General features: G+C 53.6%; 5 protein-coding genes and 4 non-coding genes across 17 annotated transcripts; 8 read left to right on the top strand and 1 right to left on the bottom strand.

Moving 5' to 3' along the window:
- Nucleotides 1-14,185: 14,185 nt before the first annotated feature.
- Nucleotides 14,186-16,634, top strand: KLK4 (kallikrein related peptidase 4; the record flags this gene model as incomplete). Its single annotated transcript, XM_027977948.2, has 4 exons — nt 14,186-14,424; nt 14,852-15,105; nt 15,192-15,328; nt 16,194-16,634. Coding segments are annotated over 4 exons (783 nt in total), but the record flags the coding sequence as incomplete, so codon positions are not given.
- Nucleotides 16,635-25,318: 8,684 nt separating this feature from the next.
- On the top strand, nt 25,319-30,869 carry KLK15 (kallikrein related peptidase 15). Its single transcript, XM_027977533.3, is given in 9 exon segments — nt 25,319-25,440; nt 25,524-25,597; nt 26,416-26,526; nt 26,646-26,705; nt 28,874-28,999; nt 29,002-29,029; nt 29,337-29,620; nt 29,747-29,883; nt 30,509-30,869. Coding segments are annotated over 9 exon segments (1,095 nt in total). The 3' UTR covers nt 30,662-30,869.
- A 1,407-nt stretch (nt 30,870-32,276) lies between these two features.
- Nucleotides 32,277-37,344, top strand: KLK1 (kallikrein 1). 2 transcript variants are annotated; one of them, NM_001093787.1, is made up of 5 exons: nt 32,277-32,322; nt 34,086-34,245; nt 35,991-36,277; nt 36,425-36,561; nt 37,140-37,295. In NM_001093787.1, exons 1-5 carry the CDS (start codon nt 32,277-32,279, stop codon nt 37,293-37,295), a joined length of 786 nt encoding a protein of 261 aa, NP_001087256.1. The 2 variants fall into 2 exon arrangements, with proteins under 2 accessions (NP_001087256.1, XP_042086620.1); XM_042230686.2 differs by lacking the exons at nt 32,277-32,322; nt 34,086-34,245 and adding an exon at nt 35,357-35,792 and having other exon boundaries at nt 37,140-37,344.
- Nucleotides 37,345-51,831: 14,487 nt separating this feature from the next.
- LOC105616911 (Friend virus susceptibility protein 1) lies at nt 51,832-58,294 on the top strand. Of its 8 annotated transcripts, none has more exons than XM_042231069.2 (5): nt 51,832-51,892; nt 53,750-53,787; nt 55,201-55,239; nt 56,219-56,258; nt 56,680-58,294. In XM_042231069.2, exon 5 carries the CDS (start codon nt 56,741-56,743, stop codon nt 57,569-57,571), a length of 831 nt encoding a protein of 276 aa, XP_042087003.1. In that variant the 5' UTR covers nt 51,832-51,892; nt 53,750-53,787; nt 55,201-55,239; nt 56,219-56,258; nt 56,680-56,740; the 3' UTR covers nt 57,572-58,294. The 8 variants fall into 8 exon arrangements, with proteins under 8 accessions (XP_042087003.1, XP_042087001.1, XP_027833318.1 ...); XM_042231067.2 differs by having other exon boundaries at nt 56,084-56,258; XM_027977517.3 differs by having other exon boundaries at nt 51,832-51,898.
- Nucleotides 53,580-53,671, top strand: LOC114118127 (small nucleolar RNA SNORD88). The gene has a single exon (XR_003591674.1). It is a non-coding gene; the product is annotated as a small nucleolar RNA SNORD88 (small nucleolar RNA).
- On the top strand, nt 55,024-55,114 carry LOC114118125 (small nucleolar RNA SNORD88). Its single transcript, XR_003591672.1, has one exon. It is a non-coding gene; the product is annotated as a small nucleolar RNA SNORD88 (small nucleolar RNA).
- On the top strand, nt 56,039-56,131 carry LOC114118126 (small nucleolar RNA SNORD88). Its single transcript, XR_003591673.1, has one exon. It is a non-coding gene; the product is annotated as a small nucleolar RNA SNORD88 (small nucleolar RNA).
- On the top strand, nt 56,518-56,609 carry LOC114118124 (small nucleolar RNA SNORD88). The gene has a single exon (XR_003591671.1). It is a non-coding gene; the product is annotated as a small nucleolar RNA SNORD88 (small nucleolar RNA).
- Nucleotides 58,295-60,128: 1,834 nt separating the features above from the next.
- ACP4 (acid phosphatase 4) lies at nt 60,129-65,114 on the bottom strand. The gene is made up of 11 exons (XM_027977511.2): nt 65,013-65,114; nt 64,837-64,941; nt 64,678-64,764; nt 63,758-63,904; nt 63,349-63,447; nt 63,008-63,103; nt 61,487-61,619; nt 61,324-61,406; nt 60,796-60,938; nt 60,387-60,565; nt 60,129-60,311 (listed from the first exon to the last, which is right to left on the bottom strand). Exons 1-11 carry the CDS (start codon nt 65,112-65,114, stop codon nt 60,196-60,198), a joined length of 1,290 nt encoding a protein of 429 aa, XP_027833312.1. The 3' UTR covers nt 60,129-60,195.
- Between the last annotated feature and the right edge of the window lie 3,182 nt (nt 65,115-68,296).

Genomic DNA, 68,296 nt, shown 5'->3' with positions numbered 1-68,296 from the left:
CCAATCAAGTTAAAGGTCAGCTTACCATGCGCTTACATCATGACAGGGGTCTATGGTGATCACGCGTTGTCCACGAGCACGGAAATCAAGAGGGCCAATCAAAAATTTTGACAAACAATATAGACCACGCCTTCACGCCTTTCTGCAGGCGCCATCTTAGCTTCTAACCGCAATGCGTGTGTTTTCTTTAAGCCCAAGCTTAGCATGTTACTCTTATGCCCATAGAGGTTTCTCCACTTGGGGCCCCACATTTAGTTTCATGGCTGCATTCTCCATCCTCAGTGATTCTGGAGCTCAAGAAAATAAAATCTGTCACTGTTTCCACTTTTCTCTTAGTTTTTGGAATGTTGAGTTTTAAGCCAGCTTTTTCACTGTTCTCTTTCATCTCCATCAAGAGGCTCTTTCATTCTTCCCTTTCTGCCATTAGAATAGTATCACCTGCATGTCTGAAGTTGTTGATATTTCTCCCGGCAATCTTGATTCCAGCGTGTGATTCATCCAGTCAGGCATTTCACATGAGGTACTCTGCATAGAAGTTAAATAAACAGGGTGACAATATACAGCCTTGACATACTCCTTTCCCAATCTTGAACAATGTGTTTATTGTTGAGGAAAACAGGTTGTTCATCCTGGAAGTTTGCACATCACAGATTCTCCTGATTGGCTTCCTGTGGGCCTGTTTAACATGTTTCTCCATCTTCTGGTAGTTGGAGCAAAAAGCACGATCTCCTTCAGGTCCAAGCTGGGAGCAAAATATTTCAAAGCTGCGGCCGTGTCTTTAATGTCACAACAAATCAAGAGATACTTGCTGTCGAGTTGTCTCTCTTTGTGATGTTAGGATTCCAGTGTCGTCAGCCTGACCCATATAAGTTCCCATCTGCTTTCCACCTACTGGCTTTAGCAGTCAACCGTGACCATAGCCCAGAGGCACTGTTTCATTATGGGTTTCAAAATGGTGATTTTATAACTTTATCACCCTCCTATATTTATGATCTGGAACTCTTCTATTTAAAAATTCTCTCATCAACTAGTTACACAGAGGAACATGTGTAAGGAACACGTGGAACACGGAGGAACTCAGTACACGGAGGCATGTGAATGAAGAAAATAAAACCACATAGTGATTCAACCATCCAGAGAAAGCCGACGTGGGCATTTTCCTATGTTGCTGTCGAGGCATTGAGTGGCACTAGGGGTAATGCTGATAGTGATTGGCACTCCTGCCAATGTAGGAGGCTTAAGAGATGCAGGTTCCATCCCTGGGTCAGGAAGATTCCCTGGAGAAGGGAATGGCCACCCACTCCAGTATTCTTGCCTGGAGACTCCCATGGACAGAGGAGCCTGGAGGGCTACAGTCCATGGGGTCGTGGAAAGTCAGACACGATTGAATGACTAACACACTCAAGAAAAGCTGTCAAGAACTGACTCTACCAAAACACCCCTGCAGGGCATCAGACAAAGAAGAGTGAAACTGTTCATCTTCACAGTGAGGCGTTTGCCCAGAGCTTTTATAGCTTTTAAAAACAATGTACCTTAAGAAATATGCCAGGGAAGCTTTGGGGCTGTATCATTTACCTGCACTGATAACGAGAGAGTCATCTCTAATTTTCACTCTTAGTCATTGTTGCATAACTCGTGTTACCTCACTAAATGCTGTGTCACAAACTTTGTAACCAACTCCAGCATCAGGAGGTCTTTTTTGATATTTTGTGGTAAAAATACATAATGTGAAATTATGTACCATCTTGCGCACTTTTAAGCGTGCATTTCGGTAGTGCTAAAAGTACATTCACATTGTCGTATGACCAATCTCCAGAACTTTTTCATCTTGCAAAACTGAAACGTGGGGACTTCCCAGGTGGTCCAGTGGCCAAGACTCCATGCTCCCAATGCAGGGGGTGCAAGTTCGATCCCTGATCAGGGAACTAGATCCCACTTGCTGCAACTCATGAGTCCACATGACTTCAGAGCTGTAGACCTAACTAACGCTCCCACATACTGCAGCCAACAATGTAGATGCTTCTGCGCTGAACGTGTGTTGTGATCACTGTTCTGGATCTCTCTGTGTGCACTTTTCACACTTATTTGTTCTGTCTCCAGTGTTCTCTTTCCACCCACAGGACGGTGACTGCAGCCATGAAATGAAAAGATGCTTGCTCCTTGGAAGGAAAGCTATGATTAACTAGACAGCGTATTGAAAAGCAGAGACATCATTTTGCCAGCAAAAGTCTATATAGTCAAAGCTATGGTTTCTTCCACTAGTCATGTACAGATGGGAGAGTTGGACCAGAAAGAAGGCTGAACACTGAAGAATTGATGCTTTTGAACTATGGTGCCAGAGAAGACTCTTGAGGGTCCCTCGGACTGCCAGGAGATCGAACCGGTCCATCCTAAAGGAAATCAGTCCTGAATATTCATCGGAAGGACTGATGCTGATGCTGAAGCTTCAGTACTTTGGCCACCTGATCCAAAGAGCCAACTGATTGGAAAAGACCCTGATGCTGGGAAAGATTGAAGGCAGGAGGAGAAGGGGAGGACAGAGGATGAGATGGTTGGATAGCCTCACCAACTCGATAGACATGAAATTGAGCAAGCTCTGGGAGACAGTGGAGGACAGAGGAGCCTGGAGTGCTGCAGTTCATGGGGTCACAAAGAGTCGGACAGGACTGAGCGACTGAACAACAACAGTCACCACAGAATGAGTGGCAAGCTCCCTTGGGCGTGGGTGGAGGAATGCCTCCCACTGAGTTCTCCCAGACTGGAAGCCTTCCCAGTAGAGAGCTTTATGTTCATAGATATAATTATGAATCATCTGTAATTTTCACACCAGCCATTGTTTTATAACTTACGTAACTATCTAAACAGTGTTGCACAAACCTTGAAACTAACTCAGCATTATAAGTTTTTTTGATGCTTATTCACCAAATGTTATTTTTTTTTCTCATGTACCCTTATTGTTAGCTGCCTGTGACTCTTAGACCAGCCTTAAAGATACAGTAGAAACAAGGGCAGATCTGTTATAATTCACAGTTTATTCTCATAAATGGTGTACTGCCATTTCCAAAAACTTTTGTTTATAATGCACTTTGATAGCAGTCACATGAGATAAGGAGCTATTCTTTATTTATACTCATCATCTCCCCTGGAGATGTAGCAAAGACCCAGTTCATTTCTGTAGGCCCAAGAGTTAGACTTTCTCAAATTCAGTTTGTTTTCTCAGCGTCTAAATGGTTCATTTCACTAGATGTTTTGAACACCAGGAGACAACTCACTTTTCAAGAAGCCCAGCCTGGTGGCTAAAACCAAGGCAAAGATGAGAAGACATCTCTGCGTTTAATGGTTCATGTGCAGTGAAACCCAAGAAAGACACTCTAGTCGTTATGCTTGGAAGAGGGGTGAGGACAGGATCAAAGGCCGGCAAGGTCAAGATGGAGGTTTATCACTCTGTACGTTTTTAATAAACATACTTTGTTTCTGTGCCACGTGGAAGCAATGCCTATTCAAAAATCAAGTCGGAAAGACCTCCCTGATGGTCCACTGGTTAAGAACCCGCCTGGAAGATTTCCCTGGTGACAAGTGGATAGGAATCCACCTACCAGCGCGGGGGACACGGGCTCGATCCCTGGTCCGCGAAGATCCCACGTGCCACGGAGCAGCTAAGCCCATGCGCCAAGACTACTGAAGCCTGCAGACCGAAACCCCGGTGCTCTGCTACAAGACAAGACGCCGCAAAGAGAAACCCGCGCCTCTCAACTGCAGAGTCGCCTCCGCTGGCCGCAACTAGAGAAAGCCCGCAGAAAGCAATGAAGACCCAGCGAAGCCAAAAATTAATATAAATAAATAAACGATTTTAAAAATGAAAACAAAAAAACCAATATTAAAAAAAAAAAAAAGAATCCACCTTGCAATGCAGGGGACTCCGGTTTGATTCGTGGTCAGGGAACTAAGATCCCACGTGCTGTGGGGCAGCTAAACCCGGGTGCTGTAAAGCCCTGGAGCTGCCACTAGAGAGTCCCTGCTCCCCAAAGAAAGATCCCGCAGGACATAGTGAAGATCCCAAGTGTGCAGCAGCTAAGACTTGACCCAGCCACACAGATAAATAAATCTATTTTTAGTTAAATAAATCTACTTGTTTCTACTTTTGAAAAGTGAAGTGGGAATGACGTTATACACACACACACAGGTACACACACACACACACACACACACACACACACAGATTCTCATGCAACTCTCCCTGGGTTCAAATCCAGCTATTTGTTTCTGTGATGGCTCGGGTTTCTCCCCGCTTAGAGTGGAGACAGACAATAGTAGCGACTTCTTAAGGTTAATGGGCACATTAGCAAATTAATCTGAGTGAAGCTGCTGAAATAATTTCACAGAGCATGCACTCAGCATATGGTAACCATTAGTGTTAACATGTTCCCCCAAGTATGTAAAAACAAAGAAGGACTTTGTTTTCACCTCCCCCGCCACCATAACAAATATAGCCAGCGAGGAGTTTCCTGAGAAAAACTAATTTCCTTTTATAATGGGGGAAGTCACATTTCTGAACCTCTCTCTCCTTTTGTGAAAAGACAGGCTCATAATTTTATCCCCTGAGATTAAGAACAATAACGCAAGCGAAACAATGACTGGAACCACTCCCTGTATGCTGGTTTAATCGCTAAGTCACCTCCGACTCTTGTGACCCCATGGACTGTAGCCCGCCAGGCTCCTCTGTCCATGGGATTTTCCATGCAAGAATACTGGAGTGGTTTTCCATTTCCTTCTCCCGGGGATCTTCCCAACCCAGGAATCAAACCCAGGTCTCCTGCATTGCAGCCAGATTCTTTACTGACTGAGCTATGAGGGAAGCTCACTCAATGCATGGGAGGGATTTATTATCCTCATTAATTTTATTATCCTCATTATTTTAGCATGATCATTTCTGGGTATCTGGGTGCACAGAGAACATGGTTCTGGAAGACACCCAGGGTCACCATGATTCAAGAATAAACAGAGATGGGAATTCCCTGGAGGTCCAGTGGTTAGGACTCAGCATTTTGACTGCTGAGGGCTTGGGTTCGATCCCTGTTCCGGGAACTAAGCTCCCACAAGCTACACGGTGTGACCAAAAAAATAAATAAACAGAGATAAAGTAAATAAATAAACTGAGTCCTCTTGGACTCATTATATTAGTAGCAATAATTGGAGAAAACAGTGGCTGACCTCTAAGACCAAAAACACTCAGCTGCTCACCCAAGCTCTTGCTGGAGCAAATCTGACTCCAGAGGTCAGATTTCTGAGCCCTTCTTTTTCGTTCCTGACACACCCAAGGTCAGGATCAAGACCCAAGCTCACAGAGCGCAAGGCTCGGAGCTCACCAGGGGCAAAGCTCAGGTGGCGGTCCTTGCTGCCGTCACCAGTCGGGGTTGCACCTGCCTCCTCTGCTCCGATGTCTGCGTCCAGAGCTGGGTGCCGGGGCCCATGGCGACCGACGCAGGAGATCCTGGGGTCCCGCCTTTGTCCCGACCCCCTCCCGACCTCTGAACTCTCTCCGTGTGTGTGTCTCCGGATCCACAAGGGGGCAGTGTTGCACAGTCGTTGGGCACAGAGATGGGCTACTGCTGCTAAGTCACTTCAGTCGTGACCGACTCTGTGCGACACCATAGACGGCAGCCCCCCAGGTTCCCCTGTCCCTGGGATTCTCCAGGCAAGAACACTGGAGTGGGTTGCCATTTCCTTCTCCAATGCATGAAAGTGAAAAGTCAAAGTGAAGTCACTCAGTCGTGTCTGACTCTTTGCGACCCCATGGACTGCAGCCTACCAGGCTCCCCTGTCCCTGGGATTCTCCAGGCAAAAATACTGGAGTGGGGTGCCATTGCCTTCTCCACAGAGAGGCGCGAGGTCTAAATTCCAGCTCTGCAGGTGACCAGCTTGCCTGCCGACCTGTGCTCAGTCGCACAGTTGTGTCCAATTCTTTGCGACCCCACGGCCTGTAGCATCGCCCCCACCCCAGGCTCCTCTGTCCGTGGGATTCTCTGGGGAAGAACACCGGAGTGGGTTGCCATGCCTTCCTCCAGAGGATCTTCCCAACCCAGGAATCGAACCTGCGTCTTTTATGTCTCCTGCATTGACAGGCGGGTTCTTTACCTGCAACCGATTTCCTACACCAGGTGATCTTCCCAGCTTGATCAACTGCATATGACTCTGCTTCTCTGTGCATAATTTTTTTTTCATCTGTAAAGTGGGGGTGATAACTCTTACTATTTCATAGGATAATGAGGACATGGAATTAACGTTTGTGGAAAACCCAGAACAAAGGCGCATAGAATGTGGTTGGGCCTTTGGGTCCTGGTAAGTTTTCTAATTTCTATTCTGAGTGTGATCAGAAGTCTTTGGATCAGGTTATATGCCTTAGAGAAGACTCTCCTACAGTTGAAGGTTATTTGTAGATCAGCCCAGACAAAAGATCTGCCATTTCCAGAGCTTTTTTTTTTAGATCAGTGAAACTCATAGATGCCAAGAACAGCCCGGAAAAAAAAGAAACTCACTGGTCCCCCGTCACGTTGTCATTTAGTCACTCAGGCATGTCCGCCTCCGCAAACCCAGGGACTGTAGCATGCCAGGATTCCCTGTCCTTCACTATCTCCCAGAGTTTGCTCAAACTCATGTCCATTGAGTCGGTGATGCCATCCAACCATCTCACCCTCTGTCGCCCCCTTCTCCTCCCGACTTCAATCTTTCCCAGCATCAGGGTCTTTTCCGGTGAGTCGGCTCTTTGAATCAGGGGGCCAAAGTATTGAAGCTTCAGCTTCAGCATCAGTCCTTCCAGTGAATATTCAAGGGTTGATTTCCTTTCGAATTGACTGGTTTGATCTCCTGGCAGTCCAAGGGACCCTCAAGAGTCTTCTCCAGCACCACAAATTGAAAGCATCAATTCTTCGGCACTCAACCTTCTTTATGATCCAACTCTCACATCCATCTCACGTCCCCAGTCACATCAGTTTACATAGCATAAGCTTTTTTGTGTTGCTAATCTTTGATTCCTATTCCCTCCACACCAGCACTGTCCAATCAAAATACAGCAGCAACTGCCTAAGTACTTTAAAATTTTCTAGTAGCTACTGTTGCTACGCAACAAGAGAAGCCACCCCCAACGAGAGGCCCCGGGCACAGCTACTAGAGGGTAGTCCCCACTCGCTGGAGCTAGAACAATCTCTCAAGCAGCAACGAAGACCCAGCACAGACAAAAATAAAGAAAGTAAATTTTAGAAAACTAAAAATCCGGTGACTATTTCACACCTACAGCAGCATCTCCACTAGAATGCTAAATTTTCATTTGGAATTCTAGGTCTTTATTTTAGAGCCTGTAAAACTTAAAAGAGTTGAAAAGGTGGATTCAGGTACCCGGCTGGTTCCAAAGGAACTTAAAACTTTCCCAGTAATTGAACCAAGTGTTGGCATTTATGCTGAAACTCACTGAAATTAACTAAACAGTGAAAGCCAGTTCTTTAACCACACACTGGCCACGTTTTAAGTGCCCAATAGACACCGATGGTTGCTGCTGTTTGGGCAGTGAAGATCGAAATGGATTTTAATCCGCTTCAAGCCCACTGGTCCTCCCCCAACCCCATATCCCACCAGTCTGGCAGGAAATGCCTGTCACTTGCAGGCCCCATTTCCTTCTACAGGGGGATGACATAACTTAGCTTGAAAATACCAGGAAAAAGAGAAATGTCCAGGCTGCTGGTCCATGGGGGCTACTTACTGCTTTTTTTTTTTTTTTTTTCGGCTGTGCCAGGTCCTAGTCGCCACACTCAGGATCTATGGTTGTGGCATTTGAGATCTTAGTTCCAGCATGGGGTATCTAGTTCCCTGCCCAGAGGCTGAACCCAGGTCCCCTGCACTGGGAGCATGGAGTCAGTCTTAGCTGCTGGACTGCTAGGGAAGTCCCATGAGGGCTACAGTCTTAACTTCTGCTCCTTTGACATTCACTCAGAGCCCCCCAGCCCCAGCCCCTGTCACTGTGAAGTGTCCAGGAGACGCCCCAGTAGTGGTCCCCACAGTCCACAGCCATCTCCCCAGCTCACAAGTGGGCAGGCTGTGGCCTCCGTACTTCTCCAGGCTCCAACGCTCTCACCCCTCCCCAAATCCCTGTCTCCGTTGTCCCTGCTTCGGGGTGGACCCCCACCCCTGGTGTTGGCCTCTCTTGCCCCCAGGAGAGAAGCAGGAAGGGGAGATACTTTCAGCAGGCAGTTTTCCTACAGAATCCCCCATAGCCCTTGATAAGCGGAGAAAAACCACTTCTCTTCAGGGAATACAATCTATGCCAATGTGGTTTTAGTTATTGAATGAAACAGGGGTAACCCCTCCGCCCGCCACCCTCAAGTTGGTTCAGAGCCAGTCTGAAGGCGTTTCCTGAGTTTACCGGGTAAAACTTGGGGGTGAATTTCCTAAGGCAGGGTCCCCAACCTCCAGGATCTAATGCTTGATGATCTCAGGTGGAGCTGATGCGATAATAATAGAAATAAAACGCACAATAAATGTAACGCGCTTGAGTCATCCTGAAACCACCCTCCCTGCACCCCACACCCGGTCTGTGGAAAAATTGTCTTCTGTGAAACTGGTCCCTGGTCCCCAAAAGAATGGGGAGGGCTACCCTAAGGGCTGGGACAGACGCCCCTGAAAACGTGGTCAGGGCCGCTTTGGGCCTTAGAGCAGATGACATCTGTAAGCAGGTGGCCAGCCTCCACTGTGTCCAGGAGATTTAAGATTCTCTTCTTAGCTCCGTCCATGGGAGGGGGAGAGGCTTGCTCTTCCAGTTATGCAGTGAGAGGGGTACTTGGGGCTGGCGTGGCCGCATCTCATCCCCTCCCCAGTGATGCTCTACGCCTTCTCTGGCTGAGGCTGCCCCTCAGCTGCAGGTGGGGATGATGGCAGATGGCTCAGGTGAGGGGCTGTGGACCCAGGTGTATCCTGAGCCCCCATGACCTGTGTCCCGAGAGAGCACACCCCTCCCTCAACTTCTGTTCCTGTTTCTTAATGTGCATGAAGGAGGCTGCATGGCAGAGAGCTCAAGATGCGGGCTCTGGATTCAGATGCCTGGATTCGCTGCCACTTTGCTATGTGACTTTGGGTTAGCCAGTTGACCTCTCTGTGCCTCCCTTTCCGCCTTCATAAAATTAAGCATAATAACGGGGACCTCGTGGGATTATTGTGACGATTACAACTAGTTGGTATGCATAAAACTGTTATGAAGGCACCTAGTAAAAACTGATATATAACTGTTAGATCTTTTTGTTTTGAATCATTATTATCCTGAGATGTGTGTCTTTCAGCATCTACCTTTCGCTTTGTTTCCAGCTCTCTCGTGCTCTGTATCTGTCCATCTCTGCCCATTTGTCCATCTCCATCTTTCCCAGACTCTGTGACCTTGCTGCTGCAGCTAAGTCGCTTCAGTCATATCCGATTGTTTGTGACCTTATGGACTGTAGCCCACCAGGCTCCTCTGTCCATGGGATTCTCCAGGCAAGAATACCAGAGTGGGTAGCTGTTCCCTTCCCCAGGGGATCTTCCCAACCCAGGGACTGAACCCAGGTCTCCTGCATTACAGGAGGATTCTTTACCTGCTGAGCCGCCAGGGAAGCCCATCTCGCTCTCTGTCTCTCTCTATACCCTTCTGGGGTTTTATTTCTCTGCCTCTGGTCCCAGTCTCTTTGCCTATCTCTGCATCTCATGGTCTCTGCCTCTCTCCACCGCCCCCCTCCCCCCCCGAGCCTGGGTTCTCACCCATGGAGCCCCTGTTCCAAACCCTTCCCACTTGCCAGGCTGGAGGCATCTCCATGATATGACCTAACCCCCCCCCCAAACCCCGCCAAACACAGACACACTCACTCTTGGATTCATCCCCAAATAACTGGGTCACCTCTGCCTAACCTCAAGCAGGACAGGACAAGAGGTGAGGCCGCAGAGCAGGGTAGAAGGGTGCCGCATCCACCCCCTTCTCCCTCATTCCAGCCGCCCCAGCCCCGTCCCTCCCTCTGGCTCCAACCCCCCTTCTCCCACTGCCCAGACCTAAGTCACGTCTGGGCAGCTGTGAGGTCTGAGCCCACCCTGCACCACCCACCCACCCCCCCACACACACCCCTCCTGCTGACCTCCTCCATGTTCATGGTCAAAGCTGCAGGTCCCCGGAGCAGAGGGGTCCGGGGTTTCTGTGCCCCCAGGTGACCGAACACCACAGGCAGGTAGATGGAGACAGGGTTGGAGAACCAGACACTAGGGAAGGGCCAGACACAGAAAAAGCAGAGGGAATCGGGGCCTGAGAGAGACAGAGGGAGGCCCAGTCATCCCTCAGCATCACCTCAACTGTCCCTACAACCCCTCATCAGGGCGGTCCACACCTGCTTCTTGGGTGATCTCATCCAACCCCATGGCTCTAAACACACGTCTCCTCGGGTGACTGATCACCGTGCCTCACCCACCCCGACCTCTGTCTGTCCCCTGGGGCTCATACGTCCAACCGCTTGGCTCCCGATGGGCGCCCTCAGTTCAGCCCTTCTCCCCCACACCCCCTAGCACCTCTACACAGATGGCGCCACAAATGTGACCGCCAGCAGACCCAGGCAGAGACACCCTCCACGCCTCCCTTCTCCTGCCTCCCCACCGTCCACCCATCGATCGGGTACTTGACTCCTCGTCCCTCCCCTTTCTCTTCTCCCAGGGGCCACAGCCTCTCCCATCTGGGGGTCTGTTGCCACCTCCCACCTCCTCGCTGGTTTCTCCGCTTCCATCTCACCCCTACTCCCATCATTCTCCACGCGGAATGCTTTTTAAAAAGAAATCAGATCACGCCACTCCTATCTCATGCTTAAAAATCCAGTGCACTGAGGGACTTCCCTGGTGGTCCAGGGGTTAAGATGTCACCTTTTTAATACCGAGGGTGCAAGTTCAATCCCTGGTCGGGAAGCTAAGACCCCACATGCTTTGCAGCCAAAAAAATAAATAAAAACCGAAATATAAAAGTGAAGCAGTATTGTAATACATTCAGTTAAGACTTTTAATATGGCCCACAGCAAAAGATAAAAATAAAAAATTAAAAATCCATTGCATTGAAAATACACCCAAACTCTTTCCCCTTGCATGCAAATCTCCCAGGGATTGAACCCAGGCCATCGCAGCGTAAATGCCAAGTCCTAACCACTGGACAACGAGGGAATTCCTCCAACTTCTCTCTCTTTTTCCTGCCAAGTTCACTGCCTCTCAGCTTTAAAGTCCCCTCCTCCGAGACGCCCCGACACCCCCTCATTTGCAGTCACCCCACCTGGTCCCAGTCCCTCTCTAATATCAGCCAAGTTCTCTGCACACACATGACTACCAGATATTCACTTGTCCCTGCATCTTTTTCTGTTGGTCGGCTCTCCCGCTGGGACATGTGCCCCTGAAGCATCAAAATGTGCTTGTCCCTTCCCGCAGCTTGGAGCCTCAGAAGGGCGCAGGTGCTCTTTGACTAGCAAAGGCTTCATCCTACCCCCCACTCTCTGGGTGCCCACAGCACGCCTGGCTCGGTGTCCATTGCATTCCCCACCTCCCCACCACAGAGTCTTTTGGAAGAATTTTGAGACAGAGGAACAATGATCACCCTGACTTTACAGATGAGAAAACGGAGGTTCACAGGGGTGCAGTCACGTGTGCAAGGTTCCAAAGGCAGAATGCGCTGCTGGGGATTTGAATCGGGGAGGTTCTGCTGGGGAAACTCAGCTGGGAGAGGGAGGAAGGGAGGATGAGAGAGATTTAATGAGAGGGAGAATAAGAGAAAAAGAAACAGAGAGTGTGCGTACATGTGTGTGAGAGAGAGGGAGGGAGAACCGGAGAGAGAGAGAGAAGAAAGCTGACAGGCCACCAAGCAAGAAGGGGGCAGTGAGACCGGGGTCTCCTGGCCCCTCTGGCTCACTGAACTCAGCCTGGCACCAGGCAGCCTGAGAGCTCTGAGCTGCAAGCTGGCAGCACCTCACCCCAGGAGTGTGTCCCTAGGGGGCAGGCCAGCCCAGCTGGGGATGTTTATAAGCTCCCCAGGGGGCCCCTGCTGGAGGCAGCAGGCAGGAGCCCAGCCCAGTGTAGGATCCCAGAGTCCAGAGGCAACCATAGGATCCCAGAGCCCAGAGGCAACCAGGTGAGCGTGCCACCCACTACTCCCCTAAGAGCAGTCTTCATGACCTACTCTCCCTACAGCTCCGTGTCCCTGTGGTTCTCGGCCTCCAGACCTTAGGTCTTCAGGTCTGTTTCCTCCAAATAGGTCTCTAGTTAGGAGGGTCTCTCCAGTCCTCCCTGTGTCTCCCCTGGTCTATTTCCCTGAATCTCTCTCTCCCGGACTCTGACTCTCAGCCAGTCTCTGATGTTCCCTCTTCTCTGCATCCTTGAGGGCCCTGTCTCCATCCTCCTACATCTCCCAGTCTATAGATGGAGAGACAATTTCTCCATCTCTTCCTCTCCACCCACTACTCTCTCTCTCTTTCCACTTCTCTCTCAGCCTCTCAGTCTCTCCAGGCTGTGGGTCTCTAGGCCATGAGCTCAGACACTGCGATGTGTATGTGTGTGTCAGAGAGGGGGTGGTATAGATCCTTGTCTGTCCAATAATATCCTGGGGGAGGGGGGCAGGAGTGGAGAGAGAGACTGATGGAAAGACTTGGTTCCCTAGAGACTGACCCTCATACAGGTGCTGAAGGATGACCACAGCAGGAAACCCCTGGGGCTGGTTCCTGGGGCATCTCCTCCTCGGTGTCACAGGTATCTGAGTGAGGTGTGTGTGTGTGAGATTGTGTCTGAGGCTTGTTACTGGGTGGGCACGACTCAGGGTCCTCCAGGACCTGACTGAAGCTGCGTGGGTGACAGTGCGGTGTGATGGTTGCTGTCTGGATGCACACGTGATTTCTTGTATCACAGGGTGTTTGCATGGGTGCCACCTCGGTACTGGCACGTGTGTGGCTTTGCATGCCTCCGTGTACAGTCGTACCCATAAGAGTCGGTGCATGATTGGGGGAACGGGTTTGACAGTCTATGCCTCTGGATACCCTGCTCAGTGACAATGCTGAGAGGACCTGAGTGATGAGGCTGCAAGGACCTGTGGAGCCGGAAAGTGTGAAAGTGTCAGTCGCTTCAGTCATGTCCCGTTCTTTGCGACCCCATGGACTGTAGCCCGCCCTCCCCCCACACCAGGCTCCTCTGTCCATGGGATTCTCCAGGCAAGAATAACTGGAGTGGGTAGCCATGCGCTTCTCCAGGGGATCTTCCCGAACCAGGGCTGGAACCCGGATCTCCTGCACTGCAGGCAGATTCTGCACTGCAGGCCTTGCCTGGGGTACCGCTGAAAGGGAGATTACGATTCTAGGGCAGTCACCCATTGCTGGCAATCTGAGCCTGCTTCTTGGGTCTCCAATCCTGAGAGGCCCCAGGGACCCACATGAGGACGGGGTTGCTGTGTGAGCCGGCTGTCTGCTGCCCTGGGGGGACGGGACTGAGCCAAGTTGGGCGAGACACCGGGGCTACAGATACTGGCACTGCCTCCCTGAGCGTCTTCCTCTGTCTCCCTTGCCTCTGCCACCTTGTGTGGAGGGGTCTGCTCGTGCTGGGAGATTGAGGCCCCAGCAGTGCACAGGCCTGCCGTGGTGCTTGTGTGTGTGTGTGAGAGAGAGAGAGAGAGATGGAGTGTGGGTCTGGGAGATGGCTGTAACGAACTCGAAGCTGAAACTCTTCCCCGACAAGAGACCCTACCTCTGTGAACCCGAACCCACCCCAAGGAGCCTGATGCGTGGAATTAAGGTCCCACACTGTGACTCCGCCCCTAGGACTCTCACTGCCCGCAGGATCCCTGACTCCATCCCTGCGGTTCTAACCACACCCCCCCACCGAGAGGTCTAGTCCCATCCGACCGCCACACACCGCAGTGCACTGTGACCCCGCCCCCAAGAGGCCTAGTCCCGCCTCCTGTCTGTCTCCCAGCTCTGACCACGCCCCCGTGCACCGAGAGCCCCGCCCCCAACCCCGCTCCCACAAGTCCGGCTTCCACCCTGAGCCACGCCCCCTCCCCGCTGCCGAAGCCCCTACCACCCAGTCAACAGTGGCTACGCCCCCTAGAGCCATGGCCACGGCCCCAGGAGTTAGTGTCCTGCATTCTGGGCCTTTGGCTCCGTCCTGACCACGCCCCCACGCCGAGCCCCGCCCCCAGGAGCCCCGTTTCGGCTCAGAGCCGGGTCCCCCAGCCCTGCCTCCGCCCTCAGGATCCCTCGCCTGGGGCGGCAGCAGCCGTATCATCAACGGCGAGGACTGCCGCCCGCACTCGCAGCCCTGGCAGGCGGCCCTGTTCTTGGAAAATGAATTTTTCTGCGGGGGCGTCCTGGTGCATCCGCAGTGGGTGCTGTCAGCTGCGCATTGCTTCCAGAAGTGAGTGCAGGGCGCCGGGGCGGGAGGTGCGGAGAGGAGGGACAGGGACGGGGCTTGGGTTCTAGGGAGGGTCTGGATGCACTGTTAGGGGCTTCATAGGTTCAGTCTCCGGGTACTGAAAGGAAGGTTCTGCGAGGGAAGCGGGAGTTCTTGCTTTGGAAAGACTCAGAGAGTCCTGGGTGGAAATCTCAGTTCCATTGCTGAGTATCTAGTAAATTAAGGCAAGTTCTTGCCTCTGGATTATTGCTTGTGCACTAGGATTTGAAATCATGACTGGGTAGTGCAGAGCTTAGCCAGGAAGATGAGGGTGGGGCAGGGGACCGGAGATGGCTTGTGATTGAAGACAAGAATGGAGATAATGGCGCGGCTGCCACAGAACTAACCTGTCCCCACGCTACCCCTGCACCCTCGACCCCCTGGCCCTCAGGTCCTATACCATTGGGCTGGGCCTGCACAGTCTTGAGGCCGACCAAGAACCAGGCAGTCAGATGATAGAAGCCCACCTCTCCATCCAACACCCAGAGTACAACAAACCATCTTTCGCCAACGACCTCATGCTCATCAAGTTGGAAGAATCGGTGCCCTCGTCTGATACCATCCAGGACATCAGCATCGCCTCCCAGTGCCCGGGCGCCGGGGGGGATTCCTGCCTGGTTTCCGGCTGGGGTCGGCTGGTGAATGGTGAGCTCCGGAGATGGGTGTGCCTGGTCTCTCTAAGGGGTTCTCCGCCCAGCCAGTAGAGGCTGATCTGATGCTCTGCGTCCCAGGCAGACTGCCCAAAGTGCTCCAATGTGTGAATATCTCAGTGGTGTCGGAGAAGATCTGCAGTGAACTCTATGCTCACGTGTACCACCCCAGCATGTTCTGCGCTGGCGGAGGCCAGGACCAGAAGGACTCCTGCCATGTGAGAGATGGGGGAAGGGAAGAGGGTAGAAGATCCAGGGAGAGGTGGAAAAGGGAGGGGACAGGGACCCGGTGGTGTGAAGAAACAGAGATATGGGAGAGAGACTGGAAGAGAAATAGACACGGGAATAAAGAGAAGCAAGGAAAGTGAGAAATAGAAATAAAGACAGATGTAGTAAGGCAGAAACAGACATACACACGTGCACACCCGGAGAGAAACAGATACATTGACACACAGAGATGAAATGTAAAGTGAAACAGGATAAAAACTCAACATACAAGGAGGTGCCGAGATGCACAGAGACTCCGCGAGTCACTGAGACAGAGAAGTAAGCTATAGTGGGAGAAAAAGAAGGAGAGACCCAGAGATGGAACAGCAGCAAACACAAGAGAATCGGCCAGCTGTTAGGACGTAGGGAGCCGAATTAGGTGTGATCAGGGCTCTGGAGTGGAACCTTTAAGGAATATGTTGCCATCTTTTGCCCTCTCTCTCTCCTGTCTTTGCCTCTCTTCATTTGGCTCCTCTCTGATCTCACATCTATCTCCACTTCTCTGTGTTTTGTTTGTTTTTAATATTCATTTATTAGTCTGTCTAGTGGCCTGACCCGTAGTTACAGCACACAGGATCTTCGTGCAACACGCTGGCTTCTCTACTTGTGGTGCTCAGGAGTCTCTCTAGCTGTGGCACATTAGTCGGTTGCCCCACTCTAGTTAGTCGCCCCACCTCATGCGGGAGCTTAGTTCTCCCACTAGGGGTCGAATTTGTGTTGCCTGCCTTGGAAAGGGGATTCTGAACCACTGGGCCGCCAGGCGCGTCCCCACCTCTCCGTGTTTTGGATTCTTTATTCTCTGTCTCTCCACAACAGGGTGACTCTGGGGGCCCCCTGGTCTGCAACGGGTCCCTGCAGGGCCTGGTATCCTTTGGACAAGCCCAATGTGGCCAACCCTACGTGCCAAGCGTCTACACCAACCTCTGCAAGTTCACGGACTGGATACAGAAAACCATCCAGGCCAGTTAACTCCTGCGACTGGGATTCATGAAATTGAACCCCAAAATATAAGCTGCTGAAGGAATTCAGGAATCTGGGTTCCCAGTGCCTTCCACCCTAAGACTCAAGAGTCTAGACCCCCACCCCCAGCCCCCTCCCTCAACCCCAGGAGTCCTATCCCATCAAGAATCTTTTCCTGTACACGGTGCCCCCTAGCGGCATGATGTTGACACCGCCTTACCATTGGTAGAGAAAGCTGATTTTTCACCGTTTTTGTCCCTTCCCCTAAGCCCTGAAATAAAGTCTAAGAGAGTACCAGCTCTGTTCAAACTGTCCTCCTTGCTTCCTTTCCCATCCAAGGGATTCCAGCAAATAGTTTGCCTTCTTTGTGCCAGTTTTTTCATTTGGGAAATGAGACCCTTGACCAGGAGAGTCACAGGATCCCCATGGAAGAAGACATATCTGAGAGGAGGTTAAGAGAAACTGAGTCTGTGGATGTTGTCCAGTTTCTGAAAAGTCGAATCAGCAAACAGCAAATTAATGGGGTTTCCTTATTTTGTTTAATCAACTTTAGTTGACTTATTTTGGTTCTTCAGTGCATTTTAAGAATTTTTCACTTGTGGTTGCCTCAGGACCCACCTGCTGTAGCTGGAGACTGGTGGCAAGAATCTGGGAGGCAGGGGTAGGGGAGTCTGAGGACGGAGAGAGGGGCGAGTTAGGACAGAAAGAGAGAAGACTGAAGGCCCAAGAATATAAGGAATTGTTATTATACTAAATACAATGGGGCTTCCCTGGTGGCTCAATGGTAAAGCATCTGCCTGACAATGTAGGAGATGCAGGTTCAGTCCCTGGGTCAGGAAGATCTCCTGGAGAAGGAAATGGCAACTCACTTAGTATTCTTGCCTGGAGAATCCCATGGACAGAGGAGCCCAGTGGCAGTCCAGTGAAAGTCCATGGGGTGGCAAAAAGTCGGACACAACTTAGAGACTAATCAACAACAACTAAATAGAATAAAAAAGATAAGAATTTATATCCAGGAATATCTTCATAAATATACTGTGAACCTATACTTAAGGAGATATTCAAATTTCTCTGTATCTCTTCAGTATCCTCAAATATATAAAGTAAATGATGAGATAACTAAGAGAGACAAATCCCCACTCACGATAGAGGACTTGGGGAAATCCCTGGTGGTCTAGTGGCTCTGTTTTCACTGCTGATGGCTCAGGTGCAAATTCAATCCTTGGTCAAGGAACTAAGATCCCACAAGCCACTCGGGGCGACCAAAAGTAAAAAAAAAAAAAAAAAAAAAGATTTTGAAAAACGTAAAGAGGATTTTAAGGAGCCTCTTAAAAAATAATAGAACAAACGATAAAAGTGGATAAGGACATATATGATTTGAACAAAGTGATTAACAAACTTTATTTAGTCATCATATATAGAACATTGCACCCAGTATCTGAATATACAACCTTTTCAAATCACACATATCTACTAGAATGGCTAAGGCTAAAAAGAAAGACAGCATGGTGTATTGGCTGTATGTAGAGCAGCGGTAATTCTCACATATTTCTGGGGGCGGGGGAGTATAAAATGGTACAACTGCCTTGGAAGACAGTTTGGCAGTTTCTTAGAACATAAACATACGCTGTCTACCCCATAACCAGCAAGTCCACTCTTGGGTATTCATGTAAAAGCAATGGGGAAAAAAAAAAAAAACACAACCTCCCACGAATGTTCATAGGAGCTTTATTCATAGCAGCCAAATTGGAAGCAACCAAAATGTCCATGAAGAAGTGAATGGGCAAACTGAACTATTCACACAATGCAAAACGCTACTCAGTAATAAAAAGCTGACGTATTGATATATACAACAGTATAAGTGCATCTCAAAATCAGTATGCTGAGTAGAGACTTCAGTAGCAGTCCAGTGGTTAAAAAATTCCAGAACCAGACTCGCAGTTATTCCAGAATCCTAGGGTCTCAGTCATTCTAGAACCACAGACCTCCAAAATCTCTAGATTATCAGACCTTCAGATTCTAGAATAGAAAGGCTTGTTGTTGTTGAGTTGCTATGTCTGACTCTTTGTGACCCCATGGACCGCAGCACACCGGGCTTCCCTGTCCTTCACTATCTCCTGCAGTTTGCCCAAGTTCATGTCCACTGAATCGCTGATGCCATCCTGCCATCTCATCCTCTGTCACCCTCTGTATGGATACACATATCCACTATCTTTTAGATTCTTTTCCCATATACATCATTACAGAGTGCTTGTAAGAGTTTCCTCTGCTATACAGTACACTGCAAAGTTTTATAATTTGACGGGATTGAGTTACCTGGGTGTATGCATTTATCAAAACTCACTGAACACAAAATCTATATCTTGCACTGTGTACACCACGATTTTAAAAATATACCTCAAGGCCTCATTCAGTAAAGCAACCCCCTTGCCCCCTCCAAGATCATCTTGCACCCCACATCCCACCCAGGTCAAGTGTCAACAGAACGTAAGCCTTGTTTTCCCCTTCAGCACTTCAGTTGGTTGTCACTGCTGTCTTTCAGTCACCTTTTTGTAAAATGGGGTTTCAGTTTTGTCTTTTATTTTTTTTTTAACACCGGTAAATACTTGCATTCAAGCCAGGAAGGGGAGGCTGAGGTCTGGCCCCCTGCTCTGCTCCTTTGATGCTGTGGGGCCTGCCCCTAGAGTAGACCCTCCTCTTTGGGTTCCCTGAGCTTCTTTGTTTGCAGTTTTCTCAGATTTGACCTGTCCATGACGTGCCGTTCAACCCCCTTCAAGATGCCTCTGGAGGGCAGGGGAAACCTGCCTTCCACTGTGACTGGACTGTGGGGTTCTGACTACCTTGCTTACAGGCTCATGACTTGATTAATTTGTTGTATTCGAAAACTTGAAATGTAGGACGCCATTAAGTATCTGTTTCTATTTTTGGAATATTTCTATTACTTACAATTGATTAATAAAAGTGGGTTTAAAAACCTATCCATGAATGGGGGGTGGGAAATATATATATATATATACACATTTGCACAGCATTTACAAAAATTGTACTGATACTGAGCTATGAAGCAAGTCTCAACACATTTCAAAACGTTAATATACCGAGGTTATTGTCTGGCCACAATGTCATTAAGCTAGGAATTGACAAAATACCATAACCCGAGCTCCAGAATTCGGAGTTGGTCCCCTACACCCCGCTCGTCTGACCCAGGAGTCCCCGCCCCCAGCCCGCCCCCAGCACGCCCCGTCCCTCAGAGCCGCGTGTTGGCGCCACCTGGCTGTGGAACCCTCCCAGGACAGGAGGAAAAGAGGTTCCTTCCGGTTCCGCCTCGCGCAGCATAAGAAATATAAACAGTTTCAGGGAAAAACCTAGCTGTACGTGGGGCGTCCCCCCTCCTCAGAGTCACACTTGCAAGCTGGGGCCGCACACATATTTTAACTCCCTGGGCCTCAGTTTCCCCATTTTTAAACTGGGGAAAAGGGGGTTCAGAAAAAGAGGCCCAAATTGAGAGATGGGAGAGCCCTTGCTTCTTCAGGTCCTAATCTGCTCTGAGAAAGACCCCCAAAACCACCCCTCCCCAAGATTCTGGGAAAACAGGACTGATGATGGCCTGGATTACTCATTAAGTGCCAGGCACAGATTTCACACACTAACGCCTCAAAACACTCCAAACAGGCAGAAGCAATTATTAGTCTCATCTTACAGATGGACGACTGAGGCCCAGAGAGGCCAAGTGACTTGCCTGAGGACACACAGCATTATGTGCTGGAGGTAGGATTTGACTCTAGGCTGCCTGGAGTCAGAGTCAACGTCTGAATCACGTCCTCTGTTAACTTGTCTTTCACACACCAGCCTAATTCTGACTTGTACACCTGCTCTATGCATATCAACTGGTCCAATCCCATCCATTCTCCACTCCCTCCCCCACCCTAAGGCCCCATCACAGATGAGCAATGATAACTAGAGAGAGGTGATGCTTCACACCCAAAGAGCCAAGGACTTCTGGACCATTCTCTTGTCCCACTTTCCAACTTCCGCAGCCTGGGTGACCTTGAACTTCTGGGGTGCTACCCTCCCCGCCATCTATCTGCTCCTGTGTGCGATTAATTGTTTACTCTGTACTCTTAGCTCCTTACAGGTATCTGTCTTAGATACTCCTTGTAAAACTCTGTGATTTTATCTGATTATTATTAAATAAAATTACCTGGGTTTTAAGGATGAGAAACTGAAAGCACTTAGCAGAATTTCCAAAACAGTAAGCCGTGGGGCGGGGGCCTGAGCCCAGGCTGTCTGACTCCAGGGCCAGGACACTGAAATACTACTTTTGACTGGTTCCATAATGAAGGGGAGGGGGTTGTGGAGAGATGAAATTAGAGGAGACCCAACACCACATGAGGAGTTCCCTGGGGCATCAAGAGTCCAGTGCCCCTTGGGGAAGGGGACAGGATGCAGTGCCTGTCTCCCTGGTAGAGAGGGTTCAAGATGAAGCTTGTTGCCTCAGCATATGTGCTCAGTCGTGTCTGACTCTTTGCGACCCCCTTGACTGTACCCCCCTTTGACTGTACCCCGCCAGTCTAAATTCCTCTGTCTATGGAATTTTCCAGGCAAGAATATTGGAGTGAGTTGCCATTTCTTACTCCAGGGGATCTTCCTGATCCAGGAATCGAACCCATGTCTCTTGCATCTCCTGCATTCGCAGCAGATTCTTTACCACTAGTGCCACCTGGGAAGCCCCCTGTTCCCTCGGGGTGGAGGGGAGGCAATCCCAAAGGGGCTCAAACACCAGGCTGAGACGTTTGTTCAGGGGTGATGGGGAGTCGCCCCTGGAAGTGCCGTGAGCAAGGAGGGGGCGGGGTCGGCTCTGCGTGTCTAGAGAGCCCCTCTGAGGCCAACTGCTGAGGGACAGGAGGGGACAGAGTAGAGGATGGGAGGCCAGGGTGGAGGCGGGGGCGAGGTCCAGGTATTAGGGTCAGATGGAGGAGAACTCCTTGGTTGGTAGTTGAACCACGGAACTGATGAAAGAGAGACTCCAGGGAGCGTTCCCAGTTAAAAGACTAGGGCGGGACGAGGGCCTCAGTGGAGGTGAAGAACGTCTGGGGAGGTGCCCAGGGCGACATTGATTCCCCACGTGTGACTCGGGCGAGTGGGCGGGGCGAGGGGCGGGCCGTTGATATCGCCGCGTCGGGGGCGGGGTGAGGCGGGGCGCCCTCCCCGGGAGCTCGAGCTCAGGTCAGTAGGAACCTGGGCGGCGCGCTGGTGCAAGCTCAGAGTCCCATCCGTGTCAGGGAGACGCTCAGAATACGTGCCTGTGAGAGCTAGTGGGAGGGACAGGAACACATGTGGTGGTGATGGAAAGCGCTTAGCCTGGCACCTGGGATGCCCTTGCTATGATTACCCCTCGCCACCACCCGGCTAAAGCCGAGGGAGGTGGTTCCAGGGGTGGAGTTGAATAGACAAACTAGGTGGCAGAAGGCAGGATTCATCTTACCCTCCGTGGTGACCTTTGCTGTGATGCCCCTCTCTGGGTCTCAGTCTCACTGTGTGTGTGAGTCACTCGGTCGTGTCCGACTCTTGGTGACCCCATGGACTGTAGCCCGCCAGGCTACTCTGTCCATGGAGTTCTCCCGGCAAAAATACTGGAGGGGCCATTTCTTCCTCCAGGGGAGCTTTCCAACCCAGGGATCGAACCCTGGTCTCCTGCATTGCAGGCAAATTCTTTACTGTCTGAGCCAGCAGAGAAGCCCCAGTATTGAGGAAGCAGTAATAATACCCACCTCAGGGGGCTGTCAGAACGATAAATGAGATCATGCGAGGCCAACACTCCATAAACAGCGGCGGCTAAACTGCCAAAGCAGTGGCCCACTGTGAGTTCAAAGGCTTTGAGCACAAATTTGCGGCAAGAAAAGGAGACAAAGTAGTTCTAGAGTAGATTCCAGACTGGGAATCAAACTATAGACGGGGTCCCAGAACCTCTGAATATGACAGGGTTCTCGAATGCCTACAGATGTACAGTTCTAGACTATTTTTCTATCTTGGGTTTGAGGGCAGGAAGAGAAGGGGGCAACAGAGGATGAGATGGTTGGATGGCAGCACTGACTCAATGGACATGAGTTTAAGCAAACTCCAAGAGATGGTGAAGGACAGGGAAGCCTGGCATGCTGCAGTCCATGGGGTCACAAAGAGTCGGACACAACTTAGCAACTGAACAATGACAATAAGCCTTTCTAGTCTAGAATCAGAAGGTCTGACATTCTAAAGATTTTGAAGGTCTATGGTTCTAGAATGACTGAGACCTTAGGATTCTGGAATAACTAAGAGCTTGGGGTTCTGGAATGTCTGAAAGACATCTGGGGGGCTTAGATACCATCATTCACCCACATTATCTGTGGGGAACTCAAGGGCTAGGCATTGGCACTAACATACTTAACAGTCAGCCCCAATCAGGCAGCCCCTTCCTGTACACATGATGGATTTCCAGAAACATGGAAGAAATATGCCTATAACAGCTCCCATCTTTCGCTGGGTGATCTGAGGTCAGTACCTCCTTCTCCCTGTGCCTCCTCATTAGTTAAACTAGCCATGATAGTCTCGAGACAAGTTCCCAGGGTCCTCTATGGTCCTGAGACACTAGAAAACAAATCTAAATTCCCAAAGCTTTGGGTTATCTTAGTGATGATCTCCAGTCTCCAGAAAACCAGAATCCAGATTTCAAGCACAATAAAGACCATAGGATCCAGAATAGACTCCAGCTTGCCAGTCTCTGAAGTCATGCTCTAGAGTCGGGATTCTAGGAATCTCAGATTCATGGGAAGCCAGGCCCCTGTCTCCCAGTCCAGTCTTTTAAATACACAATACAGATTTGAAAGTCGAGACTTCACATTTCAGAGTCTATCCACGTAACCTCAGAATCTAGACCCACACTCTAGAAATCCAGGCCCCCAAAACTGAAAATCCAAAATTTATCATTCATATTCCAGGCCCCAGGGCCTCGAGTCCTATATTCCAAACACCAGACTTCAGACTCTTAATCTGGACTCTAGTATTCTGAGGCATCAGATCTAGAATCTAAGTCTGAGACCTGGCACTCAAAGGCCAGGGTGCAGGATGCAAATTCCAGACCCGAACTCTAGAAGTCAGACTCCCAAATCCACCCCTGACTCCAGGTCATGAGTGCTTGATTCTAGGCCCCAAACTCAGAATTCAGAATTGGAGATCCAGAATCCAGAATTGGGAGGTTCGGACTCCAAGATCCAGAACTGGGTGTCTAGGTCCAGAATCCAAGATCCAGAACTGAATATCCAGATCCAGAATCCACTATTCAGAGTCCAGAATCAGAGATCCATGATCCAGAGTAGAGAGTTCAGAATCCAGAATCAGAGGTCCAGAACTTGGGGGATCCCTGTCCAGCTCCAGAGTCCAAGATCCAGAACCCTCATCTAGGCACAGGAAGCTGGGCTCTAGAATCCAGTTTCTACACTCCAGACCCCAAATTCCTGGTTACATGCTCCGGACTCCTGGCTCTGTATTTTGGTCTCCTCCAATTCTCTGCTCTTGCCCTACTGCCTTCTCTACCCCCACCCCCCAGACAAACTGCCCCTGGGAGGGAAGTTCCTCCTCATAGACTCAGACAAAAACTTCAGCCTCATAAATGCTCATTAGGCCTTGTCCCGCACCCCACCAGCCACCTAGGCGTCCCCGCCTGTAAACTGACTCCCAGCCATTTCCCACCCCACCCTCCCCACTCCCCCAGGACCCGGATGGAGCTGGGAGCTTATAAATTCAGGCGTTGGGGTGCCAGCTCCCTTTCCTCTGGCATCCAAGCTGCCCCAGATGCTGCTGGAGGATCTGGAGGGGGTGAGATCCTTGAGATGGAGGAGAGAGGTTGGAGTGAGGAGGGACACAGGTCTGCGCTGGTCTAGGGTAAACAGGAGGTGCCCAGGTTCCCGGGAGCAGATATGGACTGCCTGGAGGGATTTTCGTGTCAAGGGCACCTGGGGAGGTCCATGTGTTCTTTACCCAGACACCAAGCTGGACCTGAACCAAGAAAATGTCCTGGAGATGTAAGAGGGAGCTGCAGCGGGGAGGTGGGGGAGGGGAGGGGCCGAATCAGAAGGACATCTTCGAAAGCATTTGTACCAGGGCCAGGAACCAAGGTCAGGAGTTATCACCGGAGCAGGTCAGCTCAGCACAATCTCCCCGAGGCCTCCCGTGTGCTAGGCCCCTGGCTGGGCAGTGTGGGGGACGCAGAGAGGTGCTGACCTGAGCATTCCTGGGGATGAAATCAGAGCAGGCACTCTAGGACCCAGAAGAGATACCTGTCTGATATCAGGGTCTCCCAGCTCAGCTGAGGGCTGAGCCTCAGCGGGCAAATATGTATTCCAAAGCTGAAGGGAAGACGGACTTTAAGCCCCAAGCTTGCCCAGCACCATGCAGTGCTGGGCTTCCAGAGTCCAGTCAGGCTGGAACTGCCCTTAGGGAGTTCTGGGTCTGGAAGGGGAGGCAGACACCACTGACTTGGGGGAGGTCAGAAGTGGACCTTGAAGGGAATGGCATACCTGGGAGGAGGAAAAGCCTGAACCGAAGTGTAGAGGCATGACATTGCAAAAAGGGAAAAAATGGAAGAATTGGCTGCCTCTAGGGCCAGGTCATGGGAGGCCCAGCCAGTGAGGGTGGAAGGGGAGAAGACACTCAGGTCCTCGCAAGTGAGGCTGGGGGGACTGGGACTTTCTCCCGGGGGAACTGGGGGTCTGCAAGTGCTGTGAGTGGAAAAGGGAACTGGTCACCTCCAAGCATAGGAGCATTCTGTGGGGGCCATGTGGGAGGACAGGCTGGTGGGGGGTGTGGGCCTCGAGTAGAGGGACAGGCTGAGTGAGGGGAAGCCCAGAGGCCGGATAGAAGGCTGGTATAGGGTTTGGGGAAAGAATGAATCTTGAGCCAGAGCCCTCGGGCAAGTGGATGGTGTTGGGGTCTGCCAGGCCATGGGGATGCCGGGGAGTCTGACTAGGTGCCTGGAGGAACAGCAGACTCCTGCAAGATGGGGAACCCGGGACGAAGAGCAAGTTGGGGTGGAGTACAAGGATGCTGAGAAGAGGTGTCTTAAGAAAAAGTGGGATGAGTTTGTGCCAGGAGGGGTCCAGGTGGGGGTGGGAGGGTCCAGCCTCACACCAGCTCACCCTCTCCCCTCCCCAGACTTCAGCAGAGCCCTGGTCCCTCCATCACGATGTGGCTTCTCCTCACCTTCTCCTTCCTGCTGGCATCTGCAGGTGAGGTGGGCCCAGGTGGGATCCAAGGGGACCATCTGAGAATCCCTGCCCCCACCCCCACCTCAGCCACCTGCCGACCCCCACCTCAGCCACCCACCAATCCCCACCTCCCCGGGGTTTCCACCCTACCCCAAGCGCTGTCGGGCGCCCAGGGCTGCTCCAGAGTCCCCGTGATGATGAACATGGCCCTTGGAGGACCCAGACCTGAGTTCGGTTCTGGGGCTGCCCCTTTCTCACTGTGTGACCTTGAGGAAATTGCTTCCCTTTCTAGTCCTCGAGCGCCTTCTCTAGAAGATGACCTCCCTGTAACAATAACAGCGAGGTTTCCATAGTACAATGTAGGTTAAGTGTATGCATGCGTGCGTGCTGAGTTGGGTCCAACTCTGCAACCCCATGGACTGCAGCCCACCAGGCTCCTCTGTCCATGGGATTCTCCAGGCAAGACTGCTGGAGGGGGTTGCCATGCCCTCCTCCGGGGGATCTTCCCGACCCAGGGATCGAACCCGAGTCTTCCTGCATCTCCTGCATTGCAGATGGATTCTTTACTGCTGAGCCCCTGGGGAAGCCCCATGGGTGGGCTCTACTGCCCTCATTTGACAGCGGAGGGGGCTGTGACTCAGAGAGGGGTAGCCTCTAGGTCAAGGTGACCCCAAGTGACAGGAGAACTCCAGACCAGGTTCAGCCACCTCCCATGGAGAAATTAAGTGTAACCTGATGCCTCTACTCTGGACAAGCAGAAGGTGGACTGTAATTAACCTCTCCCCACATGACCCTCATTCCTGGGGGCCCCTCAGACCTCCCCCTAACCCCGCTGCCAGCCTCCCCTCTGGCGCTCTCCATGCTCCCTGCTTTCTGCCCCCACCCCATCCCCCCACCTGCACGCTGCAGCCGACTGGGGCCTCCACCCTCCTCCAGCTTTGACTGGCCAGGTGCAGCCTCGGTGCCCAGCTGTTCAGCCCGCACCCTCCAACCTTCTCCGTAGGACAACCCCACCCTTCCCGTGTTAAGCCCCTTGTCCACCACATCCGCGTTCTCCCCCCGCCCCCAGCCTGGCCAGGGCCCTTGGCCCAGTTCCTGACCCCGGAGCTGGGTAGCGTGTGGTCATTTGGTATGGCTGTGTGAAGCCCGCCCCGGTGTGCGTCTCTGTGTGCCTAGGGAGCTGTCACCTTGAGGGGACATATCCCATTGCCCGGTGCAGGGGGTCATGATCTTGACCCTTCCCTGTTCATGTACTTGCGCACAGTGCAATGTGGGTGGGGGGAGTGTGTGTGTGTGCACGGGTTACCCTCTGTGTCTACATCCCGACCACACGTGTGAACCAGGTCCCCAACTGTGAAACGCAGTTAGTGACCTTGAACACCAAGGCAGTGACTTGAAGGCTGATCTAGAGATGGATAAATGTGTCCTGCCCTGGCTGCCTGTGTCTCCAGCAATGTGTCTTTGACCTTGAATGCCACCTCTGTGTTCCGTGTCTCCCGGGGTCTGATCTAGTGGATTCACATCTGAATTCTGGCCCTCTGGGTCAGTTCTATAACTCTGAATCTCCACAAAGTGGCTTGGGAAGGAATCACAGCTTTGACCTTGACCATCTTTATGTGAATTTGCACATATGTCTGGCTTCCTTGGCTAAATTTGTGTTGATGACTTAAACATCCATGTGTGCCTATATAAGTAAATCTATATGTCCTTTAGCTTCCCTGGTGGCTCAGTGATTAAAGCGTCTGCCTGCAATGTGGGAGACCCCGGTTCGATCCCTGCGTTGGGAAGATCCCCTGGAGAAGGAAATGGCAATCCACTCAAGTATTCTTGCCTGGAGAATCCCATGGAGGAAGGAGCCTGGTAGGCTACAGTCCACAGGGTCGCAAAGAGTCGGACACGACTGAGCTACTTCACTTCACTTCAATATTTATTAAGCAGTTACAATGTGCCCCAGGCATCATACACACCCTTTCTCTTTCTCTCTCTTGCTCTCTCTCCCACTTAATTCTTAGAACAATCCCATTTTACAGATGAGGAAATAGAGGTACAGAGAGGTCAATTTGCTCAAAGGTTTATAGATAATGTTTGAATACAGGAGTTTTTACTCTGTCATTTCAGATTTAACCACTACACTATAGACTCATGTTGGTGACCAGTCTTTGGGAACCTGAGTGTGTACTGGTGCCTCTTCCTATGGACCCTTACTAAAGACTTCATTTTGTTGTTGAGACCCCATGAGCAAGTATGCAAGCCTGTGACCTTGTATATGCAGATCCACACAGGAGACTTGATCTGAGCTTCTATGTCCAAATCTGTGTCTGTAAATGTGTGTGTAAGCACACACGTACACACACATGCTGGCGTCCTAACTATCCCTATTCACATACACACATGGAGTTCTGTGCTGTGATTCTTAGAGCTGCAGCCCACGTATGTGCAAATGAATTTCAGCTTAAAGTGTTGGCAATATCAGTTCCTACGTTTAGAAAACTGACTGTGTCCCTATGTTTGCCCATGACCTTGTGTGGCCACATCTGTGTCCTTGTAAGACACTGCGTTTGGCTGAGATGTCCAGACTCTGGAGCCAAGACTTGTCATACATATTGAGAGGCCACATCTTTTTGATGGCTGTGACAGCTCAATCGGTGACCTTGAATGGCTGGTTCCAAGTGACCATCTGTCTGGACCTGAATCTATCATTCTTGTCTCCACTTCCTCTCACAGACGGCTTCCTGCCCTCTTGTCCTCCCCCTGTCCTCGCTCCCAGAGTCCTGTATCAAATGGGTGGGGGCTAAGGGCAGGGACACGGTTCTGGAGGGAACAAGCAGCAGCTGGAGCCTTCCCTGGCTGTCCAGTGGTTAAGACTGTGCTTCCACTGCAGGGGACCCTGGTTCAAGCCCTGGTGGGGAAACTAAGATCCCACATGCCATGTGGCATGGCCAAAAAAAAAAAAAAACCCCTTTTTTTTTTTTGTTTAAAGCAGCTGTTGTAAAAGCTAGAGAGAAAGTTGTGCTAAAAAATCAATAGCAGGGGCTAAAACAAAGGCAGTGAACTTCCTTAGCGGTCCAGTGGTTAAGATCTGGGGCTTCTGCTGCAGGGGCCACGGATTGGTCCCTGGTTGGGGAAATTCTGCATGCCACTGGCCAAAACAACAACCAAGACAACAACAGGGACATCTTAAGAATTTGGGGGAAGGCAATATCTGGAAAATGTGTGGTGAGGGCAGGGTGCAAGGAAGGTGCAGGGTGCAAGGGAAAGGACTCTTTCCTCAGGGATCGCCTCTCTCTCCTTTCTCAGTGGCCCAGGACGACAGTGACAAGGTGCAGACGGGTGAGGAGTGTGTGCCCCACTCCCAGCCATGGCAGGTGGCCCTCTTTGAGCATGGACGCGTCAACTGCGGTGCTTCCCTCATCTCGCCACAATGGTGCTGTCTGCAGCCCACTGCCAAACCCGGTACGAAAGCTTAGGGTCCTGAGGTGGTGTGGCGGGAGTGTCTAGGAATCTGAGAATCGTAGATTTTGAGGGAGGAAAAAAAAAAAAAACAGCTGAAACCGGGGGATTGAGTTCCAGGTGTGTGCGTGACTTTGGCACCTTGGTCTCTGAGGGGCAGGGGTTGGAACTATTGGCTCCAGGGCCCTGGAGAAAGGGTAACAGGATCTCCAGATTCCCAAAGGGTCTGGGGACCCCGAGTTACCCGCCCTTTGATATTTCTGTCCTCTCCTCACTCCGCTTGCTGGTAACCACTCGCCCGCCCGCACAGCTTCCTGAGAGTGCGCTTGGGCGAACACAATCTGCGCAAGCGCGATAGCCCGGAGCAACTGCGGACTGTTTCTCGAATCATCCCACATCCGCGATACGAAGCGCGGAACCACCGCCACGACTTGATGTTACTGCGTCTAACCCGACCCGTGCGTGTCACCGCCGAAGTGCGCCCGGTCCCGCTGCCCGCGCGCTGCCCCCAGGCCGGCGAGGCCTGCGTGGTGTCCGGCTGGGGCCTGGTGGCTGACAAGGAGCCTGGGGCCACAGGGAGCCCCGAGTCACAAGGTGCGTGCGTAAAAGGATGGAACTTGTCGGGCCTCCCTCGAGGACCTTATTCTCCAGGGCTCTCGGGCGGAGGGGACAAGGGCCTGAAATTTTACAGATTCGCTCCAACTCTACTGTCCTCTGCAGTGAGACTCCCGGATACGTTGCACTGTGCCAACATCAGCATTATCTCCACCGCGTCTTGTAACAAGGACTATGCAGGGCACCTGATGGACACCATGGTGTGTGCGGGCGTGGAGGGCGGAGGCATCGACTCCTGTGAGGTCAGAGGTGACAGGAGGCCACGGAAGGAAGGGAAAAGGCGGGGAAACAGGTTTGGGAGTTGGAACAGGGGGCCGGGTTTTGCTTGCTGTGGGCCAGGGAAGATGCTGAGGATAGTTTTGAGGAAGGGAGAATGAAGGGCCCTTAGGATGGAGGTGAGGTGGGGGATGGGCTTAGAGAGGTGATGGGTTTGGGTTGTGTTTGGGGTGGATGATGTGGTTTGGGCTGGCCGTTGAGGATGGGTATGAGTTTGGCTTGTTTTCAGATGGGAGATATATCGAGGTTGAATGGAGGACGGAGATGAATTTTGTTTGGGATGCAAAAGACGGGAAGATTGGGGCTGAGTTGTGTTGCAAGTGAGGATGGACGTGGGTTAGGTTAGATTTTGAATGGCAAAAGTGCAGGGTCGGGTTGGGTTGCTGGGTGGGGGGTGCAGTTGGACATGGGTTGTATTGAGCTCTGTTGGGTTGAGGTTAGGTTCGATTGGTTTGGATTAAATTGAGTCCTCCTGAGTTGAGCTGGGGTGGGTTTGCATGGGGGTGGAGGTGGATTGGGTTTTGTTTGAGATTCTGAATGGTGGTGAAGATGGGAATGGGTTCCCATGCAAGCTTCCCCTTCTTCCCACAGGGCGACTCTGGGGGACCTTTGGTCTGTGGGGGTGTCCTGCAGGGCATTGTGTCCTGGGGTGATGTCCCCTGTGACACGACCACCAAGCCCGGTGTCTATACCAAAGTCTGCAGCTACTTGGAGTGGATCAAGGAAACCATGAAGAGGAACTGACCATTTGGGCCTACTACCTGTGTCCCAGGAGCCCCATCCTGACCTGGAATGGGACTGGGCCATCCCCCCAAGACCCGGTCCAAGGCCCAGAGGTTAGCCGTGGACTTGCCTGTCTGAGACCAGAGCCAGTGCTCATGGTCACCTGTTTGATACCAAGATAACAGAAAACACTGAAACAAGCTTCTCTGTGGAAGTTTCTGCAACTTACTTCTGGGGATTAAGGGAAAGAGGGGCAAGAGACTGGGAGGGGAAACCTGAGCCACCCGATCCTGGTCCTTTTCACCCGCTGCCCTGATCTTTAGGCGAGAAGAAACGACATGAAGCAGGGCCCTCTCTGTTCATTCAGCACCTTTTGATCTTGAGCCAAAGATCCCACCTCAGTCAGCCTGGCTTTCCCCATCTCATGTTGCTGTCCTTAGAATTAAATGACGTGATTCATAGGGACTGATCTGAATAGTCCCTGGCACTGAGAAGAGATTCTGTATTTCCGGACCCCAGTGAAAGGACGCAATACACACTAGATAGTCGAGAATGACTTCCTTTTCTTCAAGATTGAGTTCTGGGCTTCCTGGTAGCCACGGCAAAAAGGCAAAGACTCTCCTTTCTGTAGGCAGGTTCCTGACATGCAGCAGAGGTTGGGCCCCCATGAGCTGCTTTGAATCTACTTCCTGACCCCCCAAATGTGATTCTTTTCCCAAGGTCACCAAATGTTGGAACACATGAACCTGCTTCCTGATACCTAAATATTTTATGGAGAGGAGGGTGGGTTGGAATTCGTGGAGATCTCTTGACCCTGGAAGGCAGGTATTCCAGGATCTCTGGGATTTTGGAGGACGTGTCTGAGCATCCAGACTTGGGAAACCAGGAGGAGGTAGATAATGGAACCCTCCCATTGTCTGGGGCGGGGGACATTAGATTTTGAGATGCTGGGAAATTCACTCTGGAAACCATTGAAATGTCATATTTCTGCATCTGGAGATGCCAGGATTTGGTGATGGGTACCTAAGACTTTCTTATGAAAGGAACAGTAGATGTAGGGACCTGGATTCCAAACCTGGGAATGCAAGAGTCAGGGCCTTCTGAAAGCCCAGACTTACATTTCAGAAGGTTGCTGGGAGCTGAGAAATTGGCATCTTTGGCTCCAAGAGGTTCGGGGAGAAAGGAATCAGAACCCCACTGCTGGTATTTGAGGGTGCATTGGGTCTTGGGGGTACATAGCCTTATGTGGGGTTAAGGTATCTGGGGCTTGGTAGTGGAAGTCAGTGGTTCCTCCACCATCCTGTTCCTGCCCCCACTCACCCCTCTCCCCCTCTGCTCACCAACTCTGGCCCCGTGGGCAAGCTCCAGGCCCTGCTCCGGCTGGCTTCTGGCCGCAGGAATGCTTCCAGCGCGATTGAGGGCCTGCAGAACAGGTGCTCAGTGTCCCGTCTGTTCCACAGCTCTCGGGGTGGGAGAAGGTTGTCCAGGCCCCAGGAAGCAGGGGCAGGGCTTGAGCCAGCATCTGGGTGCCAGCAGGGCAGGGGTGGAGCCCTGGGGAGGGGGAGGAGGGCTTTAAAAGCCTCCTTTGGCGAGGCTCCCCAGCTACAAGCTCAGCGCCTGCCTGCCCCTGGACACCATGTGGTTCCCGGTTCTGTGCCTTGCCCTGTCCCTGGCAGGGACCGGTGAGACAGTGGGGAAGATGGGGGAGGGTGGGGTTGGGCCCTGATTGTCCGGCTGTCCCCGCCATCCCTGCTCTGTAACTCCTTCCCCTCCCACCTGGCACCTCAGCCTTAACCCTCCAACCCCGTCCAGCCCAGACCAGGATACCAGGCTCTTTCTTATCTCTCCCAGCCGCACCCTAAAATCCAACCTGTCACTCCTCACTGTCACCTTGCTCCCACCAGGTCCTTCCTCCCTCCTGGGAAACAAGCAGGGTTTCGTCCTCTTCCCCACTCAGATCCCTGCCCCCGTTCACTTTATGAGGCGGATCCCCATCCATGTCTGTCTGTCTCTTCCAAGGAGCACCCCCAACCCCATCGGACGCTGGGACCCCAAGTCCCCACTGCTCTCCCTAGTTCTCTATGGTCTGGCTCTTGAATCCCCAAGTCCTACCACACCCTGGCGATTCTCCCCATCCAGCTGTCAGCTCTCAACTGGCTCCTCCAGTCTTGCCATCTGATGCCCCCTAAGCCCCTCAAGATCCCCGAATTCCAACTAGACACTGATGCTTCTTCGAAAACAGACTTTCTGGTCTGCCATGGGTGACCAGGTGGGCCTCCCATCTGGTGTGGGGGGTTTTGGAAGTGTCTCTTCCTCTCCTCTTTGTTCCAGAACCTCCATCCCATACCCCCAGCCTTTTCCCTACCAGGAAAAATATCCGGAACGCACAACCACGTGCCCCTTTCCATGTGGGATTCTCATCCTCCCCACGCACCAGCTGTTCTCCAGCTGAACTCCTCCCACCCAGCTCTGGTTTCCTGGGACCCCCTGCCACCTCTTCAAGATCCCAACACACACCTTCTCAGCCCAGCTGTCCTGTCCCAAGATACCTCAACATCTGATTCTAAAACCTCCCACATCAAGTGAGTTCTGTGTCCCCACAGCTGCTTGGCCCCTGGCATGCCTTCCCCTTCACTTCTGTTCTGGCCCTGCCCCCAGGAGAACCCCAGGTCCCCAGACCATGAGCCCCATCCCCACGAGAATCACCTGAATCCAGGATGACCACCATTCCACCTTCCCTCCTCCCGAGCTCCCTCCCAATCTGACCCCAACCTGGTTCCAGAGCTCTAACTCCTCTTAGATTGTCATTCCTGGATTGCAGGACTCTGACCCTCACGGGACTCCTTTCCCAGCCTAATCCTTTCATTCGCTCTTTGATCCAGAACCCCAGATTCTCCCGTATCTCCCGGCCCCAATCCAGGAGTCCCCAGATCCCCCGGATGCTCTTCTTGGCCCCTCTAATCTGAATCTGCAAATCTGCATTCTTTCCAGAGTGCCTGACAGTCAGCCCTTGCCCTGACCATTTCATCAGCCCAGGAGCCCTTTCATCCTCCAAAGCCTTCCTCCCGCAGCCTCGGCCTCAGCCTCCTGGGGCCTTTAACCCTCGGTTTCCCCTCCCAGAGCCCAGAGCCTCTCGTCCTCCGCTCCAAGAAGCCAGGCCATCCAACCCCCACACCAGATGCCTGCTGCGCACCTTGTCTTGTCATTCCCTCCCCAATCCCCAGGGTCAGCTCTGTGCTCTGCAGTCTCCACACCCAGGATCAGCCTCCAACACCACCCCACCACCCCAGCGATGGTCCCCAGCATTCCAGGCCCTTCGCACAGCCCCTGGCCCATGCCCTCAGGCCGCCCCCCAGCTCTGGTCAGGCACTCACATGGCCCTGCAATCCCACAGCCCACTGCCTTGCCCCCCCTCCCCACCTGACCCGGAGCACCTCCTCTGCAGGCGCTGTGCCCCCTGTTCAGTCCCGGATCGTCGGAGGCCAGGAGTGTGAGAAGCATTCCCAGCCCTGGCAGGTGGCTATATACCACTTCAGCACCTTCCAGTGTGGGGGCGTCCTGGTGGCCCCCCAGTGGGTGCTCACAGCCGCTCACTGCAAGAGCGAGTGAGTAGGGGCAGGGGGTCTGGAGGGGGCCCCGTGCACACAGGATTAAGCGGCCAGCACTGACCCTCGGGTGGGCTTCCCTGGTGGCTCAGACAGGAAAGAGTCTGCCTGCAATGCCAGAGGTCTGGGTTCCATCCCTGGGTCAGGAAGATCCCCTGGAGAAGGGAATGGCAACCCGCTCCAGTATTCCTTCCTGGAGAACTCCATGGACAGAGGAGCCTGGCAGGCTACAGTCCTCGAGGTCGCAAAGGGTTGGACACAACTGAGCAACACACACACACACACACACACGTGCGCACACGTGCAGGCACTGTCCCCTCGGATAACCTCAGGGGAGGCTGGGGACCTCAAGCAGAGACGGGGGTTGGAGGGGGTTGTGGTCCAGGGTCACAAGACGAGAGAGGCAGGGCTGGGACTGGATGACCCCAGGGAAGCCTGCTCCACGGCTGCCTGGCTCTCTTGAGTCAGTCCTCCTAACTGTCCCTCTGTCTTTCTGCGTCTCCCTCTGTCCTGTCAGTCTCTCACTAACTGGTTCTGTGTGTCTGTGACGAAGGTTTATGTCTATCTCCCTCTCTCTTTTGTCTCCGCCTCTGTCTCTCTCCCTGTCTCTGTCCATCTCAAGGTCTCTGCTACCATCTTTATCACCTATGTGTCACCCTCCATCTCTCTGCCCTGCCCCCATCTCTGTCTCTCTCTGTCTCTGACTCTGTCTCTGTCTCCGTCTCTTTCTGTCTGTCTCTGTCTGTCTGTCTGTCTGTCTCTCTCTCTCTCAATCCCTCTTCCATCACCACTGAGCACGCCTTCTCCCCAGAGAAACGGAAGAGACTGTCCCCATCCGTGCATAGAGGGGTGGCTCTAAGGGGACACAGAGAAGGGCTGGTGTCAGCTTGAGCTGGGGAGGCGAGGGCAGGGGAGGGAAGGAGGAAGAAGAAGAGGGAGGGAGGGAGCTGGGGCAGGAAGGGGACGCAGACCTTGGGCCGGGGGCCAGGCCACCTGCTCTCTGGGGAACCAGCCCCGGAGCCTCCGCGGCAGCTGAGCTGGTCCCAGGCCCCGCCCCCTCTCCCTTTTCTCTGTTAAACTCTCACCCGCTCGCCTCCTCTGCCTGTTCCTCATTCTCTCTTCTTCCCACCTCCTGTGGACCCGTTTTCACTCTCCTTGCTCCTTCCATCTTTGCCCTCCCTTCCTCTTTTTTTTTTGGCCTATCTCTCACCGTCTCCGTCTCTTCCTTATCTCCGGCGTGCTCTGTCTCTCCCCCTTCTTTCCCATCCCCTCTACTGTTCCAAGCTCTTTTTCACTCCTTTTCTTTGTCTCTGTGACATTGTCACATTCTCTTATTCTTGCGCTCACTGTTCTCTGTTTTCTGTGACTCTATCTTTCCTGTCTCTCTCTCTCTTTCACCCCCTTTCCTGTTTCTCTTTGGACCCCTCCTCATGTTCTCCTGCTCCGTCTCCCTTTCCTCCCCCATTGCTTGTTTGTCAGTCCTGTCTGACCCTTTGGGACCCCATGGACTGCAGCCACCAGGCTCCTCTGTCCGTGGAATTCTCCAGGCAAGAATACTAGAATGGGTGGCCATTCCCTTCTCTCAGAAGATTCCTAACCAGGGGATCTTCCCGATCTAGGGATTGAACCCGGGTCTCCCGCATTGCAGGCAGGTTCTTTTACCGTCTGAGCCACCAGGGAAGCCCTTCCTCCCCCCCCCCCCCCCCCACCCCCACCCTCAAGGTCTCCATCCTCTCCTTCCCCAGAAATTACCAGGTCTGGCTAGGTCGCCACAACCTGTTTGAGGACGAAGACACGGCCCAGTTCGCCGGTGTCAGTGAGGACTTCCCAAATCCGGGATTCAACCTGAGCCTCCTGGAAAACCACACCCGCCAGCCAGGAGAGGACTACAGCCACGACCTCATGCTGCTTCGTCTGCAGGAGCCCGTCCAGCTCACACAGGACGTGCAGGTCCTGGGTCTGCCCACCAAGGAACCCCAACTGGGGACCACCTGCTATGCCTCCGGCTGGGGCAGCGTCAAGCCAGATGAGTGTATGCTGGCGTCCAGACGGTGCACCGTGGAGCCCGGGCACCGGGGTGTGCGGGAGGAGGGGCCCAGGGACCTGAACTCGAGAGTCTGAGGGAGGAGGGCTGAGGGTGTGGGGTCTGGCCGCAGCCGCGTCTCTCCCTGGCCCGCAGTCTCTTACCCAGACGATCTCCAGTGTGTGGACCTCACCCTCCTACCCAATGAGAAGTGTGCCACAGCCCACCCCCAGGAGGTGACAGACTGCATGCTGTGTGCTGGACACCTGGAGGGCGGCAAGGACACCTGCGTGGTGAGCCAGCCTGCCCCTCCTCCCAGCCTCCAGGCCTTGAAGTGCTGGGGGCGGGGGCTCAGATTCTGCGCTGGGGTTCAGAGCTAAGCAGGCAACCGTCTCCATCGCTTCGCAGCTGTAGCTTGCTACCCCCTTTCCTTCCTGTAGCCCCAACCTCCACACACATCAGAGTTCACGCGTTCCTCCCTCTGACACACATTTCCGGTCCAGTCAGAGAAAGCCTGGGGAGAGGTGAGCTTGAGGGTGGGCGGGTCCTGTAGGGTCCTGCTCCTCCTCCGCACTGACCTGCCTGCCGGGACCATCTTGCTCCTGAATCCTGAATCCTGCCCACCCTGGGCAGGCACTGGACCCTGAGACTCCCTCCCCATCGGCAGGACTCGAGCCACTGTCCCCTCTGTCGGAATCCGCGCTGATGTTCTTAAGGGAGTGGGCTCTGGAGACAACTATCTCTTTCTCCAGAGATGGGGAGTTACTGTCTGGATCTGTGCACTCGCGTCTAAGTGCTAGAGCTCACCAGGCAAAACCCTCAAGTCTTTGCTAACCTCTCTCACACTCTCCCCTCCCCCTTTGTGCTGTAGGGTGACTCAGGGGGCCCGCTGATCTGCGAGGGTATGTTGCAAGGAATCACGTCATGGGGCCACATCCCGTGTGGCACTCCCAATAAGCCCTCCGTCTACACCAAAGTGATTGTGTATCTGGACTGGATCAATAAGACCATGACTGACAACCCCTGAATGCCCCCGCCCTGTCCTTTACCCCTAGTAAAATCGAATATGCATCAAATTCGCATCAAGTCCTGGTGTCGTTCTGGCTTCCAGACGCTGGACACCTGGGAACTCGGGAACCATCCGGCCCGGACTAGAGCCTCTCCAGCCCTCCCGGACTCTTAGCGGGAGATTTGCAGTTATGAGCAGCAGGGAAAGGAAGGGTCAGAGGCAGGTGTAGACAGAAAGGCTCAGGCCCCAAAGGGCAAGGCAAGGACTCTGAGCCCCACTCTTCGTTGGAGGGAGAGCAGGAAACGGAGGCTCAGACTCTGAGAGAAGGAACCCACGTTAATGGCTGGGAAAGCCAGGAACGTGAAGGACGGTGGAAATATAATTGCAAGCCACGCCCCCCGGGGGTAGGGCCTGTTCCACCGTTGAGCGGGGCGACATCCAAGGCTGGGCAGTGTCATGTCTGTCCGGGGGGCCAGACTGGACGTTCTGGGGCGGTGCTGGCCCTCGGAGGGGTAGGAATGCCTATAATGGCGTGAGGCTTCAGGCCCCCGCCTGGGAGAGCTAGGCACCTGGGGGCGGGGCCTCACCAGGCTCGGGGGCGGGGCCTCTGGCCACGCGCGCGGAACGCGAGTGGGCACCGTCGGACTTCCGGGGTCGGGGCAGGGAGAGACACGCTGGGTGGGAAGGCCAAGGTGAAAGGCATCAGTGTCCTGAGAAGCTCGGGTGCAGCTGGCTTCGAGAGGCTTGGACGGGGCTGGCGGTGGTGGGGGGCCGGGGGCAGGCTCTTAAACGGACAGGTCCTCGTTGTGCTTGGAGCCTGCGTCCAACGACGGCGGCGGTTCGGATAAGGATAAGGACTTCCGGGTGTTCTGCAGCGAGGCCCACCGGCGGTAGCTCATCCGCCGTTCCATGGAGGGCGTCCCTTTGCCCCACATGCCCATGTAGTTTAAGTAGCTCAGGATTCCTGGGGGCGGGGGTGGAGGTGCTAGATGGCCCCGTAGGCCCCGGCCTGTCCCTGCAGGCCGACCTCCCGTGGGGTCCACCCCAATCCGGGTCCGAGGCCCTGCCTGGTACCCTCGCCCCTGGCCCCACCCCCTGCCCTGCCGAGACCCCGCCCTCACCGGCCCACAGCATCAAGGCTCCGGCACCCCAGCTCAGGTAGGTGGTCACCAGGTAGGATACCTGTGGCCTCGGTTGGAGCATCTCGCAGTTGGCTATAAAGAGCGTCAGGCTGAGGAGAATCAGGAGCCCTGCACTGAGATGGGGCCAGAGATGGACACGAGGCTGGACAGGGACCCAGAGACCTCCAGAAAGAGAAGCGAGCCAGAGACATCCTCTCCCACCCTGCCTGACTAGCGTGCCTGTGCACGCGGACACACACACAGACACACACACAGACACACACACAGACACACAGACGCACACACAGAGACACACACACACAGACACACACACACAGACACACACACAGACACACACACAGACACACACACACAGACACACAGACACAGACACACACACAGACACACACACAGAGACACACACAGACACAGACACACACAGACACAGACACACACACACACACACACACACACAGAGGACAGAAAGATACCAGGAGCGGGGAAACAGGAGGAGAGTGAGGGATATGGTAGTTAGAACCGAGAAACCTACAGCAAGCGCAGAGCAGTGGGGGCCAGGGGTGGGGGGGCGAGGAGGCGCGGGGCGGGGGGCAGGGATGCAGAGCTCAAGAGACATTCAAAGAGGACAGAAATTCTGGGACCCACCTCCCCAAAGCCTTTTCCCAGGGCGACATTTACCAGTGAAGGAGCTGAGGGTACTGAAGACGAGGTCGGTCTTGCTAAGACGGCGGAGCGCTGGCCGGAAGGAGAAGCCCATGGCCAGGAGGAGGACTAGAGACAGGATCATGGCCAGGATCATGAGGCCCATGCTCATGTGGATGAGAACTGGGGGGAAAGGAGGTAATGCCCCAGACTTGCCCCTAGATACTCTCCAAAGTCATCCCCAACAGACACCCCTGAAGTTTCGCTACAGACATCCTCAGTATCACCCCCAATGCCATGACCAAAGTCACCTCCTAGAAACTCCAAGATGATTCCCACCCTTACAAAGTCAACCCCAAATCATCCCCACTTTCTTTAAAAAGTGTGAATCGCTATGTTGTACACCTGAAACTTATATAACGTTGTAAGTAAACTATACCTCGATTTTAAAACAAGTCATTCCCCCTTGCACCCTCAAAGTTGTCCCAAATCACCCCCTCTTACCCCAAAGTCAACCCCAGTCACTCTCATAATCAACTTCACACATACCTCTAAGGTCACCCCACAGATGATCCCTGAGTCACCCCCACCCACATCCTCAAGTTCAGCCCACAGAATCATCTCTAGCATTTCTAGAATTATCCCCACAGACACCCCCAGAGTTACTCTGCTTGTACTCTCAAAAGATTTCCCACAGCAGATCACATTTATACGCTCAATACCAACCCTCCACTCCCAATAGCACCCTCGAAGTTACCCAGGACAACTCAGTCACTTCATACCCCAGGATTCCTTAATGACACCATTCACACCCCTAGGCCTCCCCAGATATACGAAGGTCATCCCTAGAGCCCCTCACAGACATTCTCTAAATAACCCCCCAGACATCCTGCAGAGTGCACACACAGATGTACACACAAGAAAACTTCCAAATACTCTAAAATCAAGGTACCTAAAAGACATAATCACACTCAGTTTGAAATTGACATCCAGTTTTCATTTCAGCATGACAAGAGTTTCAGCCCTTTCTGAGAATTACGTATCTTCATCTTAGCCCTTTCCTACTTTATCTACTTTTGAACAGTACAAGACTGTTTCATCCAAATGAGCTAAAACTCCATCTGCTTTGTTACTGGCAAACTGCATGTATATACAAAATAGAAATAGTGCTCTCAGGATCAATCGCGTAATCCTGGTTGAGTGTTTTTCACAGCATACTCTGTCCTCTGGGATCACGGAAGTAGTCAAGTAACTCAGGCTGAGTCAATCACAGTGCCCCCAGGGACTTAGGCATCGGCTCAAACACGGGCACATGCACCAAGGCCAACCAATCAAACTCTTCCCTGGGACTTTTTCTAACTGAAACTGTCAGCAGTAAAGAATCTGCCTGCCAAAATGCAGGAAACACAGGTTCGATCCCTGGTCCGGGAAGACTTCCGCATGCCTCGGGGCCACTAAGCCCGCATACCACAACTACTGAGCCTGTGCTCTAGAGAAGATTATGAGCTTGGAACTGCCTGAGACTTACATCCAGCCTCATGGAATCCAGCCAACCACAGAATGACATCGTCCTAACCACAACAAAATGGTTCAGGGAGAAGTGAGAAATCTCAGGGTAGTAAATCTGGTCCCATCGGAGCTAATCCTGAGACCCTCATGTGAGGGCCACAGAAGACAACTTACTCTCTTTTCTGCATGGTTGTGTACAGGAAAAACAAAACGGGACCCCAGAAGCTGCTGACAGCCCCACTGCTGCTGTACAGCACAGCTTGCCTGAGGGCCCAGCACACAGGAAGCCTTCAAGGGGAGATGGCAAGAGACAGACACCTTTTGAGCACCTGGATCCAGCAGTACCTGAACCCGAACAATTTATGCCTATAGACTTTTCTGTAACTTGAAACGAGCTTGAGTTTGGGCGGTATAAGAGAAAGAGATGTCCCAAGTAAGATTAATACAGCACAATGTTCTGAAAGTTTTATGAGCACTTATTTGCGATCTGAAATGAAGGTAGGTGCATTGACTTGGGGCAGGGGTGGAAATCCTTATGATAATAAGAAACCTGGATGAAACACTTCCTGTAATATGTGCCAGGTGCTATTCTAATTCTTTTGTGTGTTTTCACTCACGTATTCCTCAAACAGCCCACAAATGGGTACCAATATCACTGGCATTATAGAAATGAGGAAGCCAAGCCACACAAGGGTAAAGAAATATGCTCAAGATCACTCAGCTACCAAGTAGCTGAGCCAGGGTTCCAACTCAGGTGCCCTGGCTCCAGGGTCTGGGCTGACTCTGTGGTAATGCTCAAAAGCACTGGAAAAGCAGAGACCTATAAGGAAGCAAAATGTTTCTGGGCTTCCCTGGTGGCTCAGCAGTAAAGAATCTGCCTGCCAAAATGCAGGAGACACAGGTTCGATCCCTGGTCTGGGAAGACTTCCGCATGCCTCGGGGCCACTAAGCCTGCGTACCACAACTACTGAGCCTGTGCTCTAGAGCCCAGGAGCTGCGACCACTGAAGCCCACACGCCCTAGAGCCTGAGCTCCACACTGAGAGAAGGCACCACAGTTAGAAGCCTGTGTGCCGCCACTAGAGGAAAGCCCATCAGGAGCGAAGGCCCAGCACAGCCAAAAACAAATTGTTATTTTAAAAAATTCCTGAAGGAGCTAAAAGCCATCTTGTTTTCTTTTTAAAAAAATAAAGTAAATAAATAAAAGGAGTGGGAGGGAGAATGATGGTGTCTTTAGCCATCTAATCATGAAGCAGATTGGGGCTGGACCAAGTGCAGCACTCGTCTTCCCAAGCACAGAGCCACTCTCGTTGCCTCATAAGCCACATACGACTCCAGGAAGCTCCCTCCCAAGGCCTTCACAGAATTTCCAGAGAGCCCCTCGAGAATCCTAAAGATTTCTCTGGCAACCAAGAACACCAAAGAGATTCCCCCAGAGGTTCTCGCCCTTGATCATCTCTAAAGACCACCACCCCCACAGAGCGCCCCAAAGCCTGCCCCATCCCCCACTGACCCGTGACTTGGCTCAGGTCGGCACACGTGTGCTTCTCGCAGTTGGTCCAGAAGCCCACGTAGCCGGTGTAGGAACCGTGCAGGTAGGCCATACGCCCGTCCAGCACGCTGAGCAGCATCACGGTTGCCAGGATGATGAAGACGAGACACCAGGCTCGCAGGACGAACTTGCGGTCCTCCTCCCATGAAGAGGTCGGTTCCACTGGGGAAGAACAGAGTTCCCGGGGCCTGGGTCTGCCTGCGTCACTCTGTTACATCCTAGCTTCCACCTTTGAACACAACCACATCCCCCCCGACCCACCACCCTCACTTTGCCTGTTAGCCTGTACGCAATTCCCTTCCACCCACAGCCATCTTCCCATCCCCACCCAAACTCCAATCCCGGCTGCATCCCCATCTCTGTCTCCTGCCCTATCCCAGCACCATCCACAACCCCATGCCATCTCCAGGATGCTCCCTGTCCTAAACCTCAAACACAACTCCATTCCCATCTCTGACCCTGACAGCGCAGGTCACCTCCCACCTACAACCCATCCTAAACCCAAATCTACTTGTTTTGTCTCCAGCCTCATCTTCTGTTCCCTCATTCCCCAAATCTCAGCTCGATCTCTGCTCCCAGCATCATCCCCTTATGTTCATCCCTGACTCAGATCCCAGCCCAGGACACAGACAACTGTGACATGGGCTCCAAAGGCTGCTCACGAGGTCAAGACCCATGATGTCAAAAGAGTGCCCACCAGGGCTTCCCTGCTGGTCCAGTGGTGAAGAATCTGCCTTGTGATACAGGGGACACCCATTCGATCCATGATCCGGGAAGATCCCACATGCCTCGGAGCAGCTAAGCCCATGCGCTGAAACCACTGGGCCTGTGCTCTAGAGCCAGGAGCCGCAACTGTGGAGTCCACGTGCCGCAATTACTGATGCCTGTGCCTCGAGAGCCTGAGCTCCACAACAAGAGACGCCACTGCAACGAGAAGCCTGCACGCTGCAACTAGAGAGTAGCTCCCACTTTCTGAAACTAGAGAAAGCCCTCGTGCAGCAGTGAAGACCCGGCAGAGGCAAAAATAAAAGAGTAGACACGGGTGGTGCACCCAACAGTCCCCAAGGGCTATGGGAAGAGACCCAGTCTTCTGCAAGATTCAGGAAAAGGTTAGGAGACACAGAGGCAGAGGAGAAGTAAAGAGAGCAAGAAGACACATAGAACTTGAGAATAAAGGGATGAAATTGATTTGTAGAAGGCCCTGGGGGAGGGGGAACGGTGGGAACAGGCAGGGGGAAGGAATTAGAGATTCAGATCTCAGGCCCTCCAGAAACTGCAAGAATTGACCTCAGATGTGGCCCTCGACCCAGCGCTGCCACCGCTGTGTCTAGCCCTGACCCCACCCTGGGCCCCTCTCCCATCCTGCTCTGCCTTCACCCTGACCATTCCTGATCCTCTTCCCCTAACCCTGCCCTGTGCTGACAGCTCTCTGACCCAGCCGTGACCCCTTTCTTGACCCAATCCTGACCCCACCCAGACCCTACACTGAGCCCACCCTGACCCAGCCCGAGCCCCCGTGTCTCTCACGTGCACCTAGAGTAGAACATGAGTCCATGGCCAACGTCCCAACCTCCTGGAACCCCTCCAACTGTCATGGAACCTCCCCCCAGCCCCAGCGCCAGGCCAGACTAAAGCTCCAAGGCCTGCCTGTGGACAGTGAGAGAGACCACGACCCACAGGAGAGGGAACAGAGAGGTTCAGACCCTGAGGGACGGAGCCGGAGGCCCAGGAGAGACCAATGGGCTTCCAAGAGGACACAGTGATGGCTGGCAAAGGGGGATGAGGCGGTTGGCAGGGTGTTGAGTGCATCCGGGCACCAGCCTTGTCTCATATCTCCACATGGCCCAGAGGTCCCATTCTGGTCAGCAGAGCACTCAGCCGGATTCCCTCCTGGCCGCTCCCAGCAACTCCCAAGGGGAGAGCCAAAACCCTTCGTCCAGCACCTTCAGGTCCCGGGTCACTAACCAAGACTCTCAGTCCTCCCCCCAGACTCGCCGGGTCAGTATCCAAGAGCCGCTGCCTATCATCCACAGTCGCCGGGTCAGTATCCAAGAGCCACCGCCCATCACCCACAACCGCCGGGTCAGTATCCAAGAGCCGCCGCCCATCACCCACAACCGCCGGGTCAGTATCCAAGACCCTCAGCCCAGCACCCCGACTCGCCGGGTCAGTATCCAAGACCCTCTATCCATCAACAGTCAGCGACTCAGTATCGAGGACACAACGTCCGTCATCGGCTATCACCGGGCCAGCATCCAAGACCCACTATCCGTCACCTACAGCCGCCAGTTCCACACTCGAGATGCTCCCCCATGTTTCCAAAGTCGCCTCTTCAGCAACCAAAACCCCTTGCTAACTACTCGCACCCCTCTGACCAACATAAGATCAGTGACCTGCCACAGCCAACTTAGTGTCCAGAGTCCCAAGTTAAGTCTTCAAACCTCCATGTCACCAGTCCGGGCCAGAGTCGACGTACCCCTTTCAATTACTCACAGTCCCGAGGCCAGTATCAAAAGTGTCGAGTCAATTGTCTGGACCTCCCAGGAGACCATCAGAGACTCTTTGAGCAGCTCCCAAACCAGCCAGTCCATCCTGGAAAACAACGCTCAGAACTTACCATCGGCCTCCTTCGAGAACAATGCTGGCAGGTGAGAGGCAGGGGTGCAGGGAGTAGGGCGGGTTTGGGGTCCAGAGTTCTAGGAGGTGGGGTATCAGGCAAAAGTCAGGGACCAGGGAGGCATGGTCAGTATATGAGGTAGAAGTCGGACTTAGGGGTGGCAGGGATGAAGGCTGGCCCGGACCCGTGATTCCACCCAGCGATTGGGTGGGGCAGTGGCAGCTCCTGGAAGCTAGGATCTGGAGGCCAGGGAGCCTCGAGGCTGTTCTGGGGTGAGCAGGTCTTAGAGGGGGGACCTGGGGGACACAGGGCATGGAGAACAGACACAGAGAAGAGAGAGTCTGAACGTCAGATTGCCCGGGATTCTGACACGTGGACTTAGAAGCGGGGGTGGTCGGCTGGGCTGGCAAGCTGGACCCGATGCTGACCCTGCTGGTGGGCCGCCCACTGCAGGTATCTGGGCAAGTACAGGCTCAGCCACTCTCAGCTGCCCATGGGCTGGTGGCTGCTGCACGAGGCCAAGAGGATCAGCCGCCAGCTGAACCTACTGCTGAGTCTGGCCAGCATAGTCATCATCGGCCTCATCTCTCTGGGCCAGCCCTGGATCCACTTCCAGGTGCCTCTGGCACCCCTGGGGGACCCTGGCTTCCGGACCATCCCCATCGACACCGTCTTTGTTGTCCGCTGCTCGGATATGGCCTGCCTGCACGAGTATGACCAGAACGCTTGTAAGGCCTGCCCTATTCCTGGGGCTCCTCTTTCCTCTTTGTTTCAGGGACACCCCCCCCCGTCTTCCTGCCTCCCCTCGGTGGGTCCTCCCTTTTCCTAGGAGGGTCCTCACTGCCTCAGAACCATCCTCACTGTCCTTTGCTCATTCTCACCTACATGATACCCATCCTCACAGTTCTCACAACCTTAGCATCTTAAACACTATTCCTAAGGAATCTGTCCACATCGCGTCAAGTTGGTTCCTCAATGCTCACCCCGCTCATCACTGCCCAAGAACCTGTCCTTACTGACCTGGAGGTGCACACCTCAATGCGGAAGGCATCTATCTGCCTCAGTCTCCCTTCTCTGGAGCCCAGTTTCAATTTTCTTACAATGCTGGGGTAGCGTGGTGGTGGGGGGAAAAAGAATTCTCAAGGGAGAGGGCTTAACAATGCCCCTAGGCTCCCGGGAGACCCTCTCCCCGCCAGGCTCGGGGCCTGAGGGCCTGTCCCGGTGTTCCTGCTTCTCTTCCTCCCCCAGACTTGCTGGACTTTGCCTGGGCCTTCCTGCTGGTCGCCAGCGTTACCAACTTCATCCTCTGCATCATTCTAATAAACATCATCTTCTCCACCAGCTCCAACGTGCCCTTGCTGGACTTCTCCAATGTCATCATCACCGCCCTCACAGGCACGGCGCTGAGACCCTCCCCTGAGGAGCCAAGTCAGGACCGTCCTGATACCCCAGCCCCTCCCCACCACGCTTCAGTCCCACCCCCGTCCTCGCCCTTCACCCCCCACCCCAAGCCTGTCTCCCTCCACATCTCCACCCCATCCCAGGACAGAAGATCAGTTTCCAACCCAACTTCTCCAGCCCCGACACCGGCCTCCACGTCACCCTCCGCCTCCACCACCAACACCACTCTACTTCACTCATATTCCCGTGCGTGATGTCCATTCCCATCCCCACGCCCACTCCCGATATTACCTTCTTTCCAGCCCCCAAACTATCCCCATTACCATCTCCGACCTGTTTACAAACCTTGACACCAAATCTCCATGCCTAACCCTCCTCAAGACTCATGCCAAATTCAACCCACCCCTGTCACCTGAGTCTCAGTCTCCAACTCAAGCCCCATCCATCTCTGATCCCATCTTCTTCATCCCCAACCTCAACCACCACCAGATCCTGGTCACCTGTGACTCGCTCTCAGACTCAACCCAATGCATTCCCGACCCCATCTTCTCACCTGTCTCCAATCCATCCCCATTCCCAACCCCAGCTCAACCCCATCCCCCCAAACCTCAGAGTCCATCCCTCAAATATCCACTGCCCCAATACTCAACCCCATGTTCCAGTTTCAACGCCATCCCAGAGCCTATCTCACCATCACCACCACCACCAGCAGCTGTGATTTTGCTCAAGCTAGGTCGTGTTTCTGAGCCACAGTTTTCTCATCTGTAGGAGGGGGTTAAAATTCCCTACCATGTGGAGACACGGGGAGGACTGAATTAGAAAATGTCAGTACATGATGGCAGCTATTTAGCTTTGCACACAGCCTTGCCATGATAGTCCTCTCACTCTTTCCCACATAACTCAAAATCGATATTCTGATTAGAATAGTTTAGTTTTCCATTTGCGTGCCAACTTAGGCTTTTTTCGAAAAGCGGTGCGGGGGTGGAGGGGGGAGGGGCACTTTAATTTGGAAATGAAGGATATTGTGTTCCTATCTCCTGTAATAATTGATCACAACAGTCTGTTGCATCAAAAAAAAACATTTTTGGAGAGTGATAGTAAGGGCAACAGGAGAGAACACCCAGCATCCTGTTTTCTTGTTAGTAAAAGGTATTTTATCCAGTTTTTCCAGTAATTCTTCCTGATTGTTTAAGGGACAAAGTGTAGAAAACATCTCTGCTTTATGTCATCTAAAATAGGACATTTCTCTGTAAGAAAATCACATCTGGGACTTCCCCAGCTGTCCAGTGGTTAAGACTCCAGGCTTTCAGCGCAGGAAGAATGGGTTCCGATCCCTCATTGGGGAACTGAGATCCTGTGTGCCACTGGACGCAGCCAGGAAAAAAAAAAAAATTTATTTTTACCCATTTCCCCTTTTAATTAGATGGAAAGCACTTATCTCCTATATTATTTTTCAAAACCATAAAAATTACCCTGTTCTCCACTACAGGAGGGGAGGAAAAAGAGTCTTTTCCTTTTCACAAATTGTCTTTTTTTTTTTTTTAAGATTTATTTATTTTTTATCTTGGTGGGTCTTTGCTGCTGCACATGGGCCTTCTCTGGTTGCAGTGAGTGGGTGTTACTCGTCATTGATAGTACGGGTTTCTCCTTGCGGTGGCTTCTTAGCACAGGCTCCAGGGCGAGCAGTCTTCAGTATTTGAGGCACACGGGCTTAGCTGTCCCACAGCGTGTGGGATCTTCCTGGAGCAGGGATCGAACCCATCTCCCCTGGACTGGCAGGCAGATTCTTAACCACTGGGCCACCAGGGGAAGTTCACAAATTATCTTTAAATTCGTATCATTTCAAAACAAAATTAAAATATCCAGAACGACTAAGTTTCTTGTCCACTGCTTCAGAAGCCCAAAATTAAACACCCAATAGAGCAACGATAATCTCAGTTTCTGAGGACCCACTGTGTGCCAATCTCAATCACTCCTCATGATGACCCAAGGAGACGGGTCCTACGATTACTCCCATTTTACAGATGAGAGAAATGAGGCTCAGAGAGATGGGAGTGGCTGCCCTGAGGTGGGGGATACAGAAGCAAGAGCTCCAGTCTGCTAGCTCCAAAGCCTGTGGTTTTAGATGTCACCACTGCCCGGTTAAAGAGCCAAGCCTTGCCCTTACCCATGTCCTGCACCGTGATACTGTCAGGAACCTGCTTTCCTGCCTGTGAGCAGAGGTTCATGAAGGTGGAACGCGAGTCGGAAAATAAGGAGCAAGACCCTGGCAGCCACGCAGCTCTGGGCAGGGGTCCTGCCACACGTGACGCCTGGCCTCCTAACACCTGTACTCATGCAGGGACCAGCCTGATCCTGGGTATCCTGTTCTACCTGATGCAGGCCCGGGAATACCTGCAGGAAGGCATGACCTACAAACTGGGGTGCAGCTTCTACCTGGCATGGACCGGAGTCTTCTTCTTCGTGATGATTGGTCGGGGCCAGGGCAGGGTTGGGGTTTGGGGCTTGGGCATGTGTTCCAGGATGCAGATGGGGACTGGGGTGGGATAGATTTGGGATGGGGGTGAGCTTGTGGACAAGGAGGACTGGACTGAGGAGGGAGATGGGGCTGGGGTGGGCATAGGGCTGGATGTAGAGGCGGGGTTGGGGTTTGGATTTGGGAGTGAGTTGGGGAGCGCGTAGAGGTATGGGCCTAAGTTTGGGTTTAGACGTGAGTCTGGGGACATGATAGGGAGCACAGCTGGGCTTGGAAAAGCGACTGGCATCAGGCTTGGGCTGGTGAACTCTGCGCCTCACCCTCTCTGCTTTCTTCCTTCCCCCAGGTTTCTTGTCCTATTTGAACTACATAAATTTCTGGTCCCTCCTGGCGAACCAGGCCATCTGGACTTAAGAAGTGGGAATGTCCCCATCCTCGAGTCTGCTCCCGCGGCTCCCTGCCGAGCAACCTGCCAGCCCTGCTCTCTAGTCCCGGACCCACTACCAAGAGTCCTGTCCCTTTTTCAGTCCCCTCTGAAATCCCTCCAACTCAGATTAATGATGTGTATTTTCAAATAATCTGTATTTCTCACCCAGAACGTTCGTTTAGTTCAGTACCTTGTGAGTGTTCCCTGGAAATGCCACGCCTCCTCGGGGCCCTCTGGGAGAGAGGGATGGGTGGGGGAGGGACTTGGGGGAGAGGTTCCTGGCATACAGATGGTGCTCAAGCAATGTCTGTTGAACAGCTGACTCTCCCCAAGCTCTTTGGGCTTCATTCTTCACACTTGTGACCCCCTAACAATTTGCTCTTCCTGGCACCCACATTTCACCTCTTGCCCTTACCCCTTACCCCTCCCGCCATCACCCCTTACTTCTCTCCACACAAGTCTATACCTTTAATTAAAAAAAATTTTTTTACAGTATCCTATTCCTTCCCTATTTATTTATTTTAAAGGCTGTTACATGTAGCCAGTTTTTGCAGATGGTGTGGGGGATAAAGACAGTACAGTTGTCCCTCGGTATCTGCAGGGAATTGGTTCCAAGACTCTCATCGATACCAAACTCTTGGGGATTCTCAAGTCCCTTGTATAAAATTGCAGAGTGGATTTCCCTGGTGGCCCCGTGGTCAAGAATCTGCCTGCCAATGCAGGGAACATGGGTTCAGTCCCAGGTCCAGGAAGTTTCCACGTGCCATGGGGCAACCAAGCCCATGTACTACAATTACTGAGCCCACACTTTAGAGCCCAAGCTCCACAACAAGAGAAGCAACCACAATGAGAAGCCCCCGTATCACAACTAGAGGGCAGCCCCTGCTCACTGCATCTAGAGAAAGCCCACGTGCAGCAATGAAGACCCAGCACAGCAATAAACTGATTTGAAAATTGTAGGGTATTTGCATATGAACTATGCACATCCTCTTGCACACGTTAAATCATCTGTAGATTTACCTATAATATGCAACAGAAACGTTATGTAAACAGTTGCTGAGGCACACACCAAATTCAAGTTTTGTTTTTTGGAACTTTCTGAAACTATTTCCGCCCCCCCAATTTTTCCACCTGAGATTGGTTTAAATGTGAAATCTGTGGACACAGAAAACCAACTGTACCTTAACTTAGTTAGAGTTTAGTCTATAATATGTGTTCATTAAGTGTTATTACAATAATTGTTCTTCTTGTCTCCCACAAAAGGCTCTCCAGTGTATTCATTTTTAACAAAAAGTGAGCTGCAACTATGTGCCAGACACAGGGTCTATAGCAAACTGGACACAAACCCTAGTCTTTAAGGAACTGACAACTTTGCAGGGAGGCAGACCCCCCTATCCTGCAAAACCCCAAAAATGCCCACAAGTAGATATGTTAGGAGAGAAGAGCTATGAAGGAAAAGAACAGAGGGTCAGGGAGAGCAGTCTGGAAAGGAGAGGGTCTGTTATATAGAGTGGACAGGCAGGGGCTCCATGCTAAGTTGACCTTTGAGCAGAAACAGGACTGAAGAGACAGAGCCATGGGGACTGACTGGGGGGAAAGAGCTCCAGGCAGAGGAGACCACAAAAGCAAAGTTCCTGGGGTAGAAATGTCCTTGACAGGATCCAGAAAGACCAGGGAGGCCAATGTCCTGGTATACCCTGAGCAAGGAAGAGAGAGGAAGGAAAGGGCAGAAAGGGAACAGAGCCCAGGTCACCCTGGGCCGCGTGGGCCACAGTGGGGACTTCGCATTCCTGAGTGAGGCAGAACCAGTGAAGGAAACGTTGTCACTTCTTTAACGTGCAGAATTTAGGTCTCTTGCTTTCACTTCAGATCACAGTCTCCTCACCAGACCGGAGAAAATCCCGGTGATCAGGGGAACAAGCTAAAGCGTGTTCTATTCACACAAGGGAATACTTAGCTACTGCTTAAGAAATGAGGTCACTCTGTAAACTGATGGGAAGAGACTACGTATGGGACAAACTGGAGTTTAAAAAAAAAAGCATCTTTACCCATAAAACGTGTGTGTGTGTGTGCTCACGTGTCCATAAAATAAAAGTCCACACCAACCTGTTGACATTGGCCACTGTACGCAGTAGGAGGATTGAAGTAGACGTTTCATTTCATACGTTTAAAAAAAAAAACTTTTACAATCATGTCAGTTGCAAGACACTCCTCAGATCTCCAACCATACCAAGATTACAAGCTTCCAGGCGAGCCCGGGCCTCCAGCCTGCTGCTTTCGACCCAGGCGGGCGGCCAGCCTTCCAGCCTCCCCCTAGCCCCCTCCCACCTCTCACTGCGCAGGCTCGGCCTCTAACTCGGCGCCAAGCTGACGCTTTCCCGGAACACCCCCTTGTCAATCTCCGCGCTGGCCCCGCCTCCCACCCTGCGGATGGGACTGTCTGCGTAGGCCCCGCCCCCACAGCCACAGCGCTCACCCCAGCCGCGCTGGCAATCCCAGCGGCGTCGCCTTCCGGCCCCGCCCACATTCGGGGAGGGGCCGGAAGGAGCCTCTCCCCCATGGCCCGCCTCTCGTGCTGTTCACAGAATTGCCTGACTCTAATGCAGGACAATGACCCCCCAGTATTTGCTTGCTCCCATTTTCTCCGCCTCCTGGAACAACGTCTCATCTCCTGTTAGGAAGATTATTATTCTTATTTCCTTCCTCAAGCACCAAAGTACAGTTTCTGACACCGGCGTCTGTGCTGGACGCCCCGGGGCGGGGCCCAGCTGGCTCCGCGGGGCGGGCCGTGCGAGCGGCGCGCGCAATAAAGCAGAGCGCGCTGCGGGTCGCACGTGAGTTGCGGAGAGTGAGGTTCGGGTGAGCTAGTTGCTTTGTCTCCTGTTTGTGGGAGGGCGTGTGTTGGGGACTGGGTCACGCGTGACGTGTGTGCCCGGGGCTGCAGCGGGGGCGGGCATGCCGTGGTGGGGACGGTGTCAGGGCCTTCGTAAGCACTCGGCACTCGCGCCTCGAGGCGATCCCTGAGTGCTCCCTTCGGGGCGGGCAGTGGCTCGCTCGGAGAGGGTTGGTGGCTCCCTAGGGGCGCTCAGCGGGTGAAGTAGAAGTCCTGCTGCCGAAGCGAACGCGGACCCCCCGGGGCTGGGCCTCCTTTGCGCCGCAGTCTGGCTGCGCCGTGTCTGCTGCCCACGTTTCAAGGCTCCGCCATCTTGTCGATTTCTGGGGGGATTTTGCGGGGTGGGGGGAGGTAGGGAAGATAGGCTTATGACCTCAGTCTTTCTGCCTGAGGTTTTCCACTCCAGTGTTAGCTTACACGTGCCTTCCTTAGGAAATCGTTCTTACGTATTCTGATTTCGTGTGGCTGGCGTATTTGTGCGATGTAGACCAGAGGCCTCGTGGCAGGTAGAGACAGGACCTCGAGGGATGCCAAGGAAGGAGTGGGGTCTCTTAAGTGAATTACTGGGTTGTGTCAGAACCAGAGGGGAGTAATTGTCGGACAGAGCAAAGGGGGCCTTCGCTCACTTTCAGGAGTCATTCTGACACAGTCATTTAAATACCAGTTTTGTGCTCGCTCAGAACATCAAAGTTTCGTTAAGCGTTAGTTCTGGGCTAATGGGGCTTTCTGGATAGCGTTTTCCCAACTCCCGAGCAATACCACACCTCCTCCAAGGAGATCCAGCCCAGGAATAGCTAGCCGATTTTCTGTTTCCCCACCACAACCCAGCAAGAATCTCCTCCAGCTTTGTTTCTCCTTTTAGAAAACAGTTAATTTTATCCTGTTGCCTTGTCACAAGAGGAAGGCAGTTTCTCATCCATTCATCACTCTTCTGCATTGCCCCGTATATTCCCTTTTCAGGCCTTTTCGTTGTTAAAATCCCCAAACATACAGACAGATAGACGCTTAACAGGGCGTTTCGCCATGTCTGCTTTTTGTGTACTTGATGTTTTGGAAATGAATTTCTTATTTCATCCAAAATCGTTAACACAGTGTCTCTAAAATTGCATTTTTTCTATTTAATGACAGTGTTGTCATCATCCTCAATGAGATTAGTTCCTTCAGGAGGCCCTCTCCTGTCCGTTCTGTGGTCATAGTTTCTGTCATTTCCAAAATGTCTTTCACTGTTTTGTTCAAAACTGGTTGCGTTGTAAGGGTCTCTGGTGACTGCTCCTGTTGCTTGTACTTCAGGTTTCTCTTTTCCTCCGTATACACCACCCCCAACCCCCTGGACAGTTTCTTCCAAGGGATTTGCGTCTTAGTAGCCACTGTTGAGGGTCAGTAGCCTAAAGAGTCAATGCTGGAAATCTGCAAAACTGGGCTAAGGGGAGTAGTCAGTGGGTTGTCCCCTCGTGGTGGGTTTAGGATAGTCCTTTGTGGACCTGTGACACTGGGGAGGTGAAGGCGTCTTGGTGTCACCACAGGGAAGGCTGTGCGCATTTGTACCCAGTGATGGACTTCGTGTTTCCCAGTCTCTAGGCACTGTTAGCTTGCTTGGCTTCTGTCCCTGAAGGTGAGTGGCCTTGGGACCTGGTTGCAGAGGGACCCGGTCTCCCATGATGTCCAGCACTGGGCTCCGATTACTCCCTGAGGACGCAGTGCCCCCAGGACCTTTGACAACCTGGGGATCTGAGGGGCCTTGGTTTTGATGTTCTCTGGATGCCCCCCCCTGCAATACTCTCTTCCCCCACCCTCACCAAATCCTTCCTGTGTTACAGGTGTGTCTTCAAGCTGAGGGGCCACCCACCCCACCTTGGTAAGAACCCTTGCTCCCAGTCCCTGACCCACCCAGATCTAAACTATCTCATCCTCATTTGGGGTGACTTTGCATCGAGCATCTCTGGGACCTAGTTTATCTGCCAGCAGTCATGCAAAGCCCAACTGTCCTGTTCTTGGGCTTAGAGATGTTAGTCAAAAGATTGCTCTCCTGAGCCTCAGTTTCTGTGTCTGTAGAGTGGGTAAAATCCATCAGGAGCAGATGGGCCCCAGTCCTCTGCCCAGTTGGGTTGGGGATAGTGATGCCTCCTGCCTTCAAAGGTAGGGTTTGAATATGACAGGGAATATGGACTGCAGAAGGGGAAATACATAGTCTGTCCATGGTATCCATGGGGATTGGTTCCAGAGCCCCACAGGTATGGAGGGCCCAGTGTAAGTTTTTGGGTTTCAGGGGAAAAGACCCATCCAAAGTCTGATTTTCAGACTCAGCAGAAAAGCAGCAGAAAGGCTGGAAGCACTGTCATTGTCACATTGCAGGGTGGTGATGGTGGGATTTCTAGACAGTGTACCTTTCAGCAGAGTTTAGGCAGCTTCCCATGAATCATGTGTATGTAAACTGATACAGTTATCAAGTTTACCCTCAACTTATACAGTAGCCACTGTCAAAGAACATGGTTTATCTGGAGACTGTCACAAAATGTTCCAAGTTTTGGAGAATGTTTCACAATTGTTTCAACAGCTAAATCATCAAATAGGCATGGGTATGTGTGTTACCCGAAAACAAACAACTGTTCCCAGTTCTAGGAGGGTTATTTTCCTCCTCTATTCAATGAAGTTTGGGCCTCAATCTGTATTTCCACTAATAAGGTTGACCTGAGATTGATGGAAATAGATTACTCTCTAAATACATACTATGGAGAACTGAAAGTGTAGTCTCTAGGGAGGTTTAGATTCTTGCTGACAAGTACCTGAGGGGGTGAGAAGCTGTGTCCTCTGAAGGCTTAGCTCAGAATGGGGAGCATCGGAACATCTTTTTGGAAGGGCTCTTCTCTTCCTCCAAAGTGATGTGGGCCGAGAGGGAGTTTCTGGGGAAGTGTGGAGTTGGGAGGATGCCAGTTGGGCGGGGATATGTGAAAGGGCCGAGAAGAGGAAGCCCTGAGGGATGTGTAACACCTGTAGATTTCCGAGGCAGCAGAACTGGTGAGATGGAAGTGTTTTATTCTGCATCGGCCAGTCTGAGGGCGGCAGGATTGGGGTGTGGGGTTTGAGGGGACTGGGACCCCCGTGATGTCCAGCACTGGGCTCTGATCTCCACTGAGGACATGGTGCACCCCGGGACCTTTGACACCCGGGGATCTGAGGGGGGTCCCACCTCTGGGGAGAGATGGAGGAGGGGGCATGGTTGCTCCGCACCCCACCAACCTCCAGCTCCCCGACCCCTTACTGTCTGCAGGTGGTTCCTCCAGGAGTTGAGCAGCCTGGCCACCCCTCGGTAAGAACAGAAGAGACTCCCCTTGTTATTAATACTGTGATGATCATCATCCAATTTACAGTGGCATCAATTTGTTAATAAAATGTATAGACTATGGTAATATTAATAAAGATAGCTGCTGAGCACTTAGTCTGAGCCAGGCCAGGTTTCTAAGCCCTGGAGTCATCCCCCCAGTAACCTCATGATTTGAAACAGGTGCGCTTTTACCACTATTCACAGCCGAGGTGGAGGCGCATAAAGGTTGCGATTTACCCATCCTCGGCTCCTGGCCAGGAGGGGGCTTATTTCTTCAGCCCCCATCCACATTCAGGGCAACTGGGGTGGTGGGGGCTTTCTCTGTCACCCCTCTTCCCTACAGTTGAGTATACAGGACCAAGGAGGTGGATTTTGATTCCTGGTTTTGCCACTTTTGACATTAGGGCACCTTCATGATTTGTCTACAAGGATAGGGCTGGGGCGGGGTGTGTGCGTGCATGCTGTGGACCAGCCTTCCTTGAGGTCCCAGGTCCCACCCTGCCTGGGCTTGTAGCTAATGCCTCAGCTGGTCCTGCTGGGGATCGCCCAGGAGGTGGCAGAGCTGGGGGGGGGTCCTTGAACAGTCAGCCTTTGCAAGCCACCCCCAAAAGTACTGCATGCTCCCTGAATTCCTGTGGCATCCGCTGCAAAGATGGAGGGGTGGTGGTAAGAGGAAGTGGATGCAAGAAGGGCTGGGATGAGGAACAGGCCAGCCTGGGGTTGGGGGTGGGGGGTTGGTTTGCAGAGAGATGTGTTCAGTTGGTGCCGGAAGGTGCCGTGCGGGGGACCTCCCGTGATGTCAAGCACTGGGCTCTGATCTTCTGTGCAGACGTGGTGCTCCCCCGGGACCTTTGACACCCGGGGGTCTGAGGGGTCCCGGGCTCTGGGCAGAGGTGAATGGGGATCGTGATTGCTGCACCCCACCGACCTCCTCTTCCCCACCCCCATGCCTTCCCGTCTGCAGGCAGTTCCTCCAGGAGTCAGCAGTTCCTTCAGCCCTCCCGGTAAGAACAAGTTCTTAGTGGGTTGGCCAATGCCCTAATCGTATCGAACTTATCCAATGTAGAGATGGTGGTGGTGGTATCCGTACAGGCAGATGCTGAGCACTCAACTATGAGCCAGGCACAGTGCTAGGCACTGAAGGCATTTAATCTTCACAGTAACCCCATGAAGGGGGCACGGTGGGTGGTGTAAGGTATAAGGGGAACAGCTTGGGGTCTGCGGAGACACCCGGTATCCGGGCTCCTGAAGAGGCCGTGCTTGGGGCCCCTGTGATGTCCAGCACTGGGCTCTGATCTCTCGTGAGGACATGGTGCCCCCCCAGGACCTTTGACACCTGGGGGTCTGAGGGGCTCCCCCTCTGGGGAGGGGTTGTGGGAGGGTGACTGTTTCCCTGCCGAACGCCCCTCCGTGCCCTTCCCGCAGCTCCGGCGGCTGCGCCCCTCCGGCCTTACCGCTGGCCCCCGCCCCTGGAACGGCCACGGCCATGGCGGGGCGGGGCGACCGCTACTACACGTACACCGAGCTCCTGGCCATCGCACGGCGCTTCCGGCAGAACCCCAACGAGCTCATGATCAGCTGGATCCTGCGGGTGTATGACCAGGGCGGCCAGGCGCTGTCGCTGAGCTCCGGGGAGCTGGCCCTGCTCGGCGACCTGACCGGCGATGCCGTCTTCAACTACCACTGCAAGGCCCTGCGGGGTGACTGCAAGACGCTGCTGGCCTGGCTGCTGCTGGCCTGGCGCCGGCGCTGGGAGTCCTTCCTGCACTTCGAGGCCACCGAGCTGCCCTTCCGGCCCTGGACCACCATGGAGGAGGGCATCCAGCTGGTACGCGAGCTGGGCATGCTCGACTGGATCTACCGTGAGCCGCTGCTCCCTGAGCCCGCCGGGCTAGCGCCGGAGGACCTGACCTTCACGCAGGGCCTGCAGCGGCGCCTGCTGACAGCCGCGCCCTCCGAGCTGCGACTCTCGCTGGTCAGCCTGCTGGTCAAGGGCATGACGGTGCTGGAGGCGGTGATGGAGATCCAGACCATCGCCGACGTCGGCCTGCTCTGGCGCCAGAGCCAGCCGAGCCGCGCCAAGCTCATGCTGGGGCCGAACCCCACGCGCAAGGACCTCATGGGCTGGCTGCTGAGCCACGGTGTACCCAAGGAGCGCGTGGACAAGCAGCCCACCAAGGTCCTCCTGGAGCTGTACATCAAGGAGGCCAAGCGTAGCCGCGGCCACGCCCCCTACGGGCTGGGGGAGGAGCAGCCCCCGCCTCCGCCGTACTCCGACCAGGCGTGCGGGGAGGAGCCACCGGTGCGCCACGACTAGGCGCCCCCTGTCCTCGGTACTGGGGCCCAGACCTTGTAGGGGAGACGCAGAGCCTTGGCTGGCGGGTCCAAGGAACCCTAAAGAGGGGTGGTGTCCGTGCCCCCAGCCACCCGTGGGCATCACCGGCTACTGCTGGTGGAAAACAGGTGGCTGGCTCTTGGCAGCTGCTGCGCGATGCGGGGAGAGAGTCTGTTACATTTCCAGTCTGTTACACTTTAGCCCGATGGGCATGGTGGGGTGGCTGCGCCTTCCGCCCCCACCGCTCTGCCTCACGGCCCCCACCCCCACCCCCCAGGCACTACAGGCCAAGTGGGAGACCCTGCCGCCCACACCGTGAAAGCACTTTGAAGTTTGTACCCTTTTTCTTAAGGTTGTTTTTTTGTTTGTTTTGGGTTTTTTTAATGCAATATTTTTTTTACTCTGATCTTTAGCAGACAACACTTGTTTTTTAGTGGTGCTCGTTTCCCCCTTTGTGAAGGACTGTCTCTTAAAAGACTTTTTCTGCAATTCCTTTCTCTTAAAATGGAATTTTGTCCCTTGCTCGCCTGCGAAGGGGACGGCCTGTCCTTTCTGGTTTCTCCAGCTGCGTGTGTGGCTGGAGGGTCTGTCACCTCCGGGCGAGGGGCACTGCGGCCAAGAATCCCAGCTTTGTGAGGATGGACAGCCCTGGCAGGTGGTACCATGCATCCATTAAAAAAAAAATACAACCCGTGTGTCACTCCCTGTGAGCTGTGGTGTTTGGGTGCTGGGGTGAAGCTGGAGCCAGAACCTTCTTCCCCTGGTGGGGCCAGGGGTTGGTTGGATGGTCTCCATTGACACACCCCTCCCCCTCACCCCTCAGCTGTCTGCAGAGGAGAGCACTGGTCTTTTGGTAGGCCGTGGGAGCTGCTCCCAGCAGCAGGGTTAAGTGAATCAGCTAGAACTTTCCTTGGGTCTTCTATGGCTCTACGGGGCTGCCCTGGTGGCTCAGTGGTAAAAGAATCTCCCTGCCAATAAAGAAGACGTGGGTTCCATCCCTGGGTCAGGAAGATCCCCCTGGAGAAAGAAATGGCAACCTGATCCAGTATTCTTGCCTGGCAAATCCCATGGACAGTGGAGCCTGGCGGGCTTGGACACAACTGAGCACGCTCACACGTGGATCCATAAGCAAGAGACTATGTTCCTGTACCCCCTCCGCCTCCCCCCCGCCCAAGACCATGGAGTGCAGAGAGCATTCCTAACCCTTTCCTGAGGCCCTGTGACTGCCCTGGAACTCCAGGGATGATGGTGGCCTGTGTGCTCATGACCCAGGCAACCTGGGGGGGCCCAGCTCCCCTGCCCCATGATGCTGGGCGGTGGGTAGTGCCAGGGAGGGTGTACTGGCCCCACTTGGAACAGGAGGGGAATATTCCTGTCCTGTCTAGCTGTGAGGACCCAGTTATTAACTTCAGCCCTTTTTCTCCCATGCCTGGGGGGTCTGGGTCAACACCAGGCCCCCGCTCCTGGTCCTCCAACTCTGCCCCATCTAATAGGCACCAAGTGGCGTTACAGAGTGCCCGCTGCACACCAGGCTACTCGTACAGTCAGGTGGGCTGTCGACAACGATGCAGACGTGATTGCTGGTACCCCAGACTACTGCTTGGTTGTAGGCAGAGCTTCCTGGGTTGAGGGGTGACTGAAGCCCCACAAGAGCAGGCCTGGCACCACCCAGTCTCAGGCACCCATGAGCCTGCTGTTCATCAGGTGTGCGGTAGCTTCCCTTAGTTCAGTGCCCACCCACAAATGAAGCTCCTGATCTGTACCTTCCACTGGTACAAATGGGACCTCAAGGCAGCCACTGGCTACCACACCCAGCAGTGCTCAGGTGGGGTCCCTCCCCCTTCAGATCATCATTGTAGTCCCTGCTAGCAGCCCACCGGCAATGTTACAGGCCCCACCTGCTCCGCTGGTTCCCAGGAGGTTAATTTCAGGGGTGGGGGAGTTTTTGCATCAAAGGAGGTGGGGCTCAGCTTAGTCGCTTGTGACCTTCAGCTGCCAGGCTTCCCTGTCCATCACCAAATCCCGGAGCATGCTCAAACTCATGGCCATGGAGTCGGTGATGCCACCCAACCGTCACGGGTTGGGGCACAAGGGCCAGTTAACCCAGAGTCACGGCCTCCGGACCAGGCCCAGCAGGCTGGCATTGGGACCAGGCTTTCAATCTCAGCTCTCTCCCAGAAGTGCGTAACCCACAGTGGGGGGCTCACCCAGAGCACAAGTGATGGCACCTAGAAACGGGTTTCCACACGTACACCCCGTGCTCCCAGGCATGTATAGAAACGTGCACATAAACACCCATACAGGTATTACCCACAGAAGCACAGGACCACGTAAGTGTGCACGTGTCAAGTATGTATATACACAAGCACTGCACGGATTCGTACAGGAGCGCACGCATGAATAGCCGTCCGCGTGCACCTGCACACAGACCCACGCACCCTTCAGCCCACACTCATCCACAGGGCCAGGTGTGGCTTCCAGGCTTGGGAGCCCGCCCCCGCGTTCCCCCGGCGCGCAGAGTAAGTCACAGAAGCCAGAGGAGCGGGTGAGCACAAGTGTTGGGATCCAAGTTCAGTTGTGGGGGAAAGGGTGCCCGGTTTCCTGGCTCACACGGGGCCCCCCCAGGCCCGCAGGCAGCCAGGTCTCCAGGCCAGTAGGCCCAGCCCCATGCTGAGGGCCGCCAGCACGGCCACAGCCCCAGCCAACAGGGGCACCACGGTGGCTGCGGGGAGAACACGGGGGTGTGAGTCACGAGACCGGCGCCCCCCACTCCCACCCCAGCGCCGAGGGCCGTCACCTGCGGGGGTAGCGGGCTCGTGGGAGCCGTGGCAGGGGATCCCGTGAGCCGGAGGCCGGGCGGGGGCCGTCAGCTGGCGGAATCGGCTTAGTGGACAGGGGGCTGGGCACCCGGGGAGGCGGAGAGTCAAGGGCAGACCAGCAGAGTCGTTGCGGTAGAAGAGGGAGACGGTGACATTCCTGGAGGGAGAGAGGAGGTATCTTGGTCCGTCCTCGCCTTCCCTGCCGCTGACTTTGAATCTGGAGAAGAGCGATTGGATGAAACATGGCGCTTCTGACTCCTATCCCTGCCAATACCGTCCCTGTAAACTCCCCCCTGTGCCTGGGTCACGCCCAGTACCGGGGTCTCCATCCCTCCTCCTCCAGAGCGTCCCGGCCCCGCCCATTTCCGGGTACCGCCCCCTCCTCACCCTGGGCGGTGGCCATCTGCGTTGTCGCGGTCCGTGTCGCCCAGGCGCCGCCGGAACTCAAAGCCGAGGCAGGCGGCGTAAGGCGGTGTGTGCCCGTCGTAGAGACCCAGGGCCCCCTGGAGGGCCAGGAGAGTGCTGTCGTGCTGCGGGCGGATCCAGGGCTGAGTCGGGGCTCCTCCAGATGGCCCTCAGACCCCTTAGTACAAATCCTGCCCCCCTCAAACCTCCTCAACCCTGGAGGCAGCCCCACCAGTTACAGGTGGTCGTTTAAGAAATATGACTGGACAGCTCAGCCAAAAAGCCTGTCCTTCCAGAAGAACTGAATTCTTTCCCATCATCACATCATCACCTCCCTTCCATCCAGATTCCATATCTGGTGATGTGATCCGGGAGTATGGTTTGGAGATATGTGTTACTCAAGGCATGAGGCTGAGGTTCCACTGGGACCATCAATCCCCCATCACCCAAATCCCACCCTCTCCCCATCTCTGTGCCCACGAAGCACTGCCTCCCTTCCCAAAGACTTACAGCGGAATACATAACCATCTTGAGTGGCAGCCCCAAGCGCTGCACCCGGGAGAAGTTGGCCAGGATGGCATCTAGCAGGATTCCTGACAGGGCAAGTCAGAATGTTAAGAACCCTGCAAAGGAAGGCGCCTGGGCCTCCCAGCCACCCGGCTCCACATCTCACCTCCGCTCAGCTGGGCCTTCTCCGCTGCCTGGGGTGGGCCCACGTGAGCTCCGATATCCAAAGCCGAGATCTGAGCTAGTGTCTGCAGGACATCTGGAGAGGCCCAGGATGGGAGGGAAAGACCATGGGCTTGCTGGGGAGAGAGGGAGGGGACAAAGTGACTGCGATGTCCTGAGCTCCTCATGCTCCCCTCAGACCCATCGGCGATGCCCCCATCAGCTGCAATTCACTCTTCCAACCCTCCTCTGATGCCCTCATAGGTGAGGTCTGGTCAGGGACTTATGGTGTGGGTAATGTGCTAAGCTGCTTCAGTCGTGTCCAACTCTTTGCGACCCTATGGACTGTAGCCCACCAGGCTACTCTGTCAATGGGATTCTCCAGGCAAGAATACTGAAGGGGGTTGCCATGCCCTTTTCCAGGGGATCTTCCCAACCCAGGGATCAAACCCACATTTCTTACCTCTACCTGCAGTGGCAGGCAATTCTTTACCACTAGCACCACCTGGGATGTCCTTGGTGTGGGTAATAGCGATTATTAACCATAGTAATGACCGTTATTGCAGAAGCCTTTATTGGAAACCCTTGGGGCTAGGGCTGTTTCAGAATTCAGACTTTGGGGGGACTTCCCTGGTGGCCCAGCGGCTAAGACTCCCCACTTCCACTGCAGGGGGTCCAAGTTCGATCCCTGATCAGAGAACTAGATTTCATATGCCTCAACTAAGACCCGGTGCAGCCAAATAATTGCTTAATTAAAAAAAATAATTCAGACGTTTGGAATTTCACAAAGGTCTGGTGATGAGAGTAGTATAAATATATATATCTCGTAACACATCCAGTGGGGACTGGGGCAGCCGCCTTAGACACACACGTTGCTCTTCCCACCATGCAATTAGGAACATTCCCATTAAGTGGGTAAGCAAGGACTGCCAGCTTCAGGTCAGCGCCTTGGGGCCCAAGCTTTGCCTTCCCGCGCTTTTCCAGTTAGGGAACTGGAGGATTGGAACAGCAAACACTAGGCCAAAAACGCCTCACTGTGTGCCAGGTGCTATTTTAAGCGCATCGCGTGAATTAACCCCTTTTGATCCAAACAGCAACCATTGTCGTTGTATAGATGGGGAACTGCTACTAAGTCACTTTAGTCATGTCCAACTCTGTGCGACCCCATAGACGGCAGCCCGCCAGGCTCCCCCGTCTCTGGGATTCTCCAGGCAAGAACACTGGAGTGGGTTGCCATTTCCTTCTCCAATGCATGAAAGTGAAAAGTGAAAGGAAAGTCGCTCAGTCGTATCTGACTCTTAGCGACCCCATGGACTGCAGCCTACCAGGCTCCTCCATCCATGGGATTTTCTAGGCAAGAGGACTGGAGTGGGGTGCCATTGCCTTCTCTGATAGATGGGGAAACTGAGGCACTAAAGGTTAAGTGACTTGCCTGAGGGAACACAAGTAGTGAGGGGCAACACTGGGATTGGAACCCAGGGCCCTTGAACCCAGGGCAGGCTGGGTGAATGGGGAAGGGGCCCACCTGGCAAATCAGAGTGTCCAGGACCTTCCACGCCTTGCGCAGCGGCTCCCCAACCAGCGGCAGCCCCGTGAAGTTCTCCAGGCGAGTCAAGAAGTCCTGCAAGCACCGAACCCGGATGGGTGAGCCTGGCAGACATCAACACCCCTAGGGTCCAGCCGTGTCCGGCCAGCCCCGCTGGCCCCTCCCAGATGCCCCGCCGGCTTCAGCCCGCCGGCCCCTCTGTGTCCTGTGGGTCCTGCCACATCCCACTGGCCCCGCCCCATCCCGGTTGGCCCCGCCCCCGCCGGCCCCGCCCCCGCCGGCTCCTCCCCATCCTGCCGCATCGGGCAGGCCCGGCTCACCGTCCAGCCCTCCAGGGCTGTCTTGTACTCGGCGGCCTCCGTGGCCTCCCTCAGCAGCTCACGGTATCGGGGACAGCTGCGCGTAGGGAACCTCAGCAGCTGGAGGAGACTGAGGCTCAGAGGGGACAAAAGTGTGACCGGGGCCCGACTGCAGGCAGGGAAGTGGGACTGGGGGGGGTCCTGTCTCCTGTCCACGGTTTCTCCCAGATATGGCTGAGCAGCGCGGGGTGGGTGGCTCACCCCATCAGGACAACTCAGCCCCAGGGAAGGCATCCTTGCTCTGGTTCCGGGGAGCCCCCTCCCCCCACCCCCGTCGGGTCCGAGCCTGGTCCTTGAGCCCCCGGCCCTCTCCATCTGAGTCTTGTCTCTCTCCATCCCTCCCGCCCCCAGGCCAGTCCAGCCCCCTGACCTTGTCCTCAGTGACCGGCACCGTGTGCACAGGGATGGGTCTCCAGGTGGCCTCGGAGCGCCCTGGGGCAGCTTCAGGGAACAGCCCCGCCAGGTTGGCCTGAGCACTCTCCAGTGTCCGGTCAAAGTCTGTGCTGCGAATGTACACCTGGATAGGGGGGTGAGACGACATGCCAGACGACCACTGTCAGGGTCAGAGGTCAACTACAGCAGCAAACCAAAAGCTTCAGATTCACCTCAGGGTCCAAGGTCAGGTGTTGGGGGTCAAAACTCAGGGCAGGTTCAAGGACCTGACCTTCAACATTAGAAGTTGGTATCAAGGGTCAGAGGTCAATGTCAAGAGCAGTTAGGGTGGGAAGTTGGATGGACACTGAGGATTAAGGGGATCAGTTGAGCCAATGAAAGTCGGAAAGGAAGATCAGAGTCACTGGAGGTGGAAAGTTAGAGGTCAAGAGGAGGAAGGCAGGTTGGAGGTCATGAGATCAGGTCAGCAGGAATGATGCTATGGTCATCTGTCAGGAGACAGAGGAAGATATAAAAAAGTCAGATTTGATGAAGGGTAGAGGTCAAAGGTTGGAGTCAGAGGGCAGGTAGAATCAATGAGGGCCAAAGACAGAATCAATCAAGTTTTGAAGTCAGAGGGTCTCACTGGAGTCAGTGAGAGTCAGAACACAGAGTTGGAGACCAGAAAATAAAAGTCAGAGTTGATGGAGGTCAGTGGTCAAGATGTGACTCAGGTCGAGATGGAGTCAGGGGTCAGTGTGGGTTAGTTGATGGTTCAGGGGTCAGAGATCAGACCTAAGGTTCAGGTCAGGTGGATGGGGGTCAAGGGCCAGAGATGGAGGCCCAGGGAGGTGCTGAAGTCAGTGGAGGTCAGAGGTGAGAGGTCACGAGGTAGGATGAAGGTCAGGATGGCTGTACCTCTTCCCGCCGGTACTCGGGGCTCAGAAAGTCCTCGTAGCGGCTCCTCAGAAAGCGGCCCAGCTCCAGCTGCTGGCGGACCCCCTCCTGGGGACAGAGCCGGCTCAGCAGACCCCTCCCCACCCCACCCCACCCCACGCTCTATCCCCAGCATCTCACCTCGGTCAGCTGGCCCAGGCCACGTGGCCACAGGGTGGATGCAACCTCCTTGTGCGGGTCAGTGGGGTAGGAGGCCAGCGGGGCCCGGTCGCCATGGCGGAACACCTGGGGAGGGGACCAGGTCAGGGCCAGGCTGGGGGACGTGAGGGGCCGGGACGGGACAGGGGGCACCTCACCACCGCCACGAAGACCAGGGGTCCTTCCGTCAGGGCCGGGGGCAGCAGCAGCAGCAGGAGGAGAGGTCCGGCGGGGTGGCCCCGAAACCCTGGCCCGGCCATCTCCACACAGCCAGACGCTGAGCTCAGCGCACTGTCTGCGCCGCAGCCCCACCTGCTCATTACCCCCGCCCCAGCACCCCCCCCACCAGAAGAGCAGGTCCCAGCACGCCTCCCCCTGGATCCAGAACCCCAATCCCCCAGGGCTTCTGTCAGCCATGGATTCACCGGGGATGCGTCCGTTTAATCTTTCCCCGCAACCCCAGGAGATGTTGATCTGATTGCCTCCGTCTCCATGGTGCGGATGGGGAAACTGAGGCACCGCCAGGGTAGGCAGTTTGCCTGAGGGAACACAGCTAGTGAGCGGCAGAGCTGGGATCTGAACCTAGTGCCCTGAGAGTGGGTGCAGAGGGAGGGAGACCCCCACCCCTGCCCCACATTCTAGACCCTGCCCTCTCCTCCCTCCCCAGTCTGCCTGCCACGTCTGTTCTTTGAGGTTCTCTTGAGCTTCTTGGTGATTTCATCTTCTTACAATGCCACTCACAGCTGGCCAAAGCCAGCATGGCCCAGAGGCTGAACACCCATACCCTGGAGCTGGGACAGGTTGGATTCAAATCCCAGCTTTGCCATATATAAAGCTGTGTGATTTGGGGCAAGTTACTACCCCTCTCTCTGCCTTTGTTTTCTCATTCATAAAATGGGGACATACACGGTCTGTACCTCGGAGAGGTTCTTTGAGAACTGACAAGTTCTAATAGATTGGGAGCCCCACTAGCTCACTGGTAATCTGCCTACCGATGCAGGAAATGTAGGAGACGCAGGTTTGATCCCTGGGTGGGGAAGATCCCCCTGAGGAAGCAATGGCAACCCACTCCAGTATTCTTGCCTGAAAAATCCCATGGACAGAGGAGCCTGGCAGGCCACAGTCCATGGGGGTCGCAAAAAGTCAGACACAACTAAGCCACTGAGCATGCACACAACGCAATACAATATATTCAGCATTACTCCAAGGGTTTACAGAATAACTACTCAATAGAGTCAGTGATTTATTGCTGGGTAACAGATCACTCTGAAACATTACGAGGACTTCCCTTGTGGTGCAGTGGATAAGAATCCACCCGCCAATGTAGGGACACGGCTTCCAGCTTCGATCCCTGGCCTGGGAAGATTCCACACGCCCTGGAGCAACTAAGCCTGTGTGCCGAGGAACTAGATCCCCGCACGCCACAGCTAAAGATCCTGTGTACGGCGACTAAGACCTGGCGCAGCCAAGTAAATAAAGGAGACCACAGAGAGCTCCCTGGTCTCTCCCATCTCAAGAGGACACATCAAGTAACTGGCCATCTGTGAACCAAGAAGCCAGCTCTCGCCAGACACCGAATCTGCCAGGACCTTGATCTCTGGATCTCCAGCTTCCAGAACTACGAGAAAGAGATTTGTGTTGTTTAGAAGCCACCTCATCTATGGTATTCTGTTAGAGCGGCCCAAACGGATTAAGACAAGCCCCAACTCAAGATCCTTAACGTAATCATTGCTGCAAAGTCCCTTAAGCCATGTGGGGGTTCTGGGGGTTGGGGTGTGGGCAGTTTGGGGTTATGACTCAGCCCACCACACAAGTAAATAAGGGGTGGCCTGCCCCACCCCTCTGACCCACTTTCTGCCCTTCTCCACCCTGTACCATGCCTTCAAGGAAGCCATCTGTCTTCAGCACCATCCTGGCCCCTCTGCTTTCTGGATCCCCTTTGGGGTCAGCCAGTGAAGGGAGCAGGAACTCCGAGGGTGGTGCTGGCTGTAGTACAGCTTTCTTAGGGGAAGGCCCTGTCCCTTGAGTGTCTGGTGACATGGATCTCACCCCTTGATGCCTATGGTGCATGTGCTAAGTCGCTTCAGTCGTGTCCAACTCTTTGCAACCCTATGAACTGTAGCCCACCAGGCTCCTCTGTCCATGGGGATTCTCCAGGCAAGAATACTGGAGTGGGTTGCCATGCCCTCCTCCAGGGGATCTTCCCAACCCAGGGATCAAACCTATGGCTCCTGCATTGCAGGTGGAGCCTTTACAGCTAAGCCACCGGGGAAGCCCCCCGATGCCTAGGCGTGTGTATTGATTCGCTAGGGCTGCCATAACAAACGACCGCAAAATGGCTGGTTTAGGCACCAAAAATTAATAAATTTTTAAAAATATTTGTCCGCTTATGCGGCTGTGTCGCGTCTCAGCTGCAGTGTGCGGGCTTCTCCCTAGCTGTGGAGGGCACGTTTAGTTGCCCCCAGCTTGTGGGGTCTTAGTTCCCTGGCCAGGGATCAATGCAGAGTCCCCTGCATTGGAAGGCAGATTCTTAACCACTGGACCACCAGGGAAGTCCCTAGCCATCAGAAATTTATTGTCTCACAGTTCTCGAGGCCAGGAGTCCGAAATCAAGGTGTTGGCAGGAAGTCGGTCCCTCCTGGGAGGAAGGATCGGTTCCCAGGCTCTCCCTAGCTTCCGGGGTCGCTGACAGTCCCTGGCTTTCGGGAGCATCACTCCAGTCTCTGGCAAAATGTGGGCTTCTCCATGTGTGTCTGTCTCTGGGTCTCTTCTCTTCTTATAAAGGACGCCGGCTATGACCTGATCTTAACTGGATTTACATCTGCAAAGACCCTATTTTCAAATGAAGTCACTTTCACAGGTACCTGGGGAGAAGACTTGAACTGACCTTTGGTGGGGGTGGGGGGGATTCAGTTCAATTCCTACCAGGTGGCAGCAGCTCCCCGATCTTGCTAAGCCCAGCACTGCACCGTCCAGCCACCTGTGAACCTGAGCCCTGCATTAAATTCTCTCCAGTCAGACCTTTTGGAACTGCACCTGCCACTTTCTGCTGCAACACTGAAATGGAACATCCTTCCGGATTTTTCAACACATGTATATTTTTTAATGTTATTTATTTGCTGTGCCGAGCTGTTATGCAAGATCTTAGTTCCCCGACCAGGGATTGAACCTGTGTCCCCTGCGTTGGGAGTGCAGAGTCTCACCTGCTTTGGGACCATCTTAACCACTGGATCACCAGAGAAGCTCCAACACACATTTAAAAAATATCTGCATGCTTTTTACTGAAATGAGATCCTGCAGTTTTGTAATGATCTCCTACTTTTCACGTCAACGGTACTTTCACCGCATCTAATAGCCACTCTCAGAGGACCCACATGTCTTCCCAAATATCGTGTACAGCTGATATATCCAAGCCAGAACCCAGTTCAAAATCACCCATCGA

The sequence above is a fragment of the Ovis aries genome, chromosome 14, assembly GCF_016772045.2.
Source record: "Ovis aries strain OAR_USU_Benz2616 breed Rambouillet chromosome 14, ARS-UI_Ramb_v3.0, whole genome shotgun sequence".
In the NCBI taxonomy this organism is placed as follows: domain Eukaryota; kingdom Metazoa; phylum Chordata; class Mammalia; order Artiodactyla; family Bovidae; genus Ovis; species Ovis aries.
This window is presented reverse-complemented; position numbering and strand designations above follow the sequence as displayed.

Excerpts from the sequence above, each read along its gene's own strand:
- LOC105616911 (XM_042231067.2), top strand. The coding sequence starts at position 56,152 with ATGGGGATCGTGATTGCTGCACCCCACCGACCTCCTCTTCCCCACCCC. Across the intron at positions 56,259-56,679 it reads CAGTTCCTTCAGCCCTCCCG|CTCCGGCGGCTGCGCCCCTC; the intron begins GTAAGAACAAGT and ends CCCTTCCCGCAG.
- KLK1 (NM_001093787.1), top strand. The coding sequence starts at position 32,277 with ATGTGGTTCCCGGTTCTGTGCCTTGCCCTGTCCCTGGCAGGGACCG. Across the intron at positions 32,323-34,085 it reads CCTGTCCCTGGCAGGGACCG|GCGCTGTGCCCCCTGTTCAG; the intron begins GTGAGACAGTGG and ends CCTCCTCTGCAG. Across the intron at positions 36,278-36,424 it reads CAGCGTCAAGCCAGATGAGT|TCTCTTACCCAGACGATCTC; the intron begins GTATGCTGGCGT and ends CCTGGCCCGCAG.
- ACP4 (XM_027977511.2), bottom strand. The coding sequence starts at position 65,114 with ATGGCCGGGCCAGGGTTTCGGGGCCACCCCGCCGGACCTCTCCTCCTG. Across the intron at positions 63,104-63,348 it reads CAGCCCTGGAGGGCTGGACG|GACTTCTTGACTCGCCTGGA; the intron begins GTGAGCCGGGCC and ends CGGTGCTTGCAG. Across the intron at positions 61,620-63,007 it reads TGGACACTCTGATTTGCCAG|CAAGCCCATGGTCTTTCCCT; the intron begins GTGGGCCCCTTC and ends CTCTCTCCCCAG.